The sequence below is a fragment of the Ursus americanus genome, chromosome 11 (assembly GCF_024610735.1).
Source record: "Ursus americanus isolate L20-20 chromosome 11, mUrsAme1.1.p, whole genome shotgun sequence".
Classification (NCBI taxonomy): Eukaryota; Metazoa; Chordata; class Mammalia; order Carnivora; family Ursidae; genus Ursus; species Ursus americanus.
In genome coordinates this window covers 68,633,833-68,705,611 of record NC_142137.1, presented here as the reverse complement: position 1 = coordinate 68,705,611, position 71,779 = coordinate 68,633,833, and the positions used below count along the sequence as shown (strand labels likewise).

General features: G+C 44.7%; 1 protein-coding gene and 1 long non-coding RNA gene across 3 annotated transcripts; one reads left to right on the top strand and one right to left on the bottom strand.

The window, feature by feature from the left end:
• Positions 1-13,291: 13,291 nt before the first annotated feature.
• Positions 13,292-25,995, bottom strand: LOC148109290 (uncharacterized). The gene is made up of 3 exons (XR_015726161.1): positions 25,115-25,995; positions 23,229-23,303; positions 13,292-17,063 (listed from the first exon to the last, which is right to left on the bottom strand). It is a non-coding gene; the product is annotated as an uncharacterized LOC148109290 (long non-coding RNA).
• A 13,497-nt stretch (positions 25,996-39,492) lies between these two features.
• On the top strand, positions 39,493-69,826 carry LOC123797543 (solute carrier family 22 member 2). 2 transcript variants are annotated; one of them, XM_045805483.2, is made up of 11 exons: positions 39,493-40,231; positions 41,845-41,948; positions 47,094-47,248; positions 49,822-49,990; positions 54,225-54,339; positions 55,827-55,933; positions 57,269-57,483; positions 58,358-58,466; positions 59,279-59,391; positions 63,096-63,195; positions 64,860-66,639. In XM_045805483.2, the coding sequence occupies exons 1-11, from the start codon at positions 39,821-39,823 to the stop codon at positions 64,945-64,947; spliced, it is 1,686 nt and encodes a 561-aa protein (XP_045661439.2). In that variant the 5' UTR covers positions 39,493-39,820; the 3' UTR covers positions 64,948-66,639. The 2 variants fall into 2 exon arrangements, with proteins under 2 accessions (XP_045661439.2, XP_045661440.2); XM_045805484.2 differs by lacking the exon at positions 64,860-66,639 and adding an exon at positions 69,409-69,826 and having other exon boundaries at positions 39,495-40,231.
• Positions 69,827-71,779: the final 1,953 nt, after the last annotated feature.

Sequence of the window (71,779 nt, the reverse complement as noted above, 5' to 3'; positions counted from 1 at the left end):
ACTGCCTCCTCTAACCTTCTTCACTCTCCCCCAACTTCTACCCCCAAATACACTTGACTGTTGGAATATTTTATTTCAAAAAACTTAGTTAAAATAATACATACACATGAAAGAAAATTAAATGATATAGAAGGACATATGGGGAAACAATAATCTCCCATATGACCCATTCACATCCCCCAGAGCTGACCATTTTTTAATGATTTCCATGTTCAGTCCTACTGGAAATTACCACTGTAATGTGTAGCTATAAGCCCATGCTTCCATTTCTTGTTTAGCAAATCTTGACAGTATCCATTGACCCTCTTCTGCAAAAGATAAAGTATTCCTTTCTCATAATCCTGTAAGTATTTTATGACTGCAGAATAATTTGCAGTTTTCCCTATTTAAATAGAGTTGTTCATCTCTATTTCTTGTCCTAGAATCCTAGGCAGCATCTCCTGGCTCAACCACAGAAGAATATTGGCATCCCTCCATCCCTAATGTTCCATCCTTTTTACTGCCCTCTGTCAAGAGTGATAAGACCTCCAGTGTGAACAACGATGTGGACAATTCCTAAGTGAAGAATAAATCTCGCTGACTCTCAGGTGTGCTCCCTCACAAGTCCATTGTCACCCTAATCTTTCAGTGGGCTGCTAGCATTTGAGAATGAGGAGGACTCCCTTATTCTACCTTCAGTGACTATAATTTGATCATTCACTTTTGTGTTAGTCTGCTTTGAGGTACAGTCACAAATGACGACCTGAGAAAGCTTTTAGCCTCTCCTGGACAGAAATGAAAGTCAGAGGAGGAAAGAAGTGAAGAGCTCCTATAATGGTATGTATCCACATGGCCACACACTCCTAAGCTTTCTTGTGCCTTCTGACTCCGCTCTTATTCAACCCCAGGTGTGCTAACTCCATCACACAAGGGCCCGTCACCCGATCTCATGACTTGGTTGGTCTGACAGAACCCAGCCTGTGGTAGGCAACTGTTGTCATGCCATCGCTTTGTACCTTATAGTCAGGGCTCAGCGGCATGCTGGTCGTTCTCCAAAAGGCGTCTAGTTCTTATTACGGCCGGCATGACTAAGCCCCAGGAACTTAAGGGTCAGTGTTACAATTCCCTTCCCCAGGACATGGGTTTTAAAGTCTACGTAGCACTTTTTCCCACCACTGACAACTCTAATCCCACAATATTGGGCAGGTTGTATGGCCCAAGTGGCTGGGCTGTTGCATCAAAGCTCGGACCTACTCTAGAGCCCTCTCCTGCTGTAGATTTCACTCCGACACAGCAGTCCCTGTGCCACCCAATATGTGGGTTGACATTATGCTTCTTTCTTTATGGTGGGAGATATAAGATGTAATCACTTGTCCTATTCTTTGGATGGGATATTAGAGCATATCCCTGGCCACTGGATCCCTAAAAATTTTCCTGATATGGCCAGTCCCTGAATCTTCATGGAGTTATTGTGACACCCTCTGGAAGACATGTGCCTTACTAAAGCTTCCAAAGTGCTTGAGACGTCTTGTCGTCCAGCCCCATAGCATGATGCCATTAATACAGGAAATCAGTATGCGGGGTGTTCAAACAGTCCATATCTCCTTGGACTGTATTATGACAGAGAGTGGGAGAATTAGCATAAGTCTGAGACAAACTGCAAACTTATACTATGGGCCATTTCATGTGAATGCACAATATTCCTGGTCCTCTTTCCTGTAAAGGATGAAGAAGAACATATTTGCCAAATAAATGGCCACATATCATGCATCCGTGGCTGTGTTAATCTGTTCTAGCAAATTCTATCAAAGATAACACGTTTGGCATGGCAGCTGCAAGTCAGGCTACTACTCAATTAAATTTGTGGTAGTCTCCTGTCATTCCCCACGGCTCACCCAGGTTTTTTCAGGGCCCAGAGTGGTGAATTAAATAAAGACATGTTATAAAACACCGTCGTTACACCCCTTAGATCTTTAAGGGGGACACTAATTACCATCACCCCCCTCCAAGGATGCAATATTGTTTATTTACTATCTTCATGGAGACAAGAGGTGGGGGGAGACCAGTTTCTGAAGGTTTTCGCTTGGGCTCTTACCCCAGTAGTCCAAGGACTTAATGTGGAGGTCATGCCAACCATCAAGGATGTCCATCCCAAATATACTTTTGGGGACCAGGGATGGTCATTGAACTCTGTGAACCTAACCTTAGCCGTGACTCAATTTCTTACCCACACCCAATATGTGCCCTCTCTAACATGGGGGCCATGATAATGCTTGGAGTTCCTGTATATCTATGTCAGCTTTGACCCTATGTTCTACAATCCTTGAGATGTTGGGTATTCTCCTTCTCCAATGCGCAGTTACCTGAGTAAACGGCCATACGTCCCTTTGGGGAAAGACTGGGGTAATCATTATCTTGTACACTTGCTGTGAGGTTACAGAACCCTTCCTCCTGGAGACCCAGTCACTTTTTAATAGATGAGTTTCAGGTTAAAAAACTGGCTCGGGTTCAGCAACTTCTTAAAGAATCGTGGCACTTTATTGAAGCAATTGCCCTCAATCTCCTGATCATTCATTCATGTTTCTTCTGTTGGCACAGATTGAGAGGTAACCTTGTTGGCACGTTCAAGTTTCCCCTAAGAATGCTGTAGTATACCAACCATCTCTGTAACTCTGGGGCAGTCAGATCCCCCGACTGACAATCCAACTTTGCCATTTATTGTGGTGATTGGGTGATTAAGTACCTCCACAGGCTTTTGGGTTTCGGGTCTTACCCGTTGATCTCAGGGAGCCAAATTCTGTCATAGCCCGATCAGCCCTGGCTTACAGAGGAGATCCATCAGAGTTCTCAGTGATGCTGGTGCCCCTCACTAGTGCACTCCTCGTGGCCCTGGCACGGACTATCACTATTTCCAGGCTTCTGGGAACCCCCGTAGTTGTGGGTTCACACTATATTCTGAGGTCTTAAGTTTTTCTTTTTTCTTTTTTTTTACAAGTCTTAAGTCTTGTAACCTGGAAAACTGCTCTCAAATCAATAAACTCTCCTTTATCCAACCTTATGTTTTGTCTTCTTTGTTCAAAACAGCACCCTCAGAATCCAGTCTTATGTGTCCCCTTCCAGCTCCCATGCTGACAGTGCTGATCACTCTTCTTTGGGGTAATCCCTTTCCTCCCTTATCAGAATCAGTGCACCCCTGGCTGGGTCCCCTGTAATCGAACCTTAGTTGTAGACCTGGTGCTAGGAGGGGAGGTAGCTGTGGAGCTGAGGGGCCACATGTTGTCTTAAGAGGTAGCAACATCCTCACTGTTTGCAAATAAGAGGGAGAGGTAAACCACTGCCACAGGCTCAGAGGAATACAGAGAAATCCACAGGAATCCAGATTCAAGATGGGGGAATATGGGGGGTGGCAGGGAGCTTGATGTCTGCGAAAAATGGTGGAATGGAAACCTCCAAATGTCCATCCCTTCATAAAAGCAATGAAAAAAACTGGCAAAAACTAGCAGAATCAGCTTTTCAGAACTCTGGAAACTAACCAATAGCTTGCAGTAACCATGGGAACACTCACTCAAGAAAAACAGTTGAATCTCGGTAAGAAAAGCAAGCTTTGTGGCTTTTTAATTTAGGCTAATCCCATCCACCATGCCCCAGGTCAGTGATAGCCTTGAAAACCCCAGCCTGCATCCCTGCCACCAGTCCAGAGGGAGCAGAACAGACTTATTCACGAAGAATTGTTTGTTTTCATCAGTCTGCTGGATCCCTAGAAGACCAGCTCAGAATGCTTGCCTTTATGGTGTCTAACTTGGAACCCACCTAGAGTTAAAGCCACTCTCCGGGAGCACTTGTCAAAAACAATTACAGGCAAATGTAAAAGAAAAGAAAGAAACAAACAAAAGAAAAAAGAAAAAATTAAGAAGTAATAAATGAGTTCAGAAAAGCTGCAAGATACAAGATCAATGTGCAACTCAGTGGTATTTCTATACCCTGACAATCAACGACCCGAAATGAAGTTTAAAAGATTCTGCTTATAACAGCAACAAAGCTAATAAAATATTTAAAAATGAATTTAATCAAAAAAGTGCAAAAAACTTGTACACCAAAGACTATAAAATACTATTGCAAAATATTAAAGAAGAGCTAAATGAATGGAAACATACCTCTTTTGTGAACTGGAAGACTTAATATTGTTAGAATGGCAATATTCTCCAAACTGATCTATGGATTCCACTCAATCCCTATCAAAATTTCAATATGTCTTTTGCAGAAATGGACAGAATGATCCTAAAATTCATGTGGAAAATGCAAGTGACCCCAATTATCCAAAAGAAGTTTAAAAAAAAAAAGAACAAAGTAGCAAGACACACACTTCGCAGTTTCAAAGCATACTAAAAAGTTGCAGTTTTCAAAACAGTGTGGTAATGGCGTCAAATAAACACATAAACTAATGGAATAGAATTGAAAGTTCAGAAATTAGCCCATACATCTGATTAATTGATTTTTGTCAAGGGTGCCAAGACCATTCAAAGGAGAAAAGAATCTTCTAATACATGGCTCTAGAAAAACTGGATATCTACTTGCAAAAAAGTGGATTTAGAGCCTCACCTCACATCACATACAAAATTAACTCAAAATGAATCAGAGACCTCAATGATAGACCTAAAACGGTAAACTTCTTAGAAGGAAACATGGGTGTAATTTTTAGTGACCGATGCATGCCACAACATCGATGAGCCTATAAAAACGTCATGCTACGTGACAGAAGCTTCTTAGAACACGTAAGAACCTTGTAGCAATATTGTTCCATTTATCCCCATCCTGGTTCTATTGTTGTCACAGCTATATCCTTTATAATCCCCCCCAGAGGCTTACATTTTAAGTCTTTTAAAGAAATTAAGAGAATAAAAACTATGTATTCCTTTATACTTGCTGACATATTTACTCTTCCTGGTGCTTTCTGTCTCTCTCTTTCTATTCCCTGTAGCTCTAAATTCCTATTTAGGGTCAATTCTCTTCAGCCTGAAGAACATCTTTTATTTTCTATAATGTGGATTGGCTGGTAACAGATTCTGTCAATTGTCAGACAGCTGAAAAGGTGGTCGCCTTCATTTTTGAAGGGTATTAACTATTTAATTAATTATTCTTGGTTGGCAGATATTTTTCTTCTGTACTTTCCAGATGTTGTTCCATTAAATTTGGAAAAACTTCAATTGTTTGTTTTTCAAATATTTTTTGCCCCACTTTTCTCCTTCAAGGACTTAAGTTACACACTTTCAGATGGCTTGATCTTGTACCAGGAGTCAATACCTTTTCAATCCATTTCCTCTTGTTTGTTAGGATTGATTATTTTCATTTATCAATCTGCAAGTTCATTGACAATTTATTTTGTTTTACGTAATCTGCTGTTAGGTCTATCAAATTTTCATTTTGGATATTTTACTTTTTAGTTGTAAAATGTCCATTTGGTTCTTTTTGCAGTTTCCATTACTCTCCTGAAATATTCTTTTTATTATAAGCATTTTTGCCTTTAATTCCTTAATATATTTATAATGGCTTTTTAAAATTCCTTGTCTCCTTCTAGTTATCACATTTGGGTTATTTCAGGGTAATTTTCTATTGGCTTTTCTTGTCTTGATAATGGGTCACATTTTCCTGCTTATCACATGTCCATTGATTTATGACTTTATGCTAGCATTATGAATGCTGCATTGTTAAGACTCCAAATTTTGATGTCTTCATCTAGCAAACATCTATTTTTGTGCCAACAGGCAGTTAATTTATTCATAGATCAGGCTGATTCTTACGAGGCTTGATTTGAAACTTTATTAGGATGAGTCTGACATAGCCCGTACTCTAACCAGAGTAGCCGTGCTTGTAGGTGTGGTCTTCCCCGTCAGCTGAAAGCGGGGGTGCTCAGTGAGGTCTCTCTACTCTGGCTGGCCGGATGCCCGTGACTCTTGGCACCAGACCCCCTCCAGCATCTTTGTGGAGCTCAGGCTCCTCCGTAGCTGCTCAGTCAGCCTGATGGACTCTACATTGTTCATAAGCAAGTTATTGTTTGGCCGAAGACTTCATGACTGTAAGGGTGAAGGCTGCCACATGCATGTCAGCTTCCTGTGGGTCCATCCAGAGCCCTGCACACAATGAGTTTCCAGGAAATGTTTATTGAATGGATACATTTGGTTTATATCAATCAGACACTCAGGACTGACCCAGTTATAATTAGAAAGTTTCTTCTCCACTGGCTTTAAACATCTCCTTCCATTTGTCCCTCCTTCCTCTCTTTCCTCACATTTCTTGAGTCCTGGAAAAAAAGTCTATACTGTGGAATGATTTTTGAGAGGACAGTATTCAAAATAAAAGCAAAGAATAAGGTCATAAGGAATTATTTTTCTACTCAAAAGGACAAGTCAAAGCACTAAGCAGTCTTATTGTGGGGACCACTGATGTTGATCGTTGGCTGCAGAATGTCTTCTTCTATGCCAACAAGGCCATGGGGTGGGGGGGCAGCAGTACACTTCTGGGGTGATAGCGATATGCCCCCCAGGGATTCTGCAGCCTTCTCTCCCTAGCACCTCCCCCACCCCCACAGTATCCTCCTGAGGTCAATGCTGGGTAGAGTGAGGCAGCCATCAGCAAGATGGAAAACTTCTGGAAGGCACCCAGGATGGACTTTAGAAGCAGAGGATGGAGACAGGAAAGAATATGGTGGTCATGAAGACCCTGATTATATCCCTGAGAAAACTGTGGCCGGAGAGGGGCAGAGATTGGCAAGACCCGCTGTGCGCTTGTATTATAGAGTGGACATAACCTGAAATTCTTTGGTCACATCACACAGCCACCCTGCTCTCTCAGACATTTCCTGGGAGCTGCTGGGCCCCTGTGTATTTTACAGAGGGGTAGCTTTACCCCCTTTATAGCCATCAGTCTAAGACCTGGAACCCCGTGGGCTAATTCACTTTTTTTTTAATCTTTTTTTTTTAAAAGATTTTATTTATTTATTTGACAGAGAGAGACAGCCAGTGAGAGAGGGAACACAAGCAGGGGGAGTGGGAGAGGAAGAAGCAGGCTCCTAGCAGAGGAGCCTGATGTGGGGCTCGATCCCAGAATGCCAGGATCACGCCCTGAGCCGAAGGCAGACGCTTAATGACTGTGCCACCCAGGCGCCCCTGGGCTAATTCACTTTTAAAAGATCAGCCCAAATACACCTGTCAGCAAATTGCTGAGAGGCGCTAGGGGGGTCTTGGGCAGGAAGAGCACTAGACCAGGAGTCCACAGCGCCTCCCCCCTTCCCCCCACAATCAGTGGTGTCACACTGGGTAGATCACTCTCTCCCTGAGCTGTTTCCTCCTCCGTAAAATCAAGACACCAGCCTCAGCCTCAATCCCTCCCTCCCTCACTTCCTTCCATCCTTCCTTCCTTTATTCAAGCACTAGCTGAACTTCTGCCAGATACCTGGCCCTGAGGCACTCTCCTGGATAGCTTCTACACCCCTATCAATTTTGTTGGGTCATTGTGGGGATCAAATGAGAAGGCAGATGTGATGGTGTCTGGATAGCAGAGGTACTTTCCATGCACGAGGTATGATTGCTGTTTTTAAAGCATTCCTATTTTAAAGGCAGGGCTTCCTTTAGCAGCATGTGGTATGAATAATGATTTCCAGTCCATGGGGGGGACCTAGAATGATCCTTCTGCACTCTGTTCTTGTGAAAGCTCCACAGCCCTACTGTGCTGTCTGGCCAGCTGTGAGCTGGCACAGATCCAGCCTGGCATCCTGGTGAATCAGCGTGCCTGCCCCTACTGTCCAGTGCCCCTCTCCTGTCCCCAGGGAACACACAGCAGGTGAGCTGGAGGGTCCGGGCTCCCTTACGCCACTCACTGTAGTCCTCAGCCAACACCATTAGGAAGCTGGGGCACCTGGGTGGCTTAGGCGGTGAAACATCTGTCTTTGGCTCAGGTCATGATCCTGAGGTCCTGAGATCAAGTCCCTCATCGGGCTTCCTGCTCAGAAGGGAGCCTGCTTCTTCCTCTGCCTCTCCCCCAGCTTGTGCTCTCTCTCTCTCAAATAAACAAGATCTTTAAAAAAAAAAAAGTTTTTTAAAGGAAGTTAGTGTAACACGTGAATATTGTGGGACATTTACTTTAGAGTTCTTCCACAGATGTCAATGTGCTGCTGTAATGATTTTAAATTATCCCCTATTTAATGCGTTCCTACAACAAACATTTGCATAGAAAAGTTCCAATCTGATATGCTCCCCGTCCCCACAACTGTTAATCGTAATCACTTCAATGTAACGCTGGCGGTCGGCACAAGGCGTCTGAGTTCTGGCGTGGGCCAGCGTGTCCAGCCCCGGGTCTGGCACCGAGCTGCCCGACCATGAGTACATCTCTACCGGCTGTGTCAACTCATCCACTAAGTGGAGAGACAAACCAGACCTGTGAGGCTTGCATATTTCCATAATGACACAGTTCTAATTGTCAAGGTTCTGACTTTTTCGGATACGTCAGGATTTAGAGCTAACAAGACAGTATAACATCTAGGTCTCTTGCTAAGTCCCCCCACCATGATCCCCCGCAAATAAAAGCCAGACACATCCTTTCTTTTCAGAGATCTTGCTCAAGTGCTTTGTAAGTTGGAGAACCCATGAAATAAAGGTACATCATAGGGGATTCTATCTCCCAGGCTCAGTTTGTCTGTAAAATGGGTCAGCTGGATCACGGTACTGGCCTCTGACGGCTTTTGCTGACTTCAGTCAAAATGGGGAGAAGATATGAAAAAACAATGTCATTCAACTTTTTTAAAGCTCCATTTCTTCTTTTTCTAAGTTCTGAAAAGATGCCTACAATCTCTAGTATCCAGGTGTCCTTTTTTTAAGTCAGGGCACTAGAAGAATATTTGTTGTTGTTGCTGGGGTTTGTTTCTTGCTTTTGAGTATCTTGCGGGGGCAGCCCCTTGTCACTCATTACGGGTTTTAAATATCTTTTCCTGGTCCATAAAGGACAACCAACTGGAGCTGATAGAGTGTGGATTTCTCATTCAAGTCCACTGTTCCTGTTGCCAACAAGTCTGTGTGTTATCTATTTCAGCAAATTAATTAAAGCCCTTTCACTGTGATCTCAGTCCCTCAATTTTTCTCTCGTCACTCAGACCCTCGCACCCACTCTTCGTTCCAGCCGTGGCTCCTCCAAGGCACCAGATAAACTAATCCTGTCCGGCAACATCCCTCCCATTCCAGGCTAGGCTCCCCCTTTCTCTCTAAATTCAAGTGAAGACTTGCCTATTATCACAAACCTGCTGAATTGCTCCGCCTTGTTCCAGTCCCTGTAATTTAAGTGATTACAGCCTGATAACAGTAATGCGGAGAAATGGGACCAGCTCTTGATAGAAAGCAAAACCTGTACTGAACACGCTTTCTCTTTTTCTCATCAGCAATGCCTTTCCCTACCCAAACCATTGTAACTACCTCCGAAAAGTGAATGAATCAGAACATTTAGGACTGAAAAAAGTCTTGGAGTCCAAGTGACATGCCCAAGGTTACAAAGCCGGTTCAGGGAAGAGCAGGGACTGGACCCAGCCAGCTATCTCTTCCGGACAGTGTTGGTGACATTGGGCATGCCACTCTCCCATCACGATTTCCAGGAGAACCTCCCACTGGTTTCAATGCACCAACTTAACCCCTACTGGGTGTTTTTAGAATCTAATCAGGTGACACCTCTACATAAAGAGTCCTCGTGGAGACGGCTGCTGGGCAGAGCAGTTTCCTACAAATTGCCTCTTCCCAGAACTCATCAAAATTCTCTGAGCTAGCCATTTTTTTTAAAGATTTTATTTATTTGAGAGAGAGGACAGAGAGGAAGAACATGAGCAGGGGAGGGGCAGGGGGAGAGGAGAAGCAGACTCCCCGCTGAGCAGGGAGCCCGACTCCGCGGGACTCGACCCCAGGACCCTGAGATTAGGACCTGAGCCGAAGGCAGTCACTTACGTGACTGAGCCATCCAGGCGCCCCATGAGCTAACCATTTCTAATGCAGATCCTTGGCTGGATCCTTGAAATCACAGCCCCCTCCACACACACACACACACACACACACACACACACACACACACACACACACTTTGCATCTGCAAACGGTCTGCCCTATGGATAGAATAGGCCTTTGAGATCTAATAATTTCAGAAAGCCCATTAATCCTTTGGAGCAGCCCAACCCACTTATTTCAAACCACAGTGCCCCGGATGCAAGGACTTCTTAGCATGAACACCTTATTCCTTATTATGCTATGACTTCCACCACCAAATTGGACTTTATTTCCATTATTTCAATTTAAGGTAAAGTGCAACTTCTGTTTAGACCATAAAATACTGACCACAAAAGTGGCCTTTAGAAATCAGCTGTACTGAGGTGCCTGGGTGGCTCAGTCGTTAGGCATCTGCCTTCGGCTCAGGGCGTGATCCTGGTGGTCTGGGATCGAGCCCCACATCAGGCTCCTCCGCTATGAGTCTGCTTCCTCCTCTCCCACTCCCCCTGCTTGTGTTCCCTCTTTCGCTGGCTGTCTCTATCTCTGTCAAATAAATAAATAAAATCTTTTTAAAAAAAAAGAAATCAGCTTTACTGACGAGTTTTGTAACTCTTTCAAAGGAAAGACCTCGAAAATGCCGGATGGGCTCTATCTCAGCAGTGTGAGTAGGTCTCCGCTGTCCTCCTCTTCACTGGCAGGGTGGTGGTCAGCGGCTGGTCAGACAACAATGAGATGCTGGAAGCACAGTGGTGGCCCGCACGCACAGGGACGTCTCTGGAACACAGAGGAGCCCCGCACTGGGGATGCTCATGACCCCTGCTCCCCCCACTCACCGGTTTGGAGCTGCGCTGACCCGACAAGCTGTATTTACAACATGCTCCTCATCTACCGGAAAGTTCCCTGAACCAAACATTTAAACTAAATCCTAACAAGCTCGCAGGAGACAGGATTACTCAGCTCACCAACATCTGGTCCCTTTGTGCCTTGTCGGGAAGAGAAACCATAAAGGGAAATTGCTCCTCTCCTTCCATGGCTGCAAGATTGCTTCCCCTCCCCAGCGCTGTGGGTGGAAAGGTGGACGTTGGATCACTTTGCAAACAACAAAAGCCGGAGGAGGCTCTTGCCTGCGCATCCACCTTCCCAGCAAAGGCTCCGATAGTGTGGAGGGTTCTCAGCAGATGAGGCCTCCGTAACGTCTACAGATGACTGAATTGGGCTGCTCCTTCTCAGCACCCCGCCCCCTGAGCCCCATCTGTGAACGGTGAGGGCTGGCCTCTCAATGAGGGGCCATCTCGCTGGGGAGCAGGAAACCTCAAACCCACTTTGCAGCACAGGAGAGTTCCCGATAATAAGTGCCGCCGGGATTTGACAAACACCGCGTACTGGCGCTGGGCTCGCTGTTCTGGGGGCAAGAGATAAGAGTGACCTGCAGCAGTCAGGAAAGCCTTCGCAAGTGAGCTGGGAACCAAGTCTTTGGAAAGTGGCTTTGCTTGGGAAGAAAGGCTGGAGGAAAGACCTGAGGCTAGGGGGAGCCTGCTGCTGCATTTCGGGGTCATTGAGAAGCAGGGGCCAGCGCAGGAGGGAGATACAGAAGGAGGTAGAGGCCCGGGCACCTCAGTGGAGGGTGTGCACCCTGCGTTTACCTCCTGGGCCACCACTCCCTCTCACCTGTTTCCTCCAAGGAACACACCCTGCCTCTCCTTTGCCCAGCTGGCACCCATCCAATCTTCAAGACCAAGGTCATGCATCATTCTTCTGGAAGCCCTTGCTGGCCTCACTGCCAACATCTGTATCCCAACTGTCCCTGTCCTGCATCCCCCCAGCCTTGGCACATTTGGGGACAAGGATTGGCTTGCTGGTCAACCTCCCCAGCAGGCAGTGAGCCTGTAGGTCTGTCCCTCAGTGCCTGGCTCCATGCCCAGCATTCAGTCAGCCTTCAAGTCACGATCTGCTGAATGCCGGAGGGATGGGGGAGTGAAATCTGCCCCCTAATGGGTACCTACAAGGATTAGAAGGACCCCTCTTTGGCTGGTGTGGCCACCAGGAAAGATTCCAACATCTCTGGGCTTATGCACCTGCCAGGGCTCAATGGCTACTAAGGACCTCAGACACCCCTCAGCACTGCCGCGTCCCCACACAAAGAACCAAAACCTCAGTTCCTCGGAGACCGTCACAGGATTGCCAGACATTGTTAAAACCTTTACCTTGGACCCAGAAATCCCATTCCTGGGAATCTGTCCCGTAAGAATGAAAGTACGTAACAATGCATAGGTCATATAGGAGGGTGTTTGTTGTAGTTTTTGTGTGGTGGTAAAACCCTGGAGACAATAAGAGTGCTATTGAGGGGCACACGCAGAGCAGTTGTGACGTACCCACACCTCAGAATGCCCCTGCTATTGGGAAGAGGACTGCCCACAGCCACAAAGTGACTGGGTATGATTTGCCTGATGTCTTGCCGAATGAGAGTAGAAGATGCTCCTCTCCCTTCCCTTGTCCTTCTCATCCCTTCCAACTCAGCCCTAAAGTCTTTGGTGGGCTGGGCAGGATAGGCAGCCACACATGGGATGTTGGGGCCTGGTTGGGGGGAGGAGAGCATCCTTGTAGGGTAAGTCAGATTCTGAACGGGGCAAGGAGGGTGTCCATGCACCGGGGACCCTAAGCGGAGAGAGGAGGGGGTGGTCCAATGGGAGGGTCAGAGCCTGAGGCGTTGAGAAGAGCATCTGTTTACAGGGGCGGCCCTGGCAAGGTGTGTCAGCGACTCAGTGGAAAAGAGAGGCTCTACAGCAGAGGGAGCCTGGCCTGGGGTCTCAGATGGAGGTGTCCCAGCGTACGGTAAGAGGGACTCCGGCTGGAGGAACAGCCCGGCGTGTGGGGGCTGGAGCCCCAGCAGGGGAAGGCGGCAGAGGCGTAATGTGGGGTGCAGACGGTGAGTGAGGAGAGCATCCATGCCGGAGAGGATGCAAAGGCACAGAGGGACACTGTCTACATGCAAGGGGATCTGTCACACCAGCGGCCATATTGAGAATATTCCTTCCTGTAAGAGAGGGGACTTACAGATAGGAATACTCAAAAACTAGAATAAACCCAGCAGTTTTATTTATTTATTTTTATTTATTTTTTATTTTTTATTATATTATGTTAGTCACCATACAGTACATCCTTAGTTTTTGATGTAAAGTTCCATGACTCATTACTTGCGTATAACACCCAGTGCACCATGCAATACATGCCCTCCTTACTACCCATCACCAGCCTATTCCATTCCCCCACCCCCCTCCCCTCTGAAGCCCTCAGTTTATTTCCCAGAGTCCATAGTCTCTCATGGTTCATTCCCCCTTCTGTTTACCCCCCTCTTTCTTCTTCCCTTTCTTCTCCTACTGATCTTCCTACTTCTTATGTTCCATAAATGAGTGAAACCATATGATAATTGTCCTTCTCTGCTTGACTTATTTCGCTTAGCATTATCTCCTCCAGTCCTGTCCATGTTGCAGCAAATGTTGAGAAATCGTTCTTTTTTATGGCTGAGAGTAGAAGATGCTGTATATATGGACCACATCTTCTTAATCCAGTCATCTGTTGAAGGTCACCTTGGCTCCTTCCACGATTTAGCTATTGTGGACAGAGCTGCTATGAACACTGGGGTGCATAAGGCCCTTCTCTTCACTACGTCTACGTAAATCCAGCAGTTTTAAATTGGAAGCAGAGGTATCAGTGTGAGTGCATGGTTGTCAATATACATGATACATATAGATTCTAATGTGTGTATGTGTGGGTACCTGTGTGTGCACATCTATGTGTGTGTGTGTGTGTGTGTATGTACATCTATACATAATCTGACTCTACTGACTGGGGACAACCACCCACCTAGAGCAATGAGCATCTAGCACCCAGATCCTGGCTTTTATTTTTAAATTTATTTTTTGTTTAATTTAATTTAATTTGTTTGTTTGTTTGTTTTAGAGAGAGAAAGCACACAAGCCGGGAGGTGCAGAGGGAGAGAGATCATCTTAAACAGGCTCCAAGCCCAGTGCCTGGAGCCCAACGCGGGACTCAATCTTACAACCCTGACATCATGACCTGAGCTGAGGTCAAGAGTCGGACGCTTAACCGGCTGAGCCATCCAGGCATCCCCAGATCTTGGCTTCTCACTACCATCTCTGCAGAAGGAAGCAAAGATCATTAGAGAAATGGTGGAGTCCACACTGGGGCAGGGAAAGTGTAGATGGCCTGAAACATCTTGCATGAGAAAACAAGAAGGTATTCAAATAATGATAGGAAATGCCAAAAGAACACAGACAGGAACATCCAAACATGTAACAATAGCTAACAGATTATAACCTATTAAATACAAAGGAAACGGAATCCCTGTGGTATAAATAAATGAGTAAACTGAACATTTGACAAGAAACAAGATATTTACATAGAGTCAAGATGCTTCCCCACAAGCTATTAATTACGAAGGGAAAAAGTGTGGGGTTTAAAAGAAAAAAATACTGGCAGACACCATCCTGATCAAGCGATGAAAGCGGAAGTCGTCAGTAACGGTCAGCGCACCTGTGCACCACAGACGGGGCTTGGCAGAAGAGCCGCATCATTTCTGTAACCTTCCTGCCAACGACACCAGCCTGTTCGCAGGAAATACGCACCAAGGTCATCAGAGGTGATGAAGCATCACGTCTGCACCTTAGTCCGAAAGGATCAGGGCTTTAAAAAACCAACAGGCATTTTGTATTGTACTTTCAACTTCCGGTAAGTTTGAAATTACTTCAAAATATAAAAGATGTAAAGAATAACCCAAAGCAAAATGTTGAAAACTCTGTGAAATATGATCCTAATTGTGTAAAACAATGACCCGCCCTCACGTAATCTATCCAAGTACGTGTGTGCGTATGTGGGCACACGTCTCGACGATTCAGAGAAATACGGACTCCCACGTGATGTCGTACACAGGTGACCTTGGGTAGACAGGAGCAGAGGGAGAAGGAATCAAGCATAAGAAGAATTTAAAAAAGACTGCATTAATAAATATTAAATGTGCCGTGTAAGCCATCACTATCTTGCACTTAATGTAAAATAATGCGTGTGTATTGGTCTGCCAAAATAAAACACCACAGGCTGGGTGGCTTGAACATGGACTTATTTCCTCATAGTTCTGAAGTCAGAAGTCCAAGATCAGGGTGTCAGCAGGGTTGGTTTCATTCAAAGGGCTCTCCTGGTCTTGCAAACGGCCGCCTTCTCTGTGTCCTCCCTCACGTGGTCCTTCCGCACACACGTGCGCATCCCCAGAGACTCTGTATGTGTCCAAATTTCCTCCTTATAAAAACACTGCCCTGACAGCCTCTCTCTAACTTAATTTCTTCTTTAAAGGCTCTGTTTCCAAATACAATCACATTCTGAGGTACTAGGGGTTTGCACTTCCACAGACAAAATTGGGAAGGACAGGACCCAGCCCAAATCAGTACAAATATGTGAGTGTGTGCGCACGCGCTCTCGCACAAAAGCCTTGACCCTGATCAACCCATGTGTTCCCAGTCCAAGCAAGCATCCATTATGACTTGTTCTGGACTTCTTGTTGAAAAAGATTTGGTGACTTTTGCTCTTTAAAAAAATTTTTTTTATAGGGTTGTGTGTTTCCTGAGTTTTCTTAATTCCATTTGAAAGCAACAGTGACTCTTGCTTCATTTTAGGAAAATCCAGACTAAGTAAACGATGAGGGTTAAGGTAGTCCTCTGTGACAACAGGGTGTTTATGAAACTACAGCCGAGTCCTCTTCTGTTCAGGGTGGAACAGTGGGCGATCACAACCCAGCCACTCAGTAATGATGCAACTTGTCCTGAAGCTGATACCTTCGCTCCTACCATGTCTTTGTCCTGTATAGCGCTCTGTGATATCTTCAAGACAACTTCATGGCCCCATCCCCACTTAGATTTCTTTCCTCTGCACTTTTTCGTTTCACCTAGTTCAGTTCCATGCCTTTGGAACTATCTTCTCCCAAAATGAAGTCCTACATACACCCATGCTGAATCAACAGTCCAACACAACCCAAAGAAAGAAAATACACAGTTTCCAAAGCCTGATTTATTAAAAACCAAAAAACATCTGCATTTTCCTTGGCATGCTCAGTGTGGATTTGGTGTTATGGCGTCTCAATTCCCTGTCTTATCATAACCGCAGAGATGTGGGAAGTGTTTTGCTTGCCCCAGAAATGTCTCCAATAAACCTTCAGATCTCCCATTTTCCCTCTGCCAGTCTCTCCAATGGGATGGGCAACCCACAAAGTAGACAGAAATACATTCCCCCACATAGCTCTGCTAAGCAGACCAAGTTGTACCAGGTACACATTGTTTCATTCCTCAAACCAAAGGCGGATTGGGAGTGAGGACGTGTTGCAAGGGCACGTGGCAGCAGGAACAGATGGATTCTGGGCACTTAGCCTCTGGTGGAGCTCAGAGTGCTGGTCCTGGTATAGCCTCACTCTGCTGTTCCCTCGCTGGATGCTCACCTGTCCAGCTCCTTGCCTGTGTTGTGGACAAGGGTGCTCCTGCTTACGTCTTCACGGGACGACCAGCTGGGTTGTGGATCGCACAGGAAGGCGCCTGTCTGCTCTGATGGCAGAGTCCCATGCCAACAGGAGGTGAGAGGCGCCCTAGTGTGGAGGAAAGGTGGGCGCTGGCTGAGGGGCGGGGATCTGGGCACAAGTCTCTCCCTCGGCACTTTCCTCGGAACCTCAGACTACTCCCTGGGTAAACAAGGATACGAGAGCCACCCTCACGGCTGTCGGTTCCACAGCTGGACTCTCCAGGGGACATCAGGCAGCATCTTCCCAGGACACTTTACGAGCTTGTTTGGCCATCTTGCTAGGGACACTGCTTTGGGAGGTGAGGTCAGGGGAGCAGAGCCCCCAGCTCCTGGGAGCTTTGGATCCTGGCTTTTTGAAACCAGATCTCACTCGGCCCCCAGCTCCTCCCGGAAGGGCTTCCTCCCTGGAAAGTGCATCCCTGAGCGGCCTCTTGCTGTGCTGTTCACTCAGCAGCCGTCCTCTGTTTGCTCCCCGTCAGGTCCTCGAGGGCTCTGCGAACACCACAAGGTGGAGTCAACGGCTCAGCCTCCCTCAGAAAGAGGAGAGCTTTGGAGATCTGCCCCTGATCAGAGTGCAATCTCCCTGCCCAGTGTGGTCACCTCACTCAAGCACCCTGAAGAAAGTAGGGTGGCAGGGAGCCCCACCCTGCTCGCCCAGCAGCCCAGACCGCACTGGTGAAGCCCCTCCCGGTCCCCATCAGCTCACAGTGGACAGGGAATGTGCCCTATGTTTCTTCTACGTTCTCTTCATTCATTCATTCATTCCTTTACTGAAACCAACGCTCTTCCAGGCACAGGGCTCCGGACCCAGCACACACACGAACGGCATCGTCCTCGGCCGCTCTCGCACAGCTCATGATCCAGGGAGAGGTGACACAGGAGGCAGGGACATTCAACAAACGCTACTGGGTATATACACCTAAGCCCAGTGCCCACGCTTCAGATGCTCCTCCCCGCTGATGTGGAAGATTAACTCGTTCATCAAAAATATTTTGCGGTACAGGCTATGGAATAATCCGATCTAAGGGACCCACGTGAGGACACAATTCTTGATTCTGAGCCCTTGAGGCCAGGTCTCTGATGATCCATGACACAAGTGCTCACGTTTTAAAGATCGTAAGTAAGAAGGGCTGAGTACAGGTTGAGGCTAATCGCCGCACTTTGGGTTCTTTGTTTTCATTGGAAAACACTTTTTTTCCTGCTTAAAAATTGAAGACAGCGAGAGCACAGATGGCCATGGACCTGTACCTTTAAGGGGAATCTGTGTGCCAAATGCCTAAGGAATGACTCCGTCACCGGGACACTGACCCCATCTTAGAGTGACAACGGCTTGCTCCGCCACCCCAAGAAAAAAGTAGAAAGTCTCCTGGTGAGAGTGTGGGTCTCAGACTTCCTCCTGGCCCTGCCCCCTCAGCTACGCCAGAAACCGCCTCTCCCGGCAAGTCTTCCTGAGTCATCCTGCATTACATAACCCACTCGGGAGCCCCTTGGCACACGTGCATATGGCTTGTCCACGCTTTCACGGAGGTCCACCAGCCAGCAAGATGATCAGTCTTCCCTCTAAACCCTTAAACCGAAGGTTTACCCAACTGGCATGTGCTCTTTTGGGGGGAAGTTTGATGTAGCCTGGCAGAATAGAGGTTATATATACAGGCTCTGTAGGCTCATAAAATACCATATTTAAATCATAATCTCATCCTGTAGTTAGAAAAAGAATTTGTCACAAATACTTACAGTACTAATTGCTCATTATACACTTCCAGGAGCATCACTATGATGTTGGCACTGTGACGGCAAATGTTGGTGAATTTGACCTAAGCTATTTCTGCCAGAACCTACCACTCAGACCTGTATTTGTGGAGGACCTACTGTTTACAGAACTCTTACCCACACGTTTTCGCAATAAATGTCTCCACAGCATTATGATATAGATACAATTATTTCCATTTTATAGAAGAGGAAACAGACGTCCAGGGTGTTCCAGATCACAGGGGTGATAAGAGCACAGATTTCAGCCCCGGTGTTCTGATAGATCCCACTAGTTTTCACCCGTTATAACCTCCCCCCATGACATGCACACGCAAGGGCCACTATACTCATTGATAACCTACTCCCTTCTAGCTCCACGTGTTTCACGTCTAACTCAGTGCTCGACACATACAGGTGAAAGTAATAAAGTCTGTGGAGTTGAATGTGGGTCTCTCCCTACTTCCTGCCCACACTTAGGTAATGATCTCCCCGATGCCTGTGACCGGGTCTTCTGCATCCTCTGTAACTCAAAGTCTTGGGCACATAACAAGTTCTCTCTGTATCTGTGGAATAAGTTAATGAATGTTTTCTATGAAGCTAGAGAACCTGTGCCCGTCCCCTTTTTTGTGAACTTTGGAGGTTATGTTGCAAAAATGAGTTGTCGTCGGCGACCACAGGGAAACCTGGCTGAACCTGACCTTTGGGGTCCAGCTCATTTCTCCCCACCAAGGGAATTTTTTTCAGAGGGCTTTCAAGCCACAACAGGAGCAAAGATGATGTGAGGACAAGATTACTGTTGAGAAAAGTCTTTCTTATCTGTCTCCAATCTCTGAGCTCTCATCAACCACTAAGCAAAGCTGGCTCCCTCCAGGGGGCTCTGAATCGCCCCAGCCTTCAGGGCATGTGCAGATAGAGCTCCTTCAAGCTTTTTTCGTGGTTTTAAGGATACAAGTTCCCATGGAGGTCTATTCCTGTGCAGCTGCCCTGAGTTTCAGGCACCGTACCCCCCCCCCCCAAACCTCCAGACAAACGTGACTCTAGAGCACAGAGTTTCTATTTGAAGGTCCACAGTTTGTTTGTATTGGCCATTACAGACACTCCCTAGATATGGCCCAAGCAATAGGATTTCCCATGGCATGCTGTGTACTAAGAAAACAGCCTAGAAAAACAGCTTGTGGCAGCTAGTGGAACCTTCCCTTCTGCCTCTGCTCTGAAATAAAGTGCGTCATTCTGAGACAAAAGGGGGCTCTGCTGAAATCACTTAAGGAGAAAAATACAGGTAACATTAAAAGTGTAACTGTACTAGAATGTACTGGAACTGTGATGGTTGCTCATTATAAGGTGGTCGCTAATGTTTCTTTCTCCAACACGCCCCTCCAGCATCTGGCATTACAACAGCTACCTATCAGTGACTCTGTTTCATTCTCTGAAAATGAAAGAGTTAGATTTGTTAGACTTAAATTTCTACTCATCCCTGAGGAATTCCAGGATTTTATAGCAAAATGCATCACAGAGTGAGCATGTTTCAGAAGTTTGCTGTCAGTGCTCCCCCCTCCAGCTCAGCATTTCATAGAGCTTCTTAGTGTCACTACCCAGAATCTAAATCAAGAGAATATTAAGAGTTTCAAGTTGCCTGTTGATTAAAGAAAACACCATGCAGAACCTATTGAAAACTATAGAAAATGATTAAAGTAACCTGATGGAAAACATACAGGCATCAACATCTTTCCAGCAAATCAACCAGCAAAAATCAGTTTAAAACCCAAAGTTCCCAGCTGCATTATCAATAATAACAAAAACAATGTGGGGGGAAAGCTGATAAGAAATGCAAGGAAATATACACAGATCTCAGTTAATATAAAGATATTTTTAGATATTTACATAACTGAGTTGCACAAATTTCTGAATGGGAAGTTTGAGAAGATTAAAGTATTGTAAGAATGTTCTTGTCCCGAAGAGATAAGATGTTCTATTTAATCCCAAAGAAAATATTAACAGTGGGTTCCTTTTCAAACCTGAAAAAGCTAAACATAAATTATATCTGGAAAATAAATTGAGGGAATGAGAATATAACAGATCTTAGTATATATAAGAAGTCTATATTTTACAAAAATGACATCACAAATCAATGGAGATGAGTATTTTTAAAGTAATGGTGCTGGGAAAATTTCCTGACATTTTGGAAAAGAAAATATTATTTTCTCATCACACACCCCTAATAAAAGAATGTCAAGGCACAAAAACAATGGAAGAAATAAAATAAAAATATCTATTTAAATTTTAATCACCTTTGTAAGTTAAAAATTCTTAAAATAAAAGGCCAAAAATAAGCTGAGAAAAAATCATTGGCATGAATCTGCAACTTCCTAAAATGTACTGGCTTTGCCTTGCTCTCCATTCCTGCAGAGAAGAGACTATTTCTGTGTTGGTATGGGCTGTCCTGCTCCTATTTCTGCTTTCAAGATCTCTGTGCCCACGTACCCCCTGGAGACATAGGAACACCTTGCATGGGAATCCCACCATTTACATATGAACTATTTACTTACTGAATATCTATGTAAAAAATATCTAGACATTTCCATGCCTGAGGATTTTATCACACTACGTATGTTTTGAGAAGTTGTATTACTTTAAGCTTAGATTTTTATTTTTATTTTATTTTTTTAAGATTTTTATTTATTTATTTAACACAGATAGAGACAGCCAGCGAGAGAGGGAACACAAGCAGGGGGAGTGGGAGAGGAAGAAGCAGGCTCCTAGCAGAGGAGCCTGATGTGGGGCTCGATCCCAGAACACCGGGATCACGCCCTGAGCCGAAGGCAGACGCTTAACCGCTGTGCCACCCAGGCGCCCCTAAGCTTAGATTTTTAAAACTAGAAACATGCTCTGGCCGCTTTAGGAGAAGTCAATTCATAAAATTCTCAAGAGAACAAAAATTGAAATTTTAAAGAGTGAACTTAACTAAATTTCAAGTGGGTAGTTAATAGGAACAAAGAATTTCATTGAGAAGAGAATAATTCTCTTCATGGGAAAAGAGGTTTCTGAATGCAAATCAGAGACAGGCAGATACACGAGGGCAGGAAGTCTCTAAGGTATTCAATACCTGGCAGGTGTGATTTACCTAGTGGACAAACCCCATGAATTATTCATCTGCTCGGTTCCAGTAAAAAACTAGGATCAATCTTGCTTAAGAAAATATCTAATAAATACAGGTACGATGTAAAAATCATAGCCCCCACACGCGTACATGTTTGTTAGGAGGAAACAAAAACTGGTTCATTAGCATCTCCTGCTTCTGACAAAGATGAAGTAACAGAGACCAGATTGCCTCCTGAAACAATCAAATGAAATATATCAAGCAGCAGTTTTCAAGGCACTGGACATCAGATAATAAAGGAGAGTGATCCTGAGAGATGGGAAATAGAAAAGGTGAGTCCTCTGATCACCCCAGCTCACTGCCATGAGAATCTGCAGGCCACAGTGCAGGGATGGCGAGTCCAGGTGGTGCCCGGTGGACTCCCTGGGTAAACACAGCTCTACTGACTAAACAGAGCTGAAAGTGTAAGAGACCAAGGTGTCTTGAGTTTGCAGAATAAAGTGCCAGAGAGGAGAGGAGAGGGCTGCAGGAAGAGAGAATTCCTGAGATCTGTGGGAAGAACCCCTCAAGAATGCAGCAGAGTATTGATAGACTCATGCACATGGGGAAACTCTGAGATGGGAGAAAGTACTGTCTGAGAGAGTTCGAGGGAAGATTGCCAAGGACTCACCCAGGGCCAGAAAAAGTGCCTGTCCCCAAGCAAGCTTGGAAGCCTCATAATTAATGGTTATTGGATGGGCTACTCAGAGTAGTCTTTTATTGGTAGCGTGGAATAATTAGCCTAAGACTGAATGCTGCTCTGTTCCAACTAAATTCTTAAAAGCAAGATCGAAAAAGATCAAACTTTTTCCAAGTGATTTAACTGCATCCCAAAACAAAGCTTAAGAATGTTTATAGACAAAGATACTCAGCACCAAAGTAAAATCCACCAAGCAGGCAAAGAAACAGGAAGCTATCTATAATGAGGAGAAAAGCCAACCAGGCCAAACCAACCAAGAACAGATTAAATGTGAGAATTAACAGACAAGGACATGAAGCAGTTATTATAACTACATAACTGCATTCTAGACGTTCAAGACGTAAAGTAGACCCAAATCAAAATTCTAGAGATGAAAACTACAAATCATTAAATGAAAAAATATTGGATGTGATTAACAGCTGATTAGTTGTTGCAAAAGAAAAAGATAAGTGCTTTTGAAAACATAGCAATAGACACTATCTAAAATAAAATACAAAGAAAAAAAGAACTTTAAAAAATTATAAAATCAGCGAACTATGGACAATTTCAAATAACCTAATATACACATATTTAGAGTTCCTAAAGAAAAGGAGAGAGGAGGACAACAGAAAAACTATTTCAAAGAGTAACAGATGAAAATTTTCCTAATTTGGTGACAAGTATAAATTCACAGATTCAAGATGCTTATTTAATCCTAAGAATGAGAAAAATTTAAAGATCATACAAAGTCACTTCATATTCAAATTGCAAAAACCACTGATACAATCTGAAGAGCAGCCAAAGGAAAAAAACCACAATGGATATGCAGAAGCAAAGATGAAGATGACAGCAGATTTCCTTTTGGAGACAATGTAAACAAGAAGATCGTGGAACAATATCTTCAGAGTACTAAAAGGAAAAAACAAAACAAGAACAAAAAACTTAATCTAAAACTCTACACCCAGTACTTTTCAAAAATGAAGGCAAAATAAAAACCAAATTCTAAACGAGTTGAAAGAATTTCTCACCAGCAGCTCCACATTATAAGAAATGTTAAAGGAAAGTGAAACAAAAAGAAAACATAGATTCATACCAGTATTTTTTTCAAGCTTGGCACTGGTGACATTTGCGGCTGGATAATTCCTGACCCAGACTTTGCTGAATGTCCCTGGTGGGCAAAATTACACCCAATTGAGAATCGCTTCCAGTTGAGAACCACTGATTTACACACACAAAAATGAGAGGCACCGTAAATGCTATTACATTGGTAAATACATCATATTTTTTTCTTATTATTTACATCTGTTTAAAAGATAGCTAAGTTTGGGGGGTCCCTGGCTTGTTCAGTCCGAAGAGCATGAGACTCTTGATCTTGGGGTCATGAGTTTAAACCCCATGTTGGGCATAGAGATTACTTAAAATGAAAAGAATCGTTCTAAAAGATAGCTAGCTTTTTAGGCAAAAATAATTTAAATTTTAAGTTTGCAACTTTTAAAACAAAAAAAAATTTTTTTTAACATTTTAACAGCAACAACAACAACAAAAGATTGTGGATTTTATGTTTGTAGGGTTTAAGTGAAAATGTGTGTCAGCAATACCATGAAAGCAGGAAGAGGAAAAGAGAGTTCTGTATATACTACTATGTATAATTGTTTATATGGAAGTCACGTGATATCTCGTGAAGTATGTGTATGGTAAACTCTAAAGCAACCATTAATATAGCAAAACAAAAAGTTTCAACAAAATAGATTAAATTGCAAAATAATAAACAATCCAAAAGAAGAAAGAACATAGGAAAAAAGAACGAAAAGATGAGATAAATAGCAAGATGATAGACTTAAATCTAGCTATGAAGTAATCACATTAAACGTAAATGATCTAAGGAGCTCAGTGAAAAGAGTTTTAAAAGGCACATACTGTCCGAGTACACAGACAAAGCAACATCCCACTAAATGCTCTTACGAGAAATACACTTTATATAGTAAGAAACAGTAGGTGAAAAGAAAAGGGATGGAAAGGGGTATGACTTGCTAACACCAGTCAAAAGAAAGCTAGAGCGGATACTGACATCAAACACATTTATGTAGAGCAAATAATATTGGCAGAGATTAAAAGGTTATTTCAATAGGATAAAGGATTAATTTATCAAGAGGATATAACAATCCTAAATGTTTCTAGACCTGACAACAGAACTTCAAAAAGCATGAAGCAAAACCCAGTAGATGCAGGAGAAATGGACAAATCTATCATTATAATCAGAGATTTAAATACCACTCTCTCAATTATTGATTAAACAAGCAGTCAAAAAGTAAAAAATATATGAGACAGGAAAACTCTAACAACAATGTTGCCCTAATCGCCATTTATTGAATAACCAACAATAGTGAAATACACATTCCTGTCAAGTGTATATCAAACATTTACCAAGACAGTCATTTCCTGGGCCATAAAATATGTCTCAATACATTTAAAATGATTCAAATCACACAAAGTATGTTCTTTGACCACAATGAATTAAATTGGAAATCAATAACAGAAAGATCACTGAAAAATCCTCAAATATTTGGAAATTAAATAGGATTATTCCAGAATAACCCATGAATCAGTAAAGAAATTGAAAGGAAAATTAGAAACTATTTTGAACTCCATGAAAATGAAAACATCACAGACCAAATTCTGTGGAATAACACCAAAACTACACTTAGAGGGAAATTTATAACACTAAGTGCCTATATTTGAAAGGACTAAAGGTCTCAAGTCAATAACCTCAGTTCTCATCCTAAGAAACTAGGAAAAATAGAGCAGACTAAACCCAAAGTAAGCCCAGGAAAAAAAATACTACAAAACAGAACAAAAATCAATGAAATAGAAAACAGTAAAAATAACAGAGATGTCCAATATGGTCGTCGCTAATCACACATATCTGTGTAGCTTTCAATTTAAATTAGTTAAAATTAAGTAAAATTTAAAGTGCAGTACCTCAATTGCACCGGTCACCCTTCAAAGCTCGATAGCCACCGGCGGCCACTTGCTAGCATCCTGGACAGTGAACACGCAGGACACTTTAGTCATTGCAAAAATTTCCATGGGGCAGAGACCAGCTGTCCCATATGTTCAAGTGACCTCAGTGACATCTGATCAGGTGACACATCATCACAATGGACATGCAGGGAGAATTCCAGAGTATCAAAGAGATTACCAGTCAGGGCCTCATTGTCCTCACCCTGCGTTCACAGAAATCAGGGCAAGAGTCCTGCTTGCGAGTCTCCAGAAAATACATCATTTTGCTGAAATGTTTACATTTTCTAAATCTTGGTTCACAATGAAGTTTTTTTTTTAAAGATTTTATTTATTTGACAGAGATACGGACAGCCAGTGAGAGAAGGAACACAAGCAGGGGGAGTGGGAGAGGAAGAAGCAGGCTCATAGCGGAGGAGCCTGATGTGGGGCTCGATCCCATAACGCCGGGATCACGCCCTGAGCCGAAGGCAGACGCTTAACCACTGTGCCACCCAGGCGCCCCACAATGAAGTTTTTATTACAAAGATGTTCATGTTTCGACACTATCAACATATCTATATACCCATATACATATGGAAAGGCTCTGTTGTGCGGGACTGGGAGCAACAGAGCCGGCTCTTCATGAAATGTGTGATTGACCCTGAGTGGACATAAAATAAAGCAGCTAAATTACAATCTTAGGAACTGGAGAGTCTGAACTAACCACATTTTCAGAAGCCAAGTAAGCGGCTTTAACTACTGGCCAGAATCTTAGGAGGAAGTGCACGGCTCTGTGAGCTAACACACTCGACTCTCAAAAGCAGTGAGAAACCACAGTTCCAGACAGTTGAGAGGAAACACAGCCCCCAGGAGCTGAGATCCTTACCCAAGCTCATAAAAAGTGTCAGAGCGTGACTGGAATCCAGATCTGTAGACTCAGTTAGTGATCCTTCTGCTCTCCCGCGGTGCCCCATCAGGGACGGCGCTATGCATGAAGAGACCAGGGGATAGGCCTTGCCTACCCGGACTTAAACTTACAGCACGATTCTGGGAACAGCAGCCAAGATTAGTGATTCAGAGGAAAGAGATCGGTGCTCAGGAGGGCCTCTGGATGTGCTGACCGTGCAGCATGGACCTGATGGTGTTTCCACCCCCAGACTTCAGTTTGACTGTGGATATTTCTGGGTTCTGCACAAAGCCAGCACAGAATTCATCGTCTGGTACGATGAGGACATCTCACAATATGGAAACACAGTTCTTCTTACCGACGAGCGGAGTTGCAGTGTAAGCAGGTAAGGGTGCTGAGCCCCGGATGGCGTCAGCAGCATTCCTGAGCCGTCTCCCGGAGCTGCGGGCCATTTCAGCCAAGGGCAAGAAGCACCTGTTGCGGCCCCTGGCACGGGCCGTCAGTGAGCATTTGCCCTGTCAGACAGATTCTCCGCAGTGCTGAGGCAAGTTGGGAATTTTGTCACTGGCACACTGACATAAATCGGAGCAGAGCTAGAACGTCACTGCGGGTCTCTTCCAGCCACAAGCCTCCGGAGTCCATGACAACAGCTCTGCCGTGTCAGAATCCAAGCCAGGCCTGCCAAGTGACCCTGAGCAACCTATGAGCTTCTCACTAACCAGGGAGGGCTGGTTCACAGAGGTACGATCTCTAAGGATAAGGAAGAACATTCTGGAGCCTGCTTTCATTCACCCTTTGCCGTCTCCTTTCCTTATTTGTCAACATGGTGACTAAGAGGCAAATGACAGGACCATAGGGTTTCAAAATGTGAATTTGTGTTTTGTTTTTCTTTTTCCCCCAGGCATCTGAATGTAGAGACTAGAAGAAAAGACCGCAAGTAAAACTGGATATTTTCATGAAGCTAACTCTAACTTTACATTTACTACAACCAGTTGTCAGATAAACAAAAGCCGTGTATGGATATATTTATTATTTGGCAAGTATATGGTCACCCAGTCATCAGTCCCGCAGAAAATGATCACGTACACAAAAATCCTCTGAGACAGGCTCAGGGCATTTGTTTTTTTACAAGTAAAGGAGGAGGGAAGAGATACTTTCCCACAAAGAAAATGTGAACTTGGAAGGAACATCCTGGTTACTTAGAATCAACTCAAAGAGAATCATTGAAATTTCACAAAAATCCTGGTTCTTAAGTGAATTGGAGACAACTCACATAGCACAAACTTGCCAAGCCCAAGTTTTTCAATAGAAGTGGCACTATTTTAAGGGTCTGAACCCAGGGCTCTGATACAGACAGGATGGCTTGCTTAACAAAATATTAGACAGCAGCTCTTCTTGCAATTTCTGTACAAACAGCCTGAGGAGAAGCAGTGGAAGACCAGGGTGGCTCTCCCAGGGTCTGTTTCCAACTAGCTGCAGAATCTGCTTGTCACGTACCCTCTCTGGGCCCCCATTTCTCATCTCTGAAAGAATTGGGAGTCTAGGGACATCTGGAGACATACAGCAACGTCTGGAACATTTTGTCATGACTTAGGATGGGGGTGGCTCTAAGAGCATCAAGTGGGTAAGAGACCAGGGATGCTGCTAGATTGAGAAACCCTAATTTCAACCAGATTGGACTAGATTTTCAACAAAGTAATATCCGGGGCAAACATCCTATGGTTCTAGAGATATATTTCTTCCATTCCAGATTCCTTATTGTTAAATTGTCCCAAATTATGTATCTTCAATATAAATGATAAATTTCACATATTACCAAAAATGTGTGCATAATAAGTGCTTTTTCAATGTTTAACAACAGCAGCAACAACCACAACAGAATAAAGCTTCCTAGTCATTGGGAACATCCTCCTAATAAATCTTTATAATGACAGTTGGCAATGATTCAAAGTCTTCCAGGATACAATCTCTATCCCAGCAGTAAAATTAATCTTTTGGGAAGTTACCTTAATAGTTGTTGGGATGATGTTTGCCAAATAAATGATTCATCAAATAATATCTTTGGTGCTGAAAGAAACAGGAAGTTTGTGAACATCCAGACTGTGGGATTGAGGGAGGCAAGACCTTCTGTCTCTGATTGTGGGTGTTGGGCCCACACACAGAATCTAAAATAAAATAAAGTCAAAAATGTTTTCCCCACCAAATGTCCTACACATTCACCTTTTCCAATAGAGGCTTTGCTTAGAAGAATATGCGTTTTCTTTGCTGACTGCCACCATTCCCCTAAAGCCCGAGTCAGATGTCCCCCTCCCAGGTGCACCCCAGGATATTTGCAGCATTAGACTTCTTGCATTTATTATAAATGTTTCATTTGTCTGTCTGACTCTCTGGACTCCACTTGCCCTGAGGAAGAAGCCTGTGCTTTGTTATTTCTCATCCTCTGCACCTAGCGACAGCAGATACACACCAGACACATCATAAATATTAGTTGACAGTGGTCAATATGGCAGACTTAGAGGATCTCACTGCTCCTTGCACAGAGAAATGTTGGATAGAATCATTGGATAGAGAGCCAAGCTCAAAAGCAAGGAGAGGATATCCCTAGAGGCCTGAGTCATAGAAGGAATTCGAAATCAAAGAGGTGGCTCTTGAGTTTCAACATGAGTTGAGCCCATGGGGTGCCATAAACCCCTTGGCACCTGGAATTTACTGCCTAAGGAAGAACACAAGTCATGGATTTAAGCCCTGTATGTGATGAACAGCTGAAACTGAGTTCCCAAAATAAAGCTAAAGATGGGACATAACTCACCCCCAGAAACACAAAAATAAGGGAAAAATATTTTCAAATGAGTATCTTTTTAAATTTTGAATATGTGAATATATGCGTAGTCAAATACATAATGCAAGAATGCAAAATTACATTAAGAAGAACAAGGAGATTGAAAAGTACCAAACAGAAATTCAGCCATTAAAATAAAATTCCATACACCTGTTAAACTGTAGAATAAACACAGCAGAAGAGGAAACTAATCAGAGGAAAATATATCTGAGAACATAACAGACTTTAATACAGAGAAATAAGAAGGTGGAAAAAATAAACAAAAAGTTTTTAAAAATGAAGGAAAGAATGAAAAACTCCAACTTATTTATGAAAAGACTCCAGTTGAGAAATGGAAAGGAAATAATATTTGAAGGGGAAAAAAAGAAGTAATATTTGAAGGGCAAAAGGGTAGAGAATTTTCTGAAATGAGGACCCCTCCCAGACTTCTCCCCTCACATTGATAGGGCTGTTTTTCTTCAGTGAAACAGGAAAATTTGATTGCTGATTGCATTATTACAATCTCAGAGACCTAAAGTCTGGGAGAGACTAGAAGAAAGTTGCTTCCATGCAAATTCTCTCTGCTCTGAGATCTGTATTTTTCTTGATGCTTTTTCTGAGGCGGTCTGAAGACCACACCCCCAAACATGACACCATATGTGATTTTCTGTGACCACGCTCCCATCACATTGTTCTGTCTCCCCAACCACTGCTGGTTTGATTTCTTTGCATAGAATAGCTAAAGCTTATTCTAATAAATGTTTGTGAGAGAGTAAGCAAACGGACAGACTCTGACTGCAGCCATCAGTCCAGGAAGCCCAATAACAACCTGTAGTAATCAAACTAAATGGCCAGGACCTGATTAATAGATAATTGACAGCTTTCCTAATGTTTGTCTCTCCTTCCAGTTTAGGAGCAGCCCAGAAAAGCCAAATATGTAGCCCTGAGCCATCACCTGTATGCTCTGCTCCGAGTTAGCTGCCTCCAGCTCCCCGGTGCCCACAGCCTCCTGTAGTGCATGCCAGAAGCCATTCCCTTCCCTAAGAAGACTTCCCATCCAGCCTGCCTTTGAACCAAATTACAAGTGATGGTGGCTGGCTCCCTTCCTACAGCAAGTGCTGAAATAATAGCCTTTGCTTCTTTGCATTTGGGTGGTTTCTGTTCATTTTCAAGCTTGTTAATTTTAGCTTTTAGAACAAATTAATTCTTTAAAGAATGAATTATTTTATCCATTAATATGAAAAGAGGTAACATTAATTTTTTTTTTCAAATCTCAATTATATACTTCACATTGTGCTCCTTCTTTCTTGTTTTCAGTAAATGAATTGGGCTTGCTGGTCCCCTAATTTATTTCCAATCCTATGAAAACTATGACCTTAGGCTCTCTCTTCTTTCTATTCCTGAATCAAAGAAACCTAAACTCTGAGACCGGATCTTGAGGGAATCTCAAATATAAACAAAACACTTCAATCAATTGCCATCGTCTCTCCTTTCAACTGGAAGTCCACAGATCTTTCCTAGCCTTCCACTTGAAGTTGTCTTTCTTAGAAAAAAAAAAAAAACACAACGAAGTTTCTGAAGGAAGTAATTATATCGGTGATACGCTTGATAATTTTTTCTCTTAATTAGTAGGGTGATAATCCAAGGAAATGAAGAGGGTGTGAGTAGCTGTTGATTTAGGAACCATACTCCTTGCCCAAACCAGCTTGGCTCTACCTATGTTAAAGTGGAAGTTTGAGAGAAAAAGGGAAATATTTAGATATATTTGTGCTGTGCTGATAGGTCTATAGTATAATAAGCGTTATGAGGCTCTCTATCTGTGCGTGACATTAAAGACTGGATTTATCACTAGCAAATCACAAAGTCCTTCAATTATGGCATTTACAGGATCCCCAGAGATTTGGTTCCTTCCCTCCTATTTATGGATAAGGAAATTGAGACTCATTAAGTAACTGGGTGAGTTATAGCCCAGCTGAGACAAAGTACAGATTCTTTTCTCGTCCAGTACATGTTCCATTGTACCACAAAATGCTCACTGGGCTCCTTTTGGCACCAAAGCTGTGTCCTGACTTTCACATCCCTAATTTGGACATCAGAAAATCGTTTCTATCACTTCAAAACCCAGTGGAATTTGATTCTATTGCCCAAGCTTTATAATGAATTACTCTGATACCTGATTTAAATTTTTTCCCAAATGACCATTCAGACTATGGGCTGTTGAATTGGTATTCACGTAATAAATGAGTAGCTGAGTCATTTGGAATTTTCTAAATGATAGGCGGCAATCCTTGTTAGGATTCCAAATAACAAGGGTTTAAATAGACATGTTACTTTCTCACGAAAAAGCCTAAAGATGCCATCGCAGGACCTACAGGATGGCTCTATGCCACGAAGCCACCATGAATTTGTCCCCTGTGGTTTGCAGTCAAGCATCCCTCACTTTCAACTTCATGATCCACAGTGGAGGCGAGAGCATCAGAACGCTGTGGGGAGAGGAAACAAGAAAGGATAAAGAAGAAAGGGGCAAAGGAGGACATGCACCAGCTGTCTTTTCTTCTTTCCTTCCTTCCTTCCTTCCTTCCTTCCTTCCTTCCTTCCTTCCTTCCTTCCTTCCTTCCTTTTTCTTTTCTTTTCTTTTCTTTTCTTTTCTTTTCTTTCTTCTTTCTTTCTTTCTTTCTTTCTTTCTTTCTTTCTTTCTTTCTTCTTTCTCTGGAAGATTTATTTCATGTGTGAATTTTTATTTATTTATTATTGAAGTATGGCTGACATACAATGTTATCTTAGGTTCAGGTATACAACATAGTGATTCAATAAGTCTATACATTACTCCGTGCTCGTAACCATGAGTGTAGTCCCCATCTGTCACAAGTTGTCTTTTACAAAAGCTTCTCAGAAGCTGGCATTTCCTAGTTGATCTCATTGGCCAGATTTAATCATGGGGCCACACTTAGCTGAAAGAGTGGCTGTAAGTATAGTCTGCATTCTGGATGGCCGTGTTCCCAGTTAAAAGTTAAAATCTCTTTTCCTATCCAAGAAGACAGACATGGGCAATGAAGGATGAACTGTAGCCTCAGCCTCATTGCCGTAGCTTCAGTGTCCTGGAAAATGTCTATTTACACTTGTGCTTTCACCCTCATAAATATGTTTCTATAAAGACCTTTTTCTCAAAATCTTTATAACTTGCATATGTTTGGCCATTTCAGATGCTGTTTTAATACCAAGAGGTGTGTGAGAGCAAGACCACTATGCTATAGTATATTAGAAGCCACATGTTTAGTATGGGCTCTCCAACCGGTGTTTGTGCTCAAGCTCTCTGGACTTTGGGCTTTTATTCAGTTAATCGGTCAGTAAACATTTACCGAACACTTACTGTATGACCCTTGGGTTAGATACATGACCTCACATAAGGATAATGTATTTTTAAAAATCTCTCTCATTAATTTTGCAATAAAGTCATCATATTAGATCTATGAATTTGTAGAATTTTTTTACATTGGAGAATTCAGTGAATTCAAGATTGCAAAATTCATCTGAAACACCAGAGTGAAAAATACACAGAGAAGTTTTTTAAATGTTGTGAATAAGACTTGGGAAATGCTGGAGAATAAAAGTGCTTTGGTAAAACCTTTTTTTGCTTTCAAAATCTACCATTATGAAATAGTTAGATGAATGGTTCAGGGAAAATGAAAATGAGTATGACTAGGTTCCCACTGCTGACACCAAATTATGTAAGTTCTTGGGACATCTGGGTGGCTCAGTTGGTTAAGCATCTGCCTTCAGCTCAGGTCATGATCTCAGGGTCCTGGGATTGAGCCCCACACTGGGCTTCCTGCTCAGTGGGGAGCCTGCTTCTCCTTCTCACTCTCCTTCTGTGCTCCCCCACCCCAAATAAATAAATAAAATATTTAAAAAAAATACAAATTACCTAAGTTCTTCAAGAAATGTCAATGGATCCTATGGTTTTTTTATTTTTCTTATTCTCAAGTCTTTTGTGGTTTCATTCTAATAAGATATGCTGCCTTTCCCAAATATTACTATGCTTTTTTACTCACAACCTACTTCTATGAGAGTAGATACTTTGATGAGCATGGAGCATACATATCAGAATGGTCCACACTCCACACAATGTTGGAAGTTCTTCCCTTAAACAAAATTCAAACTTATCATCAGGACTGGTTTGGGTACAATAGAAGAAGGAGGGCATTTCCATGCTCTGGGGTATGAGTGGGGGTCAGGTAGAAGATGGTAAAGGAGAAAGACTGAGGACAGTGGGGCAGAGCAGGCCTGCATGGTACTGGAGGACATTGGAGGGCATGACCCAGTAAGTCCCCTGACGTATATGTCATCTGTGTTGGTCTAGGGCCACTGGGCACCACTAGTCTCTTTCCATTCTTTAACCAGAGAGATGACTAAGGGGAGCAGTGGGGCAAGCCAAGGAGGGAAGAGTTTGGGCTCCATCACTGGAAACAGGAACAGTGTAACTGTGAGGGTACAGAAGATTTCTGAGAAGCCAGTCAGGTCCTTGTGTACACGAAGTTGACCGAGAATAAATGCCACATGGATTCCATACCTCCCCCTTTGTTAGCTGTATGAGTTTGCTAGGGCCGATACAACAAAGTACCACAAATGGGGTGGCTTAAACCAACAGAAATGTACTCCCTTACAGGCCTAAGGATGAGAAGTCTGAAATCAAGGTGTCAGCAGAGCCGTGCTGTCTCTGAAGCCTGTTAGAGAAAATTCTTCTAGCCTCTTCTAGCTTTTGGTGGCAGCTAACAATCTTTGGCTGGCAACGGCAGCACCAGTCTCTGCCCCTGTCTCCACGTGGCCTTCTCCCTGTGTCTCCTCTTCTTATGAGGACATCAGTCATATTGGATTAAGGGCCCACGTGACTCTAGTATGCCTCACCTTAACTAATTATATTGTCCTCTCCAACCAGATTTCTTTGACCTCAGGACCCAGCGTCAAAGCTTACGGCTTCACTCTGAATTAAAAGATCTGTTTCTGAGAAGCGTTGTGGGTTTTTTTAATCGGTTTGGGATTAATTGACATTAGCATTATGTATGCCCTTTGACTCTGGGATATACATCTGTGTCCAAATTCCCACATCATAAACAAATGAGAGGTTACAAAGGCTGTTATCCTCAGTGCTCTGGATAAAATGATTTTAAGCAACAATAACTTGGTCAAGGAGGAAACTTGTCACTAATCCAAAGTTTAAAAAAATAAAAGCGGAGAATTATGGAAATAAAAATCTTAAAGCCTCTTCTCATTCTTGTCACATTTAAAGGGTGTTCCTTCTATCTCGACTGGATTCACTATGTCTTTGAAGAAAGCAGTCCCACCAAGTTCACTCTTTCCTGGATTTTGCAGAGGTTAAACATCCATGAAAATTTTAATTGTATTTGGATATTAATCAGGTGTTTGCTTTGGCAAACAAAGCTGTGAGAGTCCTGAGCTGCCGGATCAAAGAGCTCTGAATCCTGAAGGCCCAAACGTGAAGCTGCTTGTTCAGCCTGACTTGGAAGCCTAAGGCCAAATCAACACTCAGTATTTAATTTTACATAAGAAATAAAACAATTTTTAAAGACAAGTGTTGTCTGTGAGGAAGGAAACTGAATACCTAACTGTCTGGGTGTTTTGAAAAGTGAGTTTCCCTGTGGCTCTTCGAATTAAGTCTGTGAAGTCTGTTGGGTTGCTTTCATGATTCAGTGTCAAGTGTGTGTCTTGTATTTTAAAGCAGGGGCTCCAGATCTTTTGTGATGCCAACAGCTACTAGCGTGGGTGTGGAGGCTGAGCATGCAAAGGGAGAGAGAAGGTGCTACGGGAGGAAGGGAGCCCTCCTGGCAAAGGCCTCCTGGTCTCAGGCCCATCTGACTCTGACTTCCGTGCTTAAAAGAAATAAGCACAGGGCCTTCATTTTGTAGGGAAGGAAACCAATAAAGGTAAACAAAATAAAAGATGTCATCGATGAAGGAAGCCCAAAGGGAATTCCCAGCAACCCTCCTGTAGCCAGCCTCAACAGGAAGGTAACTACAGTGGGCTGACTGAGGAGTGACCTCCTCTGCCGGCATCGGCCCCATCCCCACTTGGAAAGTAACCACCTGGCTGTGCAGCACACTAGGCAGCCCCTACCTGAGTGGCATGCAGGGTCCTGGATGTAGCACATTAGGGGAAGAAAGGAGCTATAGCACACTTCAGGGCTGTCCCTGGGGGTGGGGAGAATTGAACACCTGCTCTGTGGGAATGGGATAATCTACTCCAGAAGAGAGAAGAGGCCAACGTCAAGGAAAGTCATCTTCAAATCTCTGAAGTTCTGTGTAGGAAAGTTTTAACTTAACTTACCTGACCCCAAAATTGAGACTAATGTCCAAGTGTGTGGAAGATTCTCGAAGACAAATTCTGATACAATATGAGGAACATCTTTCCAGCAATCCGTAATATCCAATGATGGACCAGGCTCACCTGACAGAGGAAGAGTTTGTGTGAAACTATTTGGGACAGATGTCTGTGAGGAATGTAAGCCCTGTGCTATTCTGATGTCCTTTGAGGTCCTTTCCACCTGGATGTTCTGGGTCAAGGCAGATCTTTTGCCCCTATGCCCCTATGCCTGGCCACAGGACCCTATGCCTAACCAGCTGGCAGTGATGCAGGTGGGCAGCAGGGAACTGCAAGTTCAAGATGAGGTGGGGCACAAGGAGGAGAGAAAGAAGGGAGAAGGGGCGGAGAGGGGGAGGAAGGTCTCATGAGTGACTACAGACCAGGGTGAGCCAATAGGCTGGGTAGTCCTGTGTGCTCCTCCTCATTAGCTCTCTGACATGGGTACAGTTGCCCGTTTACAAATTAGGAGGCTGCCCAGATGACACGGATGCTCTAGGGCAAGGCTGGACCACAGTCCAGGCTACGTGGACTTGCCCCTCCTGGCCGCCCGGGCTCCTGCCATTATTTCTGTGAGCCACATAGAGAAGACACAACACACATCACTGTGCAGTAATCTGCCTTCAGTCATCCCTGTCTCAGGTAGACTTCAACTTACCCAAGGGGCAGCACTGACCCAAGACCACTCCTGCTTTTTCACTGCATCAAACATCTAGTGTCAAAGCCATCTTGCATCGCACGGGACCAAAGACCCCCCACCTTGCTGATGGGTCACCTGCTTCTGCCCTGTCATCCTCCAAGGACCGGATGCCTGGGTTGTTGCTGGGCAGGAGTCTAACTGCCCCCCGAACCAGTTCCTGTCCTCCAGTGGGGAGAGCTGAGAAAGTTAGTCTAGACACAACCAGCCTTCCTCCATGCCTCCAGAAGATAGCAACCTGGGGACAATATTTATTTACATTGAGAAGGAACCTGATAAAGATTGAGAAATACTTCCGATATTAATTACAATAATCATCAGATTATGTGGATTAGATGATCATTCACTATAGGATCAGATTAGCCCCTTATCACACTTGTGAGTATGCAAGTACCAACACCCCCCCTCCCCCTAACGGAAGTGATAGGTACACAAGAGACCAGATTCAAATTGTAAATTCTGAGTTAGCTCTATTGTACACCCCCCACCCCCCTCTGTGGTTTCTCTCATCTAGTTGTTCAACTGCCTATGGCTTTGCTGAGGAGTCTAGTCTGTCACCTGCCAAGGATGGAAGTTATGGCAGCCATGCTGTGGGCTTTGCCCCTGTGCTCGTAGTCAATGGAAAATTGTTGATGACAGACAAACCGATTGCTGTAAGGGATCTGAGCTCTTACCTTCTCCTTATCTGGTTGTTCACTGTAAGTAATTCATAGTGAATTTCAACATCCTTTCTCCTTGGCAAACAGCACTCATCTTACCTCTCACCTGGTGCCCTCTCTTGCTCATGGCATGAAGATCTGGTGTCTTGAAATGGATCATGTCAATGAGTCAAATCCAGGGTGCAAGTGTTTGTAAAATGTCCTAGTAAGAAGCACTCAGGACCACCTCTGCGTTCCTGGGATTGGAGTCAAGCGTCAGGATCTTGGTCGCTTTTTAAGAGCTCACTCTATCAGCATTTCTGGTGAAGGAGGGGAGGCGGAGGAAGGGAGCACCCTAGCCTCAGGGTCTGACTCATCCTTAACTGGCTAGCTGACACCGAGGAATTTCCTATACTGCTCTGATCCCCAGTGTCCTTGTCTGTGAAAAAGAAGCATTCACGTCCAGCGCACAGGGGTGTTCTTCAGATTACAGGAGAGAAGTCACGTGAACACAGCACCTTAAAGACAGCCAGGAGCAGAACACGTGCTCTGGAGATGGAGCTCTCTCGTCCCCCTCCTCCATGCCACGCTCTCAGCCACGGGCAGTGGCACTCGCTCCATCCACCTCTGGTTTCCATCATCGGTGCCTGGGGTCAGAGAAGAGGCTGGCGGTGGAGGTCGTGATGCTAAGACCAAAGCCACAGCTGGCCACGTTTGACTCCTAAGAGGAACCACAGACCACCTCAATCTCTCCATGTCAGCCACAGCAACGGTACAGACCTCTATCGTGTGATGGGCATCACCTCCAAGAAGAAGGAGTCCTGGTTCTGGTCATCCTGGAGGGGACAACCAGGTCCAGTAGATAGAGGTTGTACAGGGACAGACACCAGTGTTATCTAAGATGGAACTTTTCCATTAACTAGAAACCTTGGACAGTGAAGCTGGCAGCGTCCAAGGTCGCATCGCCGTGTGTGTTGAAGATCTCATTGAGGGCTTCGTACATCTGACGGAGCCTAGTCTAGGTGACAGCTGCTGCCTACTGGTTCTTCCCAGCTGGGGAATAACGTCCGTGGTGCTCCGCACCCTTGTTCAGATGACTAAATCACACTGCAGGATTGCTGACAGCAACTTTTAAAACAATGCTGTATTGCATGGAGTCCTGACATTCCTTTAAGACTATTTTAAGAGACATCTAGGAGGCAAATACAATTTGAACTTAACAAGAGACTGACCAAAACACTTAAAAGAGGGACGAGATGCCCACAGGGGTCATAAAAAAGCTCTAACTTATTCCTGGGAATCTAGAGAGAGCAGGCGTTAGGTGGGGCTCCTGAGTTCCACGCCCATTGGTATTTCTGGCTTGCCAGCTTCCCCAGCACCCAGTCTGGGTTACACGAAGCAGAAGGAAAACCCAGGGAGGAAACTCACCACCGTGTCTTTGGGCCCAGAGGTCCCTGGCCAGTCGGCCTTCTTTCTGCTGCTCAGTCTCTTACAATTGTTTCATAAATAGTATCCGGGGATTTTCGTTGTACTCAGTGAGAAAAATAAAGGAAAGTACACCTACTCCATTTTCTCTGGAAACAAAAGTTAAATGTATATTTTTCTTAACATTGCCGTATCTTTTTGCTGGTTGGCACTATTTATTTATCTTCCCTTTATTTTATCCATGATTTTTTATTTTATTTGAAGACTATCTCTGCATCTGGGGAGCTCCTCAGGCCTGGACCAGAATGCATCTCAGATTCATGGCCACGCTGGACCACAGCCTCATCTCTCATAAATGCTTCCCGGCACCTGCCACGGCCACAGAACGAGCCACAGCTTTCCGAAGTCTGGTGTTTCCAGAAGTTGAGATCTCACCGCAGCCTACCTCCGGCCTCGGATAGTCACAATACCACCAGAAATGTGATCCATTTCTTGTTGGTTTGGTTTCGTTTTCTATTGCCATGAGCTCTGTGCCGGAAATACTCCCCCAAACTCTTGGTTCTACAGCATCTGAACCCACTCACTTAGCCAGTGGCAAACCAGGGCCGGCAGGGGCAGAGATCATCCCAGCCTGATGCCACCAAGCAGAGCACTCCCTGTGAGCCAAGGAAGGTGCCACAGAGGTTGACAGGAGCCCAACAGGCACCTGCTTCTTGCTTTTCCAAGAGAATAAGAGGCTCGAAGCTACAGCAGGGAAGAGCACCTTTAGAAGCCCCTACTTTTAGGCCCAGGCTATCCCACCCACTGACTGTTCAACAGAAAAGGAAGGAAGAAAACTGGATTAAATTGCTGGCATGTTAATTTGCAGATCTATCAACAGGCCACCTTCTCCAGGTGGCAGCCTTCCACTGTAGTAAGGATCCTTCCGCACACCAGGAAAGACGGGCTGCTTGTCTTGTGTTCGGATGCACCCAGCCCCGTCCTAAAGGGGACCCCATCCTGACCACCGGCAGAAATATCTAGGACCAAAGAAGAATAAAGACACTCCTGCCTGCCTTTGCACTTGACCGGTACATGTGGTGAACATTTTCTTCTTTCTCACAAATGGGTCCAGGGAAGGACACTTCAGGGTCGCGAAGCAAGAATGCCAGATTGGCATTCTTTAAAATCTTTGAAAAGCAGAATTAAAATCAGGAAAAAAAATCAAAACAAACAGCCACAGCATGGATCCCCAGTGAACTCGCTATTGTCTATAGAACGAGGCCAGGGGTCAAATTTGCAAACCGCTTTGAATCCAGACGAGAGCTCTGACCCAAGACCATGATTCACATTACGCTGGGCGGCAAAGCCATATGCGTGTGCGTTCCCTATAGCACCTTAGAGAAGAGGTTGGCTGCGTGGGTGAGACAGGAATATATTAATTTCCTGGACACCGAGTTGACTAGGGAAAGATTAACAGGTCTGCGATACGGGAACGCTCTCCAATTTCTCCCCATGTGATACAGGGGAGGGATTGTTTGTGGTGCTGGTATGAGGCCGCACGAACTCACGGAGAGTGATGTTACAACGAACACAACATCTGGCCTGTTACTTGCTCGGGGCACTTCGGGAGAGCAGCAGGACACACATCCCCTGGAGGAGGGCACGGTTGGAATGAGCCCGAGCAAGTAAAGGTCTGGATCAAAGGCTGGTCACTTGCTGAAGTCAACTCCCTCCCACCCTTTGACTCTTGGTCAAGAGCTGTGCTGAGCTGGCCACGGCGGGGCTCGGGGACACTCGTAGCAGCACAGGGAAAGCATCAGGACTCCTCCTGCCTCTGCTAATAATGCCCACTGTGGATGACATTCTAGAGCATGTCGGGGAATTTCACTTCTTCCAGAAACAGACGTTCTTCCTCTTGGCTCTGCTCTCAGCTGCCTTCGCCCCCATCTACGTGGGCATCGTCTTCCTGGGCTTCACCCCGGATCACCACTGCCGGAGCCCCGGGGCGGCCGAGCTGAGCCGGCGATGCGGCTGGAGCCTGGCAGAGGAGCTCAACTACACGGTGCCCGGCGCAGGGGCCGCCGGCGAGGCCTTCCCCCGCCAGTGCCGCGGCTACGAGGTGGACTGGAACCACAGCGCCCTGGGCTGCGTGGAGCCGCTGGCCGGCCTGGCCGCCAACAGGAGCCACCTGCCGCTGGGGCCCTGTCGGCACGGCTGGGTGTACGACACGCCCGGCTCGTCCATCGTGACCGAGGTAAGTGAGTGTAAGACTTAGGTGAGGAGAAAGCCACTAGAGTAGCTTTTCGAGGAAGAAGCCAGGAAGGCCTGGTTCTTACGCTGTCTGGACATGCTCTTTGGGCTCAAAGGATCTTGTAAAATCCTAGTTTCCAACAAAAACACGCAGCCTCTTATTTGTCTGGAGTGTGAGTGAAGTAGTTAAACTTCATCGAATTCTGCCGCTCGTGATGCCAGCGCACACGAGTTTCAGGGGTACGCAACAGACAAAAGCATCGCAGAATTCCTGGAAATAATTCCAGGAAAAGGACAATTTTCAAGCCTCCTCTCTTTTTTCTGGCAGCCCTCCATTCTGGCAGCATGACAGCTGAGAGCTCATGGAACTCACCTGAACGTTGCCTCAATGCGATGGGATATGTTTTTCTCTTGATGGCTGTTTTTCTCTCTTTGATCTGCTCAAAACGTTTGCATAAAACCATGTGGGGCTGGAGCTTTTGCTAAGACGCTATTCCTTTATTAAAAATTGCAGTCGGCATTAGCGTCTAATTATGAAGCCTCGTTTTAATAAATATAGAGAAAAAAAAGTGAAGACCTGCTTTTATTGGAGACAAAGCAAAACGGGAGGATGCAATTATTCTAAAAACCCAGAGGAAGCCACCTGCCTGGCTTAATTTCAAAGGACCGCCTGGGTAACGTGAAGACCTCCGTATGAACAGACATTTAGGCAGAGGGTTCTCTTCCATCGTCTAATACTTGCATGAAAGCATAGATCCAGGTCAGAGATACAACACCGTACAATTTTTAGAGGCTATACAGCATGGCTTAATCTCATCCCTTCATACAGAGATGAGGAAGCTGAGGCCCAGAACAGAGAACAATCCTGCCCAAGGCCACAGTGTGAGAGCGTTAGCAGTTCACTCTAGAAATCGGATCCCCTCACTTCCGGGCCAGCACCTGTCCTTCCTGCAACACTGCATCTTGTTCCAAATGAGAGCAAACGTAACAGCAAAGACACTCCTGATTGCCCTGCTGTTAAAGAGACAGCAAAGAGAAGCTGAGCAGCCCAATTTCCTCGGGGCACCATTTCTATCCTATTTACACACCCATTTGCTTCTGTGTATTAAAGTTAGAAAGGGAAAGTGGGGGCACCCAGGTGGCTCAGTCGGTGAAGCATCTGCCTTCCGCTCGGGTCATGATCCCAGGGTCCTGGGATCGAGCCCTGCATGGAGCCCTGCATTGGGCTCCCTGCTCAGTGGGGAGTCTGCTTCTTCCTCTGCCCCCCCTTCTCTCTCTCTCTCTCTCAAATAAATAAAATCTTTAAAATATATATATTTAAAAAGAAAGGGAAAATGGGGCGTAAATGGAGTACTTACCTGATTTCAGTTGATTTAGCCAACAACAGAATTAGGCTTAATGACATAGTTCCAGAGGGAATGCTAGATAGATTGTGGGGTAAATCTTTGGTTGTGTAAAGAAAATTTATATAAGCAAGAGAACAGTGGGTTTATTGCCATGCCATTCAGCCACATCAGTTCAACGTGAGGATTATTCAGTGAGTTCCCCAGGGCTGAGTTGTGTCTAATAGGATTTTGTTTTCTCTCCTGACCCGGGAAATTTTTTGCCCCTCTGCAGTTTAACCTAGTGTGTGCCAATTCCTGGATGCTGGACCTGTTTCAGTCGGCTGTGAATGTAGGATTTTTTATCGGTTCTATGGGTATTGGCTACCTAGCAGACAGGTAGGTGCCATGCGAATGTGGTGGAAGTTTAGCAGTCCTGCAGGTCTGGGAATCGCTGGGGTTCACCTGCCCCTGCTTGAATAGCATCCTTTTCCCGAGCACAGAGACCGCGATTTCCTGACTTCGTGTCAGTTGTCTTGACAATTTGAGATTTCTTCTGCTGCTTTGATCAGCACGACCAATGTGAATATTTTCCAATTCCCTGGGGCCATAGAGGAATATTTCTACCTTAGGCAGCAGTTTTTCCTTGTGAGCTCTCCAGAAGCCTAGGGTCAGAAGGGAGAGTCATAGATGACTTGATCTCTTTTGTGATTCCCAATCATCATTCCCCCATCTGTGAGGCTGCAGGGCCCCTGAGCTCTCCCTCCTCTGCCTGCTTCTCTTATACCCAGAGCCAGCGTAGACTCCTTCTGCAGGTGTCCCTGCCTGGCCCTTGGCATTGCAGGAGTCCTGAACTGGGTCCCTGGGGCCAGATGTAATTATAGGTGTGGAACGCAGGATATAATCTGGTAAAAGGGTAACTGGGTCCATCTACACTGACAAAGGTAAATATCCACTTCCACAATGTCAGTGTCCCTGGAGAAAGATGAGGGAAGACCTCTCCATGTAGAATGTATAGCAAATTGTGCTCTCAGGTGGCCCGTGTTTTCAGGGAGCTAGTTTTCAGTGCGTCGTACAAATCCAGCAGTGCCTGTATGTCTTATTTATCCGTCACTCTGTAACCCCAGATTCGCTGTGCTGAATGTTCCTTATAACAGGCATCTTTACCAGGTTGATGGCCAATTAGATATTTTTAGGAATCCTCAAAAGGGAAAGGAACAGAAAAATTTGCTTTTTGGTTGATACTTCAGCACTCATAATACTATTTATTGGGTCTTGTCCGTGTGCCAGGCACCATGCTCAAGTGTTCAGACAGGGTTATTCTCTTTAATAACCAGTCACCCGTGAGCTCGTGATATAGATCAATAGAATAAATATATATAATCTAACTTATTTAATACATTTATAATTTATTACAAAATATAAATATATATTTAATTCTGAAATAAATGGCAAACACACTTTATGGTGGTTGCCCTCCCCAACTTTATCTGTGATTCAAAGAAACCCAAACCTGTGAGCTAACGTTATATTAAATGTAAATCAAATATTTTCTTTGATTATGCTGTACTGTCAGGCTGGAGGAACACTTGCACATGAGTTAAAGATTAATTACAATAGCTTAATCTATCCTCTTCTAGGCGCATCTGCAGTTTCACAGCCTAGGCCCCCCGCTGTGGCAGCAGGAGGGAGGGGGGCAGGGCAGTTGAGGCCACTGGGCCACAGGGCAGCTCTGTCCTTCACACCACTTCTCTGTCTGCTCAGCCTTCCTTCAAAGGTTCTTCCTTTGTGTGGGAGGCTTATGAGGTAAAGAGGAAGGTCATTGGCTTTTATTTATTTTGCCCCACAAGTGGGGTCTGTGGTTTGGAGATGACTCCGCACGTCGGGAGAGCTACCGGCAAGGGGCAGTTCGGAGTCTGCCTTGCTCCAGTGTGTCTGGACTGTTGGCTCCTCACCTCCTCTCCGTTCCCTCATTCCCTGTAAGGTGGAGATACTAACAGCTGCCAGGATGGAAGTGAGCAAATAGGTGACTGAGCTTCACAGCTGGTTAAGTAAATGAGTTAATTATTCTCATCCCACTCAAGGAGTAGGAGACCGGTTATAGGAGACAGCGCATTCCTGATTTATAATCCTCAGTCAATTATCCACCTTCTTGGATGACCTCATTATTTTGTTCCTATTGTTGAAATCTCCTATGCAAAGCTGATTACTCATTATTCTTCCCCCAAAAAAGATATCCAAACCTCCATTTCTTTTTCTTAAATTGTCTGAAGTTTGGGTGGTTGTTGCCTCTTCTTTTCTGTTCTACTCTGGTATGCATGTTGAGAGTGGGCAATAAGACAACAGCCAGTAGGTGAAAAAGAAAAGGCAAGTTATTTTTGCATACTTAATGCCTATTTCTGGACAATATTCAGATTTTATACAAGGGTACAAGAATCTCATGGAAACTCATTTTATGCTACAAATTAAACCAACATTAAATAAAATAGATTGTCTTCTATGACACTTCTGGAAAATATGAACCACAGTTGATTAGGGTATCTTTTAGAAGAAAACCAGAAGGATATTATGAAAAGGTTGTAAATAAGGATACGGAGGTTTACACTATGTCAACTTTCTGAAGGTCAGTTTGCAAATGGACAGGAGGAAGGAAGGATGAGCGTGTATTACAGAATTTGAAAATAAGCCTTTCATAATAGGTCTAATTTATATCATCATTCAAACCTCCTAAAGAATTTTTTGTAGTATCACCTGACACGAAAAAGTAATCTCTCACCAATTCCAGATTTGTTACTCCACTGATCAGTAATTATAATTCTGTTATTTAGTGACATGCCTGTAAAAGTTTAATGACTGGCTTTTTGAGGGATAAAGCCCTGATGTATAACATTTGCTGATTTCCATGGTGTACTTATTCCCACCATGGTCATTTCAAGCTACCAAGGTGAAGTCACTGAACACAGAGTTGGCTAGAAATATGCATCATTTTACAGTATTCCACTGTACAGATACAACAGATGGAGGTAAATAATCTCATGAGCATAGATAATGGTCAAACAAGTAAAATAATTAGGAAGCAATGTTTTGCATATTTCTTACACATGTTTTTAATATAAATTACTTAAGTGTGTGATTTAATTTTTAATAATGACTATGTTTAACAATTAGCTCACAAATTTTCTAAAAGCCTAAAAATCAACTCTCAAGAGCCAGCACCCACTGTCTATACTTCATGATGGAACTAGATCAGAGAAGAATCAAAGTCTCAGTGGGTCATTATCAAACTTACCCAACTATGTGAAATCTTCCCAAATAAGCTCTCCACCACCAGCTATGCGCCAGGCACTGTATTGGGCATCCAGATGTGTTGTATGTCATTTAGGATCATAACAGCCTTTTAAAAATGATTTTCTTATCCCCAATTCGCAAATGAGGAAACTTTGTGAAATGAAAACAGTGCTTCCCAATGTTAATGTGCATATAAACCACACAGATCTTGTTAGAACTTTGATTCTGATCCAGCTGGTCTAGAGCGAGCTCAAGCCTGCGTTTCTAACCCCTCCCAGGTGATGCTGATAAGCTTGGGCCACACTGAGTAGCAAGTAGCTAACAGATTTATGAAGCCAACAGTACCGGAGTTCACCCCCCTCTCCTGTTTTATCTTTTTGTTTTCCATTTAACCACTTACGTGGTTCTGTTGCAGGGAGAAGAAGTCTCAAACCACTATCCCAGGTCTCCAACATGCCTTCCAGCCATACCATATTTTTGTAATAACATTATGTCCTTATGTGGAACATGTACCCCACTAAAGTTTTTCTTCCCCATCATAGATTTGATTTTCTGAAGGTTTCCATTCTCTTGAGTTGCAATGGTAAATATACTCTCTTATCAGCCACAGGATTTTAACCATCTACAGGAGCATGACTAGTATGGTACGCCCAAGTCAGCTTTGGAAGCTAGAGAGCTATCCCCTGAGCAAATGTTTATAAACTTCTCGAGGGTAAAGGAAGGGGTTTGGCCGGAGAACATGGGAAGAAAGGCTAAAATACTTTGTTGAGATGTCACTTTGGAAGACTTTGAATAAAAGGCCCAGGAGGTAGGGATGCCTGGGTGACTCAGTCGTTGAAGCATCCAGCTCTTGATTTCAACTCGGGTCATGATCTCAGGGTCGTGAGATTGAGCCCCACGTTGGGCTCTGTGCTCAGTGCAGAGTCTGCTTGTCTCTCTCCCTTTGCTCCTTTTCCCTTCTTGCTCTTTCTCTCTCTCAAAAAAAAGGCCAAGGGGGTGGATGTTTACAGTGGGGAAGAATTAACTGAGAATTAAGAAATGAATGGCCAAAACAGGATTTTAAGAAGTTTATCAGTTTGCATTAATTACTCGTGAGACTGCTTGATCTCTAAATTTCAGATTTAAAACATTCACATCCCAAGTAATTGTTACTGATGTTGTGGGTTATTTTCACATGGTCAGTTAATATAGAAATGATCGTTAGAACAAAGCTGCCTACAAGCAGAGCGGCTAGTAGAAAATGTTCAGCCACCATCGCATGTGCAAAGCAAATGCCATAAAACACTTGTGACTCTTCAGTTTGAAGTAGATAAGCAAAGACTAAATAAAAAACTGCTTTCTATGAAGAATCTTTAAAATATCCATTAATGGCCAACTAGGGTGTCTCTTAGAACAAAATGAGGGGGACATGATGACAATGTGAACAAGTTGTCCCTAGTCAACTTTCGGGGCGCCTGCCTTACAAACAGAAGGGAGGATATGGGGAAGACCAAGTGTCTAGCTCTTTACGTGTAATATCTCACTTAATCCTCTTGTCAGCTGGGTCAGATAGGTCTTTACCAGATGAGGAAATTGAGAAAGGTTGAGTAACTGGCCAACATCATAGTAAGTGGTAAAGCCAAGATTCAACCAGGTCTCTAAGTTTTCCCCTCCTCGGTGTCCTGGGACACTGTCCAGGTCCTTCAGCTGATGAAACACCAGTCCCTCAGACCAAAGGTGTGGAAGCTATCCTGCTGGGGTACTCCATGACAAAGACCCCCTCCCTCCGCAGCTGACACCAGAGTCCATTTCCACGGAGACATGCAAATAACACAAAGTCCTAAAGCCCTGTTGAAAACGCATGGGGGAGCACAAGAAACACTGAATTTTCTTTTTCCTGAAGCAAAAGTTTCTCTTGGGTGGGCAGTTGGTTGAGACTGTGGGTGCAAAAGCCCCCGCCCCTACGATGATGGAAGACCCAGACGGGCCCCTAGGGCATTCAGCACTGGGTGGCCTGGAAGCTGAGTACCCTCCACAGCGTGGGACTGAGAAGGTTCTCTAGCCCTGGGGTGAATGGGGCTCATTGTGTGTAGAATTTTCACAGAGTGCCCTGGGGAAAAGTGCTGAAGCAAACTGACCTGAAGTCAGGGAGCCTTGTGAGTTTGCATAATTCAGAGCTAACGTCCACTGAAGATTTCCGTAGCTTCCAGGCCATTTTCTACAACCTTCATGAATCTAATCTAATTCTCTGTTCTCTCTTTGTTTCTCTCCTTGCAGGTTTGGCCGTAAGCTCTGCCTCTTGGTTACAATCCTCATAAATGCTGCGTCTGGCGTTCTCATGGCTGTTTCCCCAAACTATACATGGGTGTTGATTTTCCGCTTGATCCAGGGGCTGGTCAGCAAGGCAGGCTGGATAATAGGCTACATCCTGAGTAAGAACTGCTCGTGGTTGTGGCTGACAGCAAAGCCACGTTGCTGCCCAAATCCTCTGGAGACGGGAGGGGGCTGTGCCAAAAATGGACCCAGCTTCAAGAAAATGCTGAGAGAGTCTTTCTTTTCTGTGTCACAAGGATTTTTAAAATCTTTTCAGTCAACTCATTCTGCGTTCTTCCTCTAAAGAAAACAACGAAGGCAGAGATGAGGGTCAACATCATGCCGTCCAGATTCTAATTCAACTTTTTAGGAAAAAGGTTTCTGTACCCCGGGGTGTTACACGCAGAGAAAGTCGAGCCTACCAGGCCCTACACATAATGGAAATGCAGTGGTGAGAGATACGTCAGATTTATAAGCGACTTTACTGCATTGCATAGGATTCTAGGAAACCAGTATTATCCTCAATATATATACACGGAAAGGGAGCATATGAGCACTGTGGGGAGTCTAAGTTCCGAGGAGTATCATCCCATCCCACTCAGGAGCAGCCGGTTCCGTGGAAGCTCCAGGAAGTATAGGAGAATATTTGAATGCTAATAACATAGCATCTTTAAAGGCATATTAAGAAAAATTAGCATCCTGATTAGATCTTTTTTTTTTTTTAAGATTTTATTTATTTATCTGACAGAGATAGAGACAGCCAGTGAGAGGGGGAACACAAGCAGGGGGAGTGGGAAAGGAAGAAGCAGGCTCATAGCGGAGGAGCCTGATGTGGGGATTGATCCCATAACGCCGGGATCACACCCTGAGCCGAAGGCAGACGCTCAACCGCTGTGCCACCCAGGCGCCCCCTGATTAGATCCTTTTTTTTTTTTTAAGATTTTATTTATTTATCTGACAGAGATAGAGACAGCCAGTGAGAGGGGGAACACAAGCAGGGGGAGTGGGAGAGGAAGAAGCAGGCTCATAGCGGAGGAGCCTGATGTGGGGCTTGATCCCATAACGCCGGGATCACACCCTGAGCCGAAGGCAGATGCTTAACCGCTGTGCCACCCAGGCGCCCCCATCCTGATTAGATCTTGGGAATGAACTCCATCTTTCCTTTCCCTTGACAACATTCAAATAGCATCCATATGAAAGGAAATGGATGCTTTGAAATTAAAACCATCGCCATCATAAAACCCTCATTACCCATGAAAGCTAGAATATGTGTGTTTAAAATCGTACCTGGTAAAGTTAATTGGGGGAACGCCGTGAGCTGCAGAAGAAGGATGCTGGATGCTATTACACCTGCTATCCTGGTAGACACCTAATCTATATGTGAGCAGCAAAGGAATTAATTAATGTACAGTTATTCAATCAGTAATTTGGTTTTTAGAACACACGATATGTAGAAATACGTACAATTTAATTGCATAAATTTATATTTCAGCCTTCTGCCCATTAATTTCTTCTCCAGTCCCTCTGAATGTCCTTGAGTACACCTTGTTGCTTGACCTCTTTCTGCCCCACAACCCCCAGACTCTATCCGTGACCCCAAACACTTCACAATATTTCTATTTATTGAGCACTTACAGACTTTCGCTTAACTTTGGTTTAAACGCTTTTTGATCATTTGCAGTAATATATAGAAATATTTTTCAGGTGTATTTCTATATGGTTTATAAATAGTTGAAGTCTTTAACATGATTACTAAACTTTGAAAGCCAAAGGTCTGTGGCTCGTGGAATATCTGGAACTTAAATTCTAGTATGTTTGTGATATAGAAATGACTATGCCCTAAACTCATGCGCTGCAGACGTCACACATCTGTCCAGATGCAGTCATGGAATGGGAGAAAGCTGATTATTTTACCGCATGCGGTGGTGTGGTTTTGGAAAATAAAAAGCCCTGATTTTTGGTGTTGCCTAATTTCTAAGTTGTAAATACTCCCACCATGACTGACTTTAAGAAAGCAACAGGTTTAATAACCAGCTTGCAAAATTCCTGGAAATTTAAAATTCAGTTCTTGCAAGCCAGTACTAGCTGACCAATCAGTATGGAGACCCCTGCCAGGTTTCTAAGCCCTTTACATACATTATCAGGATTGCCAAGAGAATATTTAACTCACATAAGAGAACGAGTTGTATCAAGATGTTCATTTACATAAAAACCACCTACAGTCTCAAGTCAATGTTTGATCCATGTATTCAGGTCTTAAATTACCATTGCCTTACTATTCTAGATCAAAATGTTGCAAATAAGAACAACTGGATTACTTAAAAAAAAAAAAAAGTAAAGCAATTTAAAAAAAAAATAAAAACAACTTCCGATTGCTTCAAAAATTTTTGTATGTATCTGAAATCCAGTTGTATTTGCCCTTGAAATTTTTCTCTAAATCAAACATTTTGCTCACACTGGCAGGCCTCTCACCCCACCCAATGTGGAATTACAAGATCTTATATTAATTAATGTGACAGCAATAATTATAACAAAATAGGCCCCAAAGAATGTTTAAAATTTTTAGAAAATTGTTTTAAAAAATTCTAGAATTTCGCCTCTTTTTTGAGGTTGGCATGCTAGTTTCCCTGAAGTTGGACAGCCAACTCATTGTCGTAGCGACTGGCATTGACCATTTGGGTTCTCTCCGCAGTTACCGAATTTGTCGGGTTGAGCTACCGGAGAACGGTGGGCATTGTCTACCAAGTGGCCTTCACCGTCGGGCTCCTGGTGCTGGCTGGCGTGGCCTATGCGCTGCCTCACTGGAGACTGCTGCAGCTCACTGTCACTCTGCCCAACGTCTGCTTCTTGCTCTATTACTGGTAAGTCCATTCAGAACGAAAAAGGACGTAACTTGAACTCTTCCATTTTTCTGAAAAGGCTGCCTCCCCTAATGTACACCATCCTTCCGAATTCCAAGGTGTCCCTCACTCTCTCCTTTCATGAAGACCCAGGTCCATGTTTCAGGGATTAAAAAAAATAAAAACCCACGAGCTTCAACCCGTCTTCCTTTCTAGAAATCAAATGTCCTTTTACTTTGGGCTTAAAAGTTTTAGATTTGCATCTTTTCACATTATTTATGTGGTATTTATTTTATTTTATTAAAGATTTATTTATTCACTTTTGAGACAGAGAGAGTGCACGTGGGGTAGAGGAGGGGCAGAGGGAGAGAAAGAGAGAGAGAATCTCAAGCAGACTCCTTGCTAAGCTCAGAGCCCGATGCGGGGCTGGATCTCACGACCCTGAAGTCACCACCTGAGCTGAAATCAAGAGTCGGACGCTCGACTGACTGAGCCGCCCAGGTGTCCCAATTTATGTTTAAATTAACTTCTAGTGACTGTGGTGCCCTTGGCAGAGAGTGACAAGATTAGTATTCTTTTTCTGTCCCTGCTCAGAGGAGATTTTAGTGTAGGAGAAGATGGAGTGTGACACTGTGTCACCACTTTCCCATATCCCTGCCCAAGGCAGACATCTCCAATCAATCCCAGCAGTCCTAATCCCAGATCAGGCCAACATGGCACCCCAGACAGACCATGCCAATCAGAGTCTCCAGGGCATGTGAAATACGTTTGTCACCCCTGCTGAGGGAACCAAGGAAACAGTGGAAACAGCAGAAGCTATCAAAAATCTCTAATGTGAGGTTACCTGAAATAAAGTAAGAGGAATGCTGGGTTATCAAGCAAATCCCTCTCCCCTGCAACAAACCACTTTCTGGACGTTTCTACCTAATCTTCCCATAGTCGTCTTGTCTAAGAATTAAGCATCTCAACCCTTCCCAGGAAACCTGTCTCTCCTCCAAAAGCCGGTCAAACTCTGAGAGCAACCCTTACCCTCTTCCCATATTCATTCTTCCTCCTTTATGTCTCTGAAGCCACTGCTGCAATAGACCCTTCCTGGTCTCTTCGACATCTGCTCTTCCTTCCTCCAGTCCATGTCTCATGCTGCATTTCTAAAATCCAGTTCCACCGTGTTCCTCTCCTGCCTCAAAGTCTTTCAACAGTTTTATTTCCCTGATGCTTTAGCACAATTGAAAAGACATACCTATTATCCAAGTTCTGACCACCTCTGGAGCCCTCCTCCTTGCCATTTTTACTCAATAGAATCAAATTTAATTTACTTACAAATCTACGACCTCCATGATGCGACCGCATCATTAAAAGATCACTGGCGATGCTGAGCAGAAAACAGGTGTTTGGGGGGAAGAGTGCGGACTAAGAGATTAGGTAAGGAACCACTGCCTGCATCCTTGCAAGAGAGGACAGGGCCTGAACTAAGACAAGAGAAGGAAACTGTAAGCACGTTTCGTCAGGTAGCAATGACTGAGCTTGGTGGAGACTGAGTGTGAAGGTTTAGAGAGAGGAGGTGACTCATGGGTGGAGCAGAGGCTTGTGTGTATGTGCGGGGGGCACCTTCCAGAGATAAGGAACACAGGAGGAGTGGGTTTGGAAGGCGGGATGAAGAGGCAAGCTTGGGACATGCCCAGCTGGAGATCCGGAAAGGACATGAACGGGCACATAGCCAGGCGCGGTGGAACTTAAGGATCAGGAATTCAAGTAAAATTCCTGTCTTTGTTGTGGCTATGAGACAAAGGCAATCACTCAGAGAAAATGAGCAGAGCCAGGAGAGGAAGGGAATGGGGTAGATCATGAAAAAACACCAAATCCTGAAAGCCAAGCTGAGGATGAAAGGCCAGGACAGAAGAAGGGGGGGAGAGGGGGGTGCCATGATGAGAAGGGAGGAGCCATGGGGGCAGAGGGGATGTGGCAGTCACCAGAGGAGGGACTCTGCAGGCTGGCCTCGATCAGCCTGTCCAGGTGGGGCCTCTGTCCCCTGCCTGGTGGCATTGCACACACGTCTCTACAACCCTCACGTCTTACTGCTTATCGGGATCAGCTGTTCACTTGACATTGAGGGACTTGTCTGTCTGTCCCTGTAGGCTGTCAGCTGTTTGAGGGCAGGTAACACCAGGGGCCCTGGCTCAGCTGCCTATCCAGGGCCAGAGCCCCACAGCAGCGCCCCCGGGATGGTTACTCGGCCTCTGCTTGAACAGTGTCACAGCTAACTCCTACTTCACCATCAGGGAAGCCACTTTACTATAGAATTCCAAGCTCGCGCTCCAGAGACTTCTCATTGAGCCAGAATTTACATTCCCAGCAAGTGTGCCCAGGGCTCCCAATTCTGCACTTGGAGCTTCAAAAAATTAATTTCTATTCTACCGGGCGGTTCTCGAACTACCTGGATATGACTCTGAGAGTCCTTTCAGACTTTACCCCTATAGGCTAGCCATTTATGGTCCCTGTCTTCTCTGACCTGGTTTCCAAGTCCTTTACCTTCTTGGCGCTTCAGCTCATGGCGGAACTGACTCTGCTTCCTGAGGTGTGGGCGACCGGGCTGAACCTGTGCGCCGAATGTGATCTAGAAAAATCGCCCTATGGTGTCCCAGCAGAAAGGATGCGCTCTGCGAGCTGTGGGTTTTGCAGCTGAGCTCACCACATTTCCCTTCCTAATGTCAGGTCTTAACTGAGGAATTGTCCTTGTTTCCTCTCTTCATTGCACTCCCACAAACTTCCATCCCGAGTTCCTTTAAGCCCCACCTCTCAGAGCAACCTTCTCCCCCATAGTGATGCCCCCACATGACTCTGAAGAGGGACCTGCAAGTTTCCTGTACAAGGCTGAACAGAAGTCAGCGGGTGAAGGAGGAAAAACCCACATATCCCCCACAAAATTTTACAACATTTTTTTCTTGTGATAGAACTTATAAGATTTATTCTCTTAGCAACTTTCCAATATATGATATGGTATTATTTTTTTAAGATTTTATTTATTTATTTGAGAGAGAGAGAGAGCACAAGCAGGGGGAGCAGCAGAGGGGTTGGGAGGAGCAGGCTCCCCACTGAGCAGGGAGCCCGATGTGGAGCTAGATCCCAGGACCCTGGGGATCACGACCTGAGCTGAAGGCAGATGCCCAACCGACTGAGCCACCCAGGTGCCCCATGCAATATAGTATTATTAACTATAGTCACCATGCTATACATTATATCCTCAGGAATTACTTATTTTGTAAGTGGACGTTTGTGCCTTTTGACCCCTTTACCCATTTTGTCCACCCCCTCCCCCAGCAACCACCAATCCGTTCCCTGTGTCTATGAGCTTTGTTTGTTTTAGATTCCACGTATAAGTGAGATCATACGGTATTTGTCTTTCTCTGATTTATTTCACTTAGCGTAATACCCTCTAAGCCCACCCATGTTGTCACAGATGGTAAGACGTCATTCTTTTACATGGCTGAATAGCATCCCATTATATATATATACACACTTAGGTCATTTTCATGACTTGGCTCTTATAAATAATGCTGCAAGAAACATAGGGGTGTGTATATCTTTTCAAATTAGTATTTCTGTTTCCTACTAATAAGTACCCAGAAATGGAATTACTGGATCATATGCTAGCTCTATTTTTAATCTTTTGAGGAACCTCCACACTGTTTTCCACAGTGGCCGCATGAGTTTGCATCCCCACCAGCAGTGCACGAGGGTTTCCCTTACCCCACACCCTGGTCAGCATTTGTTATTTCTTGTCTTGCTGATTCTAGCCATTCTAACAGATGTGAAATGACATCTCATTTTGGCTTCAATTTGTATTTCTCTGGTGATAAGTGACGTGGAGTATCTTTTCATGTACCTGTTGGCCATCTGAACGTCTTCTTTGGAAAAATGTGTGTTGGGGTCCTCTGCCCATTTTTAAATCAGATTTTTTTTTTTTTTTTGGCTATTGAGTGGTATGAATTCTTTGTATTTTTTAGATATTCACCCCTTACCTGATATATGATTTGTAAACATTTTCTCCCATCCGGGAGGCTGCTTTCTCATCTTGTTGCTTTCCTTTGCTGGGCAGCCCCTCGCACAATTTTATCTCCTCTGTAGACCCAACCGAACCTCACTGTGTAAGATCCCTCGCAGTAATTGATTACGATCACTGGGGATAGGGGCTCAGGAAGACCCCCCCTCCCATCCCGTACTGCACAGCCCTGATAACATGTGTGCTCTACCCTAGGTGCATACCTGAGTCTCCGAGGTGGCTGATCTCCCAAAACAAAAGTGCTAAAGCCATGAGGGTCATTAAGTACATCGCAAAGAAAAATGGAAAATCTCTGCCAGCCTCCCTTCAGGTGAGCAAGCAGCTGACCTGGGAACGGCGCCAGGAGGATCTGGGAAAGTTGTGCATTCTCAATGGGGAGTCGCAGAAGGGGCTGACCATATGCAACAGGGTATTTCTATTGTACTAGGATTCATGGTCCCTGCTAAAAAATTCTAAATCGATCAAAAACATAAAACTAAAAGGAAACCAAAAATCATTTAAAGGCAAATGAGGAGCTTCTATCACGTGCAAGCCAAGGCTGCGGGGGGCACTGGTACCCAGATACCAAATGTCTTCCTTCCCGGGGTGTCTATGGGCACACTCGGGGAGGGGGCTTTTCCCCAGAGGGAAGAGTCTTCAGACACAAGTCATTTCTTAGAATTTGAAACATTTTGGATAGAAGATTGTCCAAAAATGTTCTGAGCAATCGCTTGCCTTCTGAAATAAAACACATTACAGGGTGTCCGTTTTCTTCAAATTTCGTGGGTTGCCCTTTGGTAGACTTCATCACTTTTAGCTGAAGCCTTTTCATCTGGCAGGGATGGAAAAGTGAAAATCAAGCTGATTAGAAAACTCTCGCAAAGTAAGAGTAATTGTCTCTGTGCCAAGACCTAAGATAGGTGACCTGCAAGTATTTATGATTTACATGACTCTAGAGTGAGCATTTTGGGACTTTAGAGTGAGCATTTTGGGACTCAGAGGCATTTTCTTTTCACTTCCTCTCCGGTTTCTGGGTAGTTAGGGTAGATCCCCTTTTCCAGGATGACCAGCATAGCCCTGATTCTTAAGTTTCAGATCCTTGCAGAAATTGGCCGGGGACTAGAGCACGCATGAGTCACTGCCAGGCCACAGTGCAGAGTTCATTCACATGAGAGTGGTGAGTCTGCTGGAGGTTCTTCCCCCCGCTCCTTGGGCTTGCAGACACACTCCTGTGTTGCTGTAGGAAGGAGTGGTTTTCGCAACGGTTCTGCCTCCTGAACCCTGGAGACCGAATCTCAACTCCACCGCCTACTGTTTTCTTCTAGCGCAGGGCTTCTCACACGTTAATACCTGTGCCCAGGATGCCCGTGGGGACCTTGCCGAAATGCAGATTCCGGTTCAGTGTGTTTGAACAGAGGCCCCAGGTCTTTCATTCTAACAAGCTCCACGCCATACTGAGCTGCTCCAAGTGCCGAGGTCACGGAGCAGAGCCTCCTGAGTGATGGGCCGCACCTGGTCAGAGAGCGAGCAGGGTCCCTGGGCTGGGCCTCCCTCTGCCCAACCCCCGTGCTTGACCTCCAGTGCCTCTGGATATATGCACACGAGTGACCTAACTCCCCCTAGCCCAGCTTCCCCTTCTGTGGAAGGGGGTGAAAAAGATGGAAACGAACTTGCAGGATAGCCAAGATTCAATGAGCTAGTAAGTGTGAAAGGCTCATTAGAAGCCCTCAGCAGGTGTCGGGTACCGTCATGATTCCGTCTTACCCGGGGACACCGTCTTTCACCACACAAAGCCGTTCCTCCTGTTTCCATTCCTAGAGCCTCAGACCTGATGAGGAAGTTGACGAGAAGCTGACTCCTTCATTTCTGGACTTGGTCAGAACCCCTCAGATAAGGAGACACACCTTGATCCTGATGTACAACTGGTAAGGGGAGTTTTTCACTTTAAAATCCCTCCACTTCTTTTCATCCACGTTAGGGGAGGGGCCAAGAGAGAACTGTCACACAGCCTGGATCCAGTGTGAGTAGAGGTAAGTATGGACACTGGACAGCAAGGGGACTATTTATAGCCACGTTTTCAGGCAGGTCTTTGAAATCAGCTTACAGTCTCAAAGCATAGATAAGTATGTTCTCAACCTTGGCATTGCCTTAGAATGTCCTGGGGGATTATAAAATACCAACGCCAGAACCCCCACCCTGGCCCCAGAAAATACTGATTGAATTGGTCGAGGGAAGGGTCTAGGCACCAATATTTTAACATTCTCCAGATGAGTCTGATATATAGCCCACACGGAGAACTACTGGTTCTATAGCTAAGATGAGTAGAGGTCTCTCCTTATTGCACAGGGTTAGCAAGGAAGGGGCTTTTCCCTTCCTTGTCTATTGGAGAAAGAAAGAAACTTATGAAGGATGATAAACCACAAACACTAATCCACTGGCTCCACAGTCCAGTGGCTGATGTGTGATAATTTCCGCTGTTTGCAGGCTGCTCCTAGAGCCGTGAGCTGTTCACTCCGCACCAAACCTTCCTTAGTGCAGCTCGCTTTCCTTTCAGTGTGTCCTGGGACTCACGCCGGCCACATGAAGATTTGGGATCACGGACAGAAGCAAGGCTCCTCAGGAACTCATTTAGCAACCTTGAAAATACTACCTGTAAAATACAGCAGGGAAAATTGGCTTCATATCCTTCTTTCCTTTTCTGAATAGTTGTGACTCTTGCCAAGCGTCCTCGTATTTGCCATTACAGATAACGAACACTTCTGGTCAACAAAACAAAACCAAAAAACGTCATTGAAATGCTGTCTATATTGTGTCAGAAGAGAAATCAAGCAAGACGGAAGGCTGTACCCTTTTGGGGATTTGGAACCTGTTTGGGTCTCTGGTTTCCTAAAATTTGAATTAAGTAGTCAATCCCCTTGATTCCAATTCCCTTAGAAGACCACAAAAAGAGAAATAATTGACAACCACTAATAACCTGATACAGTTTTACCAAATAAATCACCCTAGAAAGACATTTCTTCCTACTTTTCAATTTGGCCAGGGAATGCTATCTTAATTTCTTCTCCTTTCCCAGTTCTGGGGTCACAGTCAGCCACCACAGTGGGTCAGATCAGGTAAAAGCAGTAGAATGAAGGGAAGAGCAATAAGAAGATGACAAAGATAGGTGACCCACAATCAACTCTTCTTTTTCCAGAAGGCTCTCCTTTTTGATGACTTGCTTCTGGTGCTTGGCTTGACCTAAGCTTCTCCTCTTTGCTCAGGTTCACGGGCTCTGTTCTCTATCAAGGCCTCATCATGCACATGGGTCTTGCAGGGAGCAATATCTACTTGGATTTCTTCTACTCTGCCCTGGTGGAATTCCCAGCCGCCCTCATCATCATCCTCACCATTGACCGTATAGGTCGTCGGTATCCATGGGCTGTATCAAATATGGTGGCAGGGGCAGCCTGCCTCGCCTCGGCTTTCATCCCTGATGGTAAGTGTCGAGCCATGCTGGGGTCTTGTCTTCCAAGGCCCCCAGAAGAGGGATGTCTGGGATCCCCCAGAGGGGATACCCTCTGATAGTAAGATGATGTAATTTAGCAACCAAGTCAATTTGGGAAGAATGAACACAGTATCTGGGACGTTCCTGAGCAAACTCATAAGGCCACCCTATCTTTAAGAACAATTGTACCCAATGGTTGTCTGCTGTAATATAATCCCAATTTTCTCTAATGTACTGTAACAAGAGACTAAGAGGACACATGCCACAGGCCATCGAGCTGGCCCAGAACAGAGAGCATGGGCTTTGGGATAGAGCAGGCCCAGGCTTGAAGTCTTATTCCAGCATTTCCCAGATACTATTTAGGCAACTCTCTTGAGCTCCCGGCTTCATCCTGCAGAACCAGTAAGAAAGTTGAGGTAAATGCAGCCAACACACAACTGTTCAGTTCCTTTCTTTCCTTTTCAAATGCTTTCTCAACGAGGAGGAGCAAAACCTGTACAACAAAATCCTATTGGCAACATGGAGCTCTCTTTGAACCTTGTAGTTCTTAGCAGTTATTTAAAATATGCCCATATTTTGCTGTTTCTTTTGGGTGGCCTGTATAAGCTGGAGTTGGCCCAGCTTTGTAAACTGGTACAACTCTGTTGTCATTAATGATTGAGGTCTAAAGAGAGTGTTAGAAGCGTGTCCAAGGTTAAAACGAACAGACATGGGAAATTTTGCTGAAAAGTCTTGAGTTTAGAGAAGAGTGTTGCACTCTCATCCCATTCCGGAATGTGGACTCTCCCCTTGCACACCTCTGGAGCACTGTTTGCGGGCCAGGGATTGTGTGTCGTGTGTGTAAGTGTGCGTTTTTGCCCCTCAGATCTCCAGTGGCTAAGAGTTACAGTCGCGTGCTTGGGTCGAATGGGGATTACGATGGCCTACGAAATGGTTTGCTTGGTCAATGCAGAGCTGTACCCCACGTTCATCAGGTGAGCACGTTTTCCTCAACATGAAGAGGGTAGGTGGGACCTTTGCTTACTGGCTAGAACTACCACAAGTGCCAGCAGAGGGCACCTTCCTTTTCAAAACACAGGGCAAGGAAAAACAAACACAGGGCAAGAGAGGGTAAGAACATTTAAAGGCAGTAGCCAGGCCACATCTCACAGTTACAGGCTGGGGTGAAATACACTCACCGTGTAGTGAGAACAGAAGATATTGATTGCAAGAGCAGGATTACCAAATGGCCACGGGTGAAAGGGATCCAAAAAACCATGAACAAGGGGTGCCTGGGTGGCTCAGTCGGTTAGGTGTCTGCCTTCGGCTCAGGTCATGATCCCCTGGTCCTGGGATCGAGCCCCATGTCAGGCTCTTTGCTCAGCAGGGTGTCTGCTTCTCCCTCTCCCTCTGTCCCTCCTCCCCCCCAGCTCATTCTGTCTGTCTGTCTCTCTCTCTCTAACTCACTCTCTCTCAAATAAATAAATGAATTTTTAAAAAAATAAAGAAAGGAAACAGTATGAACAGGACCATAGAACAGTGCAGGGAAGCCAGAAGACCAAAGTAAAAAGTGAAAATTGCCCCCCAATTAAAAATCTTTAAAAAAGCTAATATAAAGCAAGTGCAACAGAATACGAGTGGAATTGTGAATCACACACCATGTGTGTGTGTTGAAAACAACGTGAACACCATTTTTTCAGTTCACAGACATTTTAGCGATTCAGGGAAGGATGTATTTGGGGGTGGGGTGGGGGATAAGTACTGCACAGTGAGAAGCAGGACGTTAAATCAGTTCCCTGCATTTCAGGAATCTTGGTGTCCTTGTCTGCTCCTCCATGTGTGACATCGGCGGCATCATCACGCCGTTCCTGGTCTACCGGCTCACCGACATCTGGCATGAGCTCCCGCTGGTGGTTTTTGGTGAGAAATCCTCAGACCTGTCTTTGAATGAAAACCTGCTTTTCTAGGGACCTCCATTGTTCTATCTCAAAGCAGGTATCATGCCTACTGGCATCTACAGAACGCAGCTAATAATTGGTACTACCCTCGGGGTGAGTAATACTCGCATAGGTAATACTAGTATTAGCTACTAAGACTCAAGTATGGGAGCCACTAGAACTCCCGGCCTCCAGGGTACAAAGCTCAAGAAGGAGTGAGGTGGAAAGCCGTTTGCTTGGAGAACGCCCCTAACTCTCTCCTCACCGATTGCCACCCCTCCTTGGGTCTCTTTGTCACAGAGCTCACTCTTTCTGCCTCCCTTATGGCCAAATGTGGGAAAATACAAAACTTTTCACTTCATTACTTCAAAGAAAGGCGGTTAAAATGTTGCAAAGAGCGATTTCAAAATCCAGGGGAAACAAAGGCCACGATTAAGGAAATGCGTTGGCGTCATGGCACACCTGTGTTGGTGTCACCCCTGTGTCGGGCACCCCTTCCCCCAAATCCCTTGGGCAATTAGATTTAAGGAGGATTGGCACGGCCCTTCCCTCCAACCCTGAAAGGAGGTACCAGTGCGGAGCCCTCCCCCTCCCCCCACTGTCCAGCCTGCAGCATGGAAGGTGACAGGGACAAATCTATCAGCAATTAACACACAGAGGCCAATGTTGAACATGACGTCTACAGACTGTGCAAGGGGTCCAGGAATTGTGGACACTCCCATTCATGCGTGCCCATTCCTTTCCCCATAGCCGTGGACGATGGGGCAGACACTCCCTCCCACACAGAGGGGTGCAGAGGGGTGTCCAGATTCACGTGCACCCAGCATTCGCCTTCTCGTGTTAGCCAGAAGACCTCAACGCACCCAGCTCAGTCTTCTTTTAGACCCACTGGGAGCCGCTTTTAATTTGACAAAAATGTAACAGTTTTCCCCATGGGCCTACGACCCTCACTTACTTTGAGGGGACGGAGGACAGACACTCCGCACCCCGGGGGCCCCCCAGACGGCTGTTCTCCTAATGCCGTGCGTTGTCACACACGAGGACCTGTGCTCATTCCTCTTCTCAAGGGATCTGTGGGGGAAATTTTCCATCGTGGTAGATGTGCCAGCAAATGTTCCACACTGCTGATAAAACTCACCCTCCAAACAGACCCCATGAACTTCTCTAGGCTGCAACTTAGTCACAGCGAGATGGCCAACGGTGATAGAACACGAGCTCTTTCTCCTGGCACAAGCAGGATTTGGCAACAGGGTGGCTAGTTCCACTTCAGGGACCCTGGCCGTCTTCTTCTCCCAGCACCGGCTGAGAGACCCGTGCAGAGCCTTCTTTCCACCGTGGCAAAGGACCACAACCACCTTTGGACTCCTTCCCTACAAGGAGGAAGGTGGAGACGCCTCACCCTTGGCCACTCCCTTAGGTAGGCAGTGAGTGATCTGTGGGTCAGCGAGATATTTCTGGGTGGAGAACAGAGACTTCCTGTTTCTCTAAGGACCATTTAACAATGCAATGCCCAGCCCAGACCTAGATGAGCCTGTGTGGACCCTCCCCCGGGAGTCACCTTCCCCCGGAAAAGATGAAGGCCTTTAATTGCATTTCACCGTTTCAAGTCAACTCAAAGACAGCTCCCACTTGTACTGGTGTTCAGAGTTCCATCTGCTTTTCTCACCAATCTGAGTAGCTAGCAGGAAACAAACGAGTATTTTTCCATTTTTATTCCTTTCCCCTTCTGGTGTACTGGTTGTGGTCTTGAAATAACCAGAAGAGATTATCTAGAGCCCGAAAATCGACAAATGAACATTGAAAGAGCACTGTAAAAAGACTGATAAGAAATACCCTGGTTAATGAGGCCTATCTTTGCAAATATAAAAGCTAAAGAGATGATCGTTTGATTAATCGAGCATATTCTTTTCCTAATTCACTCACTGCAGAGACTCCAAGCCAGCAGAGGGTGTGTGTTATGGCATGAGTCCCAGCCGAGTGGCTCTGTAGATGTCTGGAGAGACTCTGTAGATGTCTGGAGAGACTCTGTAGATGTCTGGAGTGGCTCTGTAGATGTCTGGAGAGACTCTGTAGATGTCTGGAGTGGCTCTGTAGATGTCTGGAGAGACTCTGTAGATGTCTGGAGTGGCTCTGTAGATGTCTGGAGTGGCTCTGTAGATGTCTGGAGAGACTCTGTAGATGTCTGGAGAGACTCTGTAGATGTCTGGAGTGGCTCTGTAGATGTCTGGAGTGGCTCTGTAGATGTCTGGAGAGACTCTGTAGATGTCTGGAGTGGCTCTGTAGATGTCTGGAGAGACTCTGTAGATGTCTGGAGTGGCTCTGTAGATGTCTGGAGAGACTCTGTAGATGTCTGGAGTGGCTCTGTAGATGTCTGGAGTGGCTCTGTAGATGTCTGGAGAGACTCTGTAGATGTCTGGAGAGACTCTGTAGATGTCTGGAGTGGCTCTGTAGATGTCTGGAGTGGCTCTGTAGATGTCTGGAGAGACTCTGTAGATGTCTGGAGAGACTCTGTAGATGTCTGGAGTGGCTCTGTAGATGTCTGGAGTGGCTCTGTAGATGTCTGGAGAGACTCTGTAGATGTCTGGAGTGGCTCTGTAGATGTCTGGAGAGACTCTGTAGATGTCTGGAGTGGCTCTGTAGATGTCTGGAGAGACTCTGTAGATGTCTGGAGTGGCTCTGTAGATGTCTGGAGTGGCTCTGTAGATGTCTGGAGAGACTCTGTAGATGTCTGGAGAGACTCTGAAGGCGGTTACTTCGTTCCTAACTCTGTGGCGGGCTCTGCCCCGTAACAAGCAGGAACGCATTTCAGTCTCAGAACAAGCGTGTGAGGTGGGACTAGCACCCCACTTTATGGCCGAGAGTCTGGTGCCGAACTTTCCAGGGGCCTGAGACCAGCGAGGGGGGCTCAGAACCGGATCCCAGGCACCCAGAGCTACAGCCAGAGTCCTGAACCGCTGGGCTCTGAGGCCTCTACGCCTGCCATTTTGAAAAGATGTAAAAACAGAGGCCAGGGTGCGTTTTTTGGGGGGCTCCAAAACCAGTGACGAGCCCACCTCTAGTTCCTGCATCCTATTACAGCAAAACCTAAAACGTAACCTTAAAATCCCGAAACAGTAATGGGCATATAAAGACACAGAAACACTCTAATGTTTACTGTGACTCCCCAGCGTGTGCAAACAATTATAGCTGCAGACGAAGGAAAAAGGAACAAAAAGAATTATCGAACGCCGAACTAGAGCTAAAGGTATAGGCCCCGCTATGCTTTGTAAACGTTCTGCTGCTGGGATCTAGGGTTCATTACCTCTGTCGCTAGTCATGTTCCAAGTTTCTGACTCATTCTCATTACCAAGTGCCTTATATTGGCAAAGTTATGCTCTTCCTTTCCTTAGAGTTGATTTTTTTTTCAGAGTTATTTTCTAACTCCAATGTATCTTAATATGATGGCAATGTTCTCTAGCCTAGAATAACCTTGACTCAAAATGTTAAGTATTTCATCTCCCTATAAGGAATTGTAATCCAATGGAGTTTGGAATCAGTAAAATATTTATAGGACAGTCAGAGATAGCAAAGAAATCTGTATAGAAGATGGCACACACACAATTTTTTTTTTAAGAAATAAGGGGAGCTCTGATTATAAAGCCTGCTTGGTTTCCTTCTTAATGTGATTTGCATCTGTTTGGCTTCCAGCTGTGGTTGGCCTGGTGGCTGGGGGACTGGTGTTGCTGCTCCCGGAGACCAAAGGGAAGGCTTTGCCTGAGACTATTGACGAAGTTGAAAACATGCAGAGGTAGGGAACTGAAATGCCTCCATACGCGTCTGGGCCAACTCTGTAGCCAGTTGGAAAAAGCATGAGGTTGAATTTATTCCTCATACCATCCATTGAGATCGAGTCACATGAAATTAAAGACTGGAAAATACAAAGAAACAGTAAAATAATGAACATACCATAGACAAATAGCCTTACACTTTCATAGTGGGGAAGGTCTCTCTGTAAGGATGGCTAAAAAAATCCAGGACCCATTTTTAAAAAGATCAGTAAGTTTGCCTTTATAAAAATAAAGAACTCTGCATTGAAAAACTAACATAAGCTAAAACATAATAATAATAACAAACGTGGAGAAAATATTTACTCCTCTACAAGGGGCTAATTTTCCTAATATACAAGGAGCTCTAACAAATCCCTAAGACAAACCACACCAAAGAAAAAATGGGTTAAGGACTTGAACACATAATTCAGTGAAAGGAAAATAAAAACAGCTCTAAAAGCTATGAGAAAACGCTCACTTCCTACGTTGAGAGAAGTACAAATGAGCACTGTAGTACTCACAGCGTAGACTGTTGAAGATGGCAGCGCTTAGTAACATTGCGTTGGGGGAGAATGTAGGGAAACAGCATCCCACATCGCCAGTGGGAGTACACATCTGAAATCTCTGTGATGGCAATATGACAAGAGTATCAAAAATGTCTATTTATTTTTTTTAAAGATTTTTATTTTTTTATTTGTGAGAGAGAGAAAGAACATAAGCAGGGGAAGGGGCAGAGGGAGAGGGAGAAGCAGACTCCCCACTGAGCAGGGAGCCCCATGCAGGGCTGGATCCCAGGACCTGGGATCATGACCTGAACCGAAGGCAGACACCTAACCGACTGAGCCAGCCAGGCGCCCCTGTGTATTTCTTTTTACCAGAATTCCACACGTCCAGGAATTTACATGTACGAAATGACACATGTACAGGATTACCACTTAAGACAATTTTTTATGTAACAAGAGATTGGAAACAACCTAAATGCCCATTGATTGGAAGACCAGTTATATAAATTATGGTATGTCATTCAATAAAATACTATACAGCCATTCAAAAGAACAAGGCAGCTTTATACACACTGATAAGGAAAGTCCTCTAAGATACATTGCTAATTTAAAAAAGGGGGACGACTGGGCGGCTCAGTCCATTAAGCATCCGACTCTTGATCTCAGTTCAGGGTGTTGATCTTGGGGTCATGAGTTCAAGCCCCACATTGGGCTCCATGCTGGGTATGGAGCCTCCTTTATAACTTTATAAATAAATAAATTTTAAAAAGGAAAATACAGAAAGTATATATTCTACCATTTCTATAAAAGGAATGAAAAAATATATGTGTTAAATGTAAATATATATACGTGTAAATGTGTGTATGTGTGTAGGTATGTATGTATTTATTTATCTTGACCTGTATCTCTGGAAGAGTATGCAAGAACCAGAACACGGGCTGTCTGGATTCGGTGGCTGTGGAGCACAAGTGGGAGGGATTTCCAGCACGGCCCTTTTTCTACTTTCCGAATTTTGGAGTATGTGAACCTATTCAAAAATTAAACTTAAGAAAGTCTAATGAAGAGAAACGTAGGACACACTGCCCGCACGTTTCTTTATGCGGTACGCTTAGATGCCTTTATTCGTTTTATTTATACTCCAGTCCCGGCCCACTGGCGCCAGGAGCCGAGCTGGATTCATCCGTTCTACACAACGTTCCCATTGAACACGCTCAGCAGCCGAGCAGATGAGGCTGCGGAAGGCTGGCCGTGGTCTGAGGCTTTTCCTAGAGCTTGGAGCTCAGCATTGCAAGAGGCCCTGGAGCTCAGCCAGAGGTCACGCACTGGCAACCCACAGGGCATCAGGGCCTCAAGTGCTCTGCTTGCCCCACGTGGTATTTTTAAAGTGGGAAATTCCACATAAACTGCATTTCCAGGATCTGTTAAAGAAAAAAAAAATGCAGGGGATTTGGTAACCCGGCGCAGGCCTTTCCTCTTGCGCATGGTTGTAGGAGCTGAGAGGGGGCTGGGGGCTTCGAAGGGCTTGCCTGCTGGAACAGGCCACGGCGCCACATTCCCCGCGGCCTCGTGCCTATAGCGCGTTTATTTTTTTCTGCCTGGTGTGTGCAGACATTTGAGCTTGAGATCCTTGATCTAGACAACTGTTCCCCCATACCCCTATCTCAGGGAAGCATCCCATGCACAAGAGCCTCCCCTCGAAGACATACTGTACCCCACTTTCTGCCATATCCCTAGGACTCAGCACAGTACCTGGCACGCCCAGACCAGGTGCTCCCCATAGAGCTGTGGACTGACTGCTGAGTTCCTTCGACAGCATCTCTAACCGTGCGCTCTCTAGGCTTGTGCAGCCAGCTCCAGGCCCGGGAGGACAGGAATGTGTGCAGCATGGGCTGTAGTCTGATAGGCCAGGCCTTGACGTTTCACATCATGCGCCCTTAACTCTTCTAAGCCTTGGTTTCTTCATCTGTAAATGGGGACAACAGTTTCTACTCATTGGATTTTTGTAATGAGATAAATGCATGTAAAGTGCCTGGTACTTTGGAAATGTCCAATAGCCACCATATTATTCATTGACGTTTTCACGGCTGCTTTGGAAAATAGATAATTATGTACCTAGACAATTGAGTGGAAATCAAATTTTGAAATATATTCTGAATGGTTATAAGACAGGGAAGTGCTGCTCCGTGATAGACACACACGTCTACTGGTAAGAGGCTGGTTCGGCAGGTGCAGGAGATGGAGCAAAGATGAGCCCCATTGTTGGTTTATATGTCTTCTCTCGGTGTGATCTACAAACACTTCTTGATTTGCACTTTTCTGTTTTCTGTGTTCCATAACCCAGCTCACCTTTCAAAGCTGGAAGACAGATCTGTGTGAGGTTTGGGGACTGCAGAGGAGAGCGGGGAGGTGAACCCAGGGCTGGGCTGGTGAAGGGCACCCCTGCAGGCAAAGACGAGCAAGGGCAGCCCGCAGGACATGGAGGAGTCCGTCAGGAGAGCTGACCCAGGCCCTGGGCCCCGACACTGAAGAAGAGGTGCAAAAGCAGGGTGGGACAGACTCCCTCCACTGCTACCCCAAGTCCTCCAGCTCCCAAGCACCCGCAGCCCGTCCTAGTTACACAGACAGCCTGGCATTTCCTAATGTCCACCTTATTTCACCCTCTGCCTCTGTCCTTGTCTGTAAGATGGGGGAACAGTAGCTGACATTGACTCAGAGCTTTCAGCTAGTGCTTCTGAGGCCCCGCTCACGTGCCGCCTCTTCTAATGCTGTGACACCCCTACGCAACAGGTACTGTTATTATTAACTCCACGGACAACTGAAAAAAAAAAAAAGGAAGGCAACAAAGATTAAAGATTCTGCCAGGAGGCCAGTAAGTGACAAAGCCAGTCCTGGCAGCAAGGGGCCAGGAGGCGGGGTTCCCAGAGGGTGGGGGGGGGGGGGTGAGTGCAGGGACCGGCCTGGACCGTGCTGGGGTTCTTACCAGTCAGTCGGCGTGGCTGCTGCTGCTCCTGCTGCCGCTATTCCTGTTGTTGCTGTGGTTACTGTCGCTGCTGTTGCTATTGTTGCTGTTGCTGTTGCTGCTGCTGTGGTTCCTGTTGTTACTGCTGATGGTGGTGGTGGTACTAGTACTGCTGCTGTTGTTGCTATTGTTGTTGCTGTTGCTGTTGTTGCTGTGGTTACTACTGTTGCTCCTGTTGTTACTATGGTTACTATTTTTGCTGCTGTTGTTATTGCTGCTGTTGTTGCTATTGTTACTGTTGCTGCTGCTGTTGCTGCTCCTTTTGTTGCTGTGGTTACTATTCTTGCTGTTGCTGTTGTTGCTGTTGTTGCCATTGTTACTATTGCTGCTGCTGTTGTCGCTGTTTTTACTATTGTTGCTGCTGTTATTACTATGGTTACTATTGCTGCTGTTGCTATTGCTGCTGTTGTTGCTGTGGTTACTACTGTTGCTGCTGTTGTTGCTGTGGTTACTGCTGTTGTTGCTATGGTTACTATTGTTGCTGCTGTTGTTATTGCTGCTGTTGTTGCTATGGTTACTATTGCTGCTGTTGTTACTGTTACTATTATTGCTGTTGTTGCTGTTACTATTGTTGCTGCTGTCATTGTTCTTGCTGTTGCTACTGCTGTTGCTGTTGTTCCTGCTGCTGCTTCTCTTGTTCCTTTTGTTGCTGTTGTTACTGTTCCTGTTGTTGTTGTTGTTGTTGTTGTTACTGTGGTTGCTGCTGGTGTTCCTGCTGTTACTGTTGTTGCTGTTGTAGTTGCTGTGGTTACTATTGTTGCTGCTGTGGTCTCTGTTATTACTATTATTGATGCCATTGTTCATGTTGTTGCTGTTTTTCCTGTTATTGTTGCTGCTGTTGTTGTTACTGTGGTTACTATTGGTGCTCCTGCTGGTGCTCCTGTTGTTGCTATGGTTACTGTTGTTGCTGTTGTTATTGTTGCTGTTGTTACTGTTGCTGCTGCTTCTGCTGCTGCTCCTGTTGTTGCTGTGGTTACTATGGTTGCTGCTGTTACTATTGCTGTTGTTGCTGCCATTGTTGCTGTTGTTGCTGTTGCTGATGTCATTACTATTGCTGCTGCTGTGGTTCCTGTTGTTGTCACTATTGTTGCTGTTGTTGCTGTTGTTACTATAACTGCTGCTGTTGCTGTTGTTCTGGTTGCTGCTGTTGTTGCTGTGGTTACTATCGTTACTGCCGTGGTTCCTGTTATTACTATTACTGCTGCCACTGTTTCTGTTGTTGCTGTTGATACTATTACTGCTGCTTTTGTTGTTGCTGTTGTTACTGTTATTGCTGCTGTTGTTGCTATTGTTGTTACTGTTGCTGCTGCTGTTGCTGTTGCTGCTGCTCCTATTGTTGCTGTGGTTACTGCTATTGCTGTTGTTGCTGTTGTTGCCATTGTTACTATTGTTGCCACTGTTGTGGCTGTTTTTACTATTGTTGCTGCTGTTGTTACTGTGGTTAACATTGCTGTTGCTATTTTTGTTATTGTTGTGGTGGTGGTTGCTATTGTTGCTGTTGCTGTTGCTACTATTGCTGCTGCTGTTGTCGCTGTTGTTACTATTGTTGCTGCTGTTGCTGTTGCTATGGTTACTGTTGTTGTTGCAGTTACTATTGTTGCTCTTGTTGCTGTTGTTGCTGTTGTTACTATTGCTGCTGTTGTCACTGTTGTTACCTTTGTTGCTGCTGTTGTTGTTGCTGTGGTTACTATTGTTGTTGTTGCTATTTTTGTTGCTGTGGTTACTATTGTTGTTGCTATTGTTGCTGCTGTTGCCATTGTTGCTATTGCTGCTGCTGTTGTCACTGCTGTTACTATTGTTGTTGCTGCTGTTCCTGTTGCTAGTGTTGTTCCTATTGTTGCTGGTGTTCCTATTGTTATTGTTGTTTCTGTTGTTGCTGCTGCTGCTTTTGCTGTTACTCTTGTTGACATAGAGACTCTGGGAGTACTGCTGACTTCCTTGGGCCCCTACATCTGGAGCCTGAGAGAACCCACGCACTGCCAGGGGATTACGGTGGGCTTCTGCTATACTCCCTGTCTCAGACTGGCCCAGAAGCTGAGGCAGGATTAAGCACCCCCAGGCAGGGGAAATTTTGTGAGGAGCTGGGGAACACGTGGGCAGCCCCACTCCAGATTTCAATATTATTAGACAGAGCATGTCCAAAGGGCATTTCTTGGAACAGCAGGGTGAAGAAATCAGCATTTCTATAATGAGTATCAGCAACTTTCTGGTATTCATAAAGATAAGATGATTGAGAAAATTTGCAATTGGATTTTTCACTTGCCCAACTATTGAAAAGAATATAAGCATTGGTAAGAATAATTTCTAAAATTGTATTTGCAAGAACGATGACAATGGTGTCTAGATTTTGCAGTCATCATTTTTAACCAATATAAGATTGAATGTAGTCGTTACCCACATCCTCTTACATAGAAAATTGACCACTTTAAATAAGGAACACAGGCCAGTCCCATTCCCAGAAGAGGATTTTTGGAACCATTCCATCACGTAAGTTATTCACCAAGCTCTGTCAATTTTCTTTTTAGGATTCACCACTCAGAATACACTGCAAGACTGTGCCTGGACAAAGCTTACATCCATTTGTTGTTCCATTTATTTCTTACCCACTTTATTTTGGTTTTCAACCTCCTCACAATTTCTTTATCCCCTCTCCATGTTTTTTATTACTGCAGACCAAGAAAAAATAAAGAAAAGATGATTTACCTCCAAGTCAAGAAACTAGACACTCCCTTAAACTAAGAAGAGAGACTGCTCTTGCCATGGCCTTGCTGTGATGATGCAAGTCCAGACCACAGATTTCTCCATCCATCCATCAACCTTATTCCCCTTTGAACTCTACTAACCTAGATCTATAGCCAAATAGAGTTTGCTGTCCTACTGTATTAAAATCTTCCCATGGGACCAGATCCCACCAAACCCTACCAGCTCACTCCATTCTCAGCATTCCTAGGACAATGCTATTGGTGTGCTGGGAATTGTTTTCATCTTTGTATTTCTTTATTTTATTCTTTTCTCCACAATGATATCAAATCAAAACACATAGGGGAATTGTGGGCCGGGGAAATAAAATAAAAAAGATCTGAAAAACAATTAAGTGGGCGCAGAGAGCCTGTTTTCTTAAAGATATAATACAGTTAATATCAAGTTGTCTGGAATGTATGTCAGGAACTTTAAATTGGCCTTTCAGTGTCATGCGTGAAAAAAATTTAAAATACATTCATTATTATCTGGGTTAGACTTTTAAGGAGCCTAAAATAAAAGATTCAGAAATACAACCTGAGTAATCACTGTATCTTCTCTATTTAGACTGGATGAGTACAAATGTATGCTTTCTACAAAAAATCTTGAGAAGAATTTGATAAAGAGCAGTATTGAAGTTGGCTTAGTAAACCAACATGGTCATGTTTCACTCTGTAAAAAATTGCTCTAAATTTTATGGTTTAAAAACTTATATTAATATTTTACCAAGGTAAAATAGTAAATAAAGACTTTTAGAAGCTAAATACTTCAAGGCCTATAATGAAAAACAAAAATTCCTTACCCCATTCCACTTCTATCAATGCCTCTGGAATAATTTTCAACTATTTTAGCTGGATTTTTTTCCCCTTATGATTTATCTTTTTGTATCTAAATGACTTGCTTTAAATTGATACCTCTTGACTTTTTAGTCTTAAATATTACACTGCCTATTGACTTTTTGATATAAGATATCAAGGTTTAGCTCTGTTCAACTCTCTCCTCAACCCAACACACAACTCTCTTCTCTTCAAATTCTGTGTTATCACATTTTTATTCAAATAGTTGACATTCACATTGTTATGGCTGTGTAACTATTTTTAAAAGTTGAGCCACATAGTGTACTATGATCATGCTTCTACTCTTTCACAGCATTTTGTTTCTCTTGAGCCTTGGTTTTTATTGCTTGTTTTCTATATATTCACCATTAATTTCCCCCAACTCTCTGATAAAACAAAAAGTCTCACAGTGCATTCAAACACAGCTCCATCTTCCAGCGAGACCTCCCACCTGGAGCCTGCAGCCCTCCTGGTCCAGTGCAGCCTGGCTGACATTAAGCTGACATTAAGCTGTTGCCCCGGGCTCTCCTTTCCCACCTTCCTGAGCATTCCCAGTGCCTCTTTCTTGGGTGGGATTCCCTGTCTCCTAGGTCAGAAGTCTTCCTCATTCTTGATTTTCTCCCTCATTTTTAAGAAGAACATCTCCCGCTATTGTCCTGAGAAAGAGCACATACTTATTCTTCTAAATTCTCTTCTGTAACATCAGGAGTTACAACTACACATTCTTGCCCTTTGCCACCTGCTTCTTACAAGGCTCTACCAATGGGTAGCACTGGCCAGATAGGAAGACAGGAGCAAGAGAGAAGTCTTTTCCCCCGTATCATGAAGGTGTCTAGGGCAGCTGCAGTAACAGCTGCTGGCAACCTGAACCAAAGGAATGCAGGCTCCTGGTCAGTGCTCGATGGCCCCGGCGCAGTAGCAGCAGCAACAGCAACAGCAATGCCTCATTGACTTCACGGCAAGAACAGGATCTCAGGCCCCAGCCAGAAGCAATTGCTGTTTCCTGGTCTTACATAAACCCCTTTTCTCTCTCTAGCGTGCCTTTCTCTCTTTTGCTCAACAGTTTTGTAAACAAGTGCGTGTATTAAGTTGTCTCTCTCTGAAATACCTACAGTGGTTTCTGTTTTGCTGATTCAACATGAATTACTATTCTACTTGGGACAACACCCAGGAATAGATGCCCAAATGGGAAAATCTGCAATTTGTTAAATGTTGTGATTGGGATTGAACACATTGTTGGCGTTATTGCCAGGGAAAAGTGAGAGACTAACAGTATCTATCTATGACATTCGGTCACAAAACAGTTACTTAAATTTAAGCTGTGACTACCTGAAATGAAGCACCTATCTAAAGCAAGACCTTGGGAGGCCAAGGGACTGTTGAATTTGATCACCGCAGTGGAGACTACAGCCACAGAATCTTTGGGGTAGAGTTGATTGCTTCTGACTCCACTGGAGAAATTACAAAA

What these genes read in the sequence shown, in the direction of transcription:
- LOC123797543 (XM_045805483.2), top strand. Translation starts at nt 39,821, where the DNA reads ATGCCCACTGTGGATGACATTCTAGAGCATGTCGGGGAATTTCACTTC. An exon ending in GCTCGTCCATCGTGACCGAG is followed by an intron (nt 40,232 to 41,844) that starts GTAAGTGAGTGT and finishes GCCCCTCTGCAG; the next exon opens with TTTAACCTAGTGTGTGCCAA. An exon ending in CTCTGCCAGCCTCCCTTCAG is followed by an intron (nt 54,340 to 55,826) that starts GTGAGCAAGCAG and finishes TTCCATTCCTAG; the next exon opens with AGCCTCAGACCTGATGAGGA.